Source organism: Megalops cyprinoides, chromosome 1 (assembly GCF_013368585.1).
Source record: "Megalops cyprinoides isolate fMegCyp1 chromosome 1, fMegCyp1.pri, whole genome shotgun sequence".
NCBI classification, from domain to species: Eukaryota; Metazoa; Chordata; class Actinopteri; order Elopiformes; family Megalopidae; genus Megalops; species Megalops cyprinoides.
In genome coordinates, this window is record NC_050583.1 from 50,992,905 (window position 1) to 51,064,993 (window position 72,089).

General features: G+C 41.0%; 2 protein-coding genes across 2 annotated transcripts; one reads left to right on the plus strand and one right to left on the minus strand.

Moving 5' to 3' along the window:
- Positions 1-37,400: 37,400 nt before the first annotated feature.
- On the plus strand, positions 37,401-41,009 carry si:dkey-246e1.3. The gene is made up of 3 exons (XM_036551988.1): positions 37,401-37,505; positions 38,280-38,376; positions 40,130-41,009. Exons 1-3 carry the CDS (start codon positions 37,409-37,411, stop codon positions 40,455-40,457), a joined length of 522 nt encoding a protein of 173 aa, XP_036407881.1. The 5' UTR covers positions 37,401-37,408; the 3' UTR covers positions 40,458-41,009.
- A 1,314-nt stretch (positions 41,010-42,323) lies between these two features.
- Positions 42,324-58,093, minus strand: xpnpep1 (X-prolyl aminopeptidase (aminopeptidase P) 1, soluble). The gene is made up of 20 exons (XM_036532570.1): positions 58,013-58,093; positions 55,747-55,871; positions 54,698-54,761; positions 52,811-52,915; positions 52,068-52,160; positions 51,140-51,283; positions 50,578-50,673; positions 49,892-49,973; positions 49,114-49,324; positions 48,285-48,374; positions 47,869-47,919; positions 47,663-47,721; positions 46,943-47,020; positions 46,479-46,550; positions 45,757-45,817; positions 45,401-45,470; positions 44,901-45,074; positions 43,640-43,716; positions 43,444-43,542; positions 42,324-42,601 (listed from the first exon to the last, which is right to left on the minus strand). Exons 2-20 carry the CDS (start codon positions 55,861-55,863, stop codon positions 42,482-42,484), a joined length of 1,863 nt encoding a protein of 620 aa, XP_036388463.1. The 5' UTR covers positions 55,864-55,871; positions 58,013-58,093; the 3' UTR covers positions 42,324-42,481.
- Positions 58,094-72,089: the final 13,996 nt, after the last annotated feature.

Sequence of the window (72,089 nt, forward strand, 5' to 3'; positions counted from 1 at the left end):
TCTTTCTCTTTTTCCTCTTTATGCAAGTTCAGATTCAAGTTTGAATAATCTCATTCTGTGTTATATAACAGGGAGTCTCCTCAGTGATTCAAGAGCCACTTGGATATACAGCAGAGTAAGAAAGTGCTGTTGTCCTGCTGCTTCAATAAGACATGCCCGTAAATTTTAACTGCCCTGTAACATGTCGAATAGACCTTTGATGGAGAGCAGATTTCATTGAAGAATGCCAGGCTGGAGACCGTGTTATAAACATCTGCAGTTCTGGCTGCATTTAGTACCCAGTCAGAGTGTGACAAAAAGGCTGGTGACAGACCAAATAAATCTCAGCACTGACTCAGATGACCACAGCCTACTGTTCTGGGCTTGGGGGGGATCAGACTTATCAATTTCCTGGGTGAGCAGATAAGACAATTCATTTTTACAGCTGCGTGGTTGTAACCCATTCATTTTTTTTTTTCTGGGTGTGCGATTAGAGCCCATTAATTTTTCTGGGTGTGACACCATTAATTATTCTGGCCTCACAGCAAGGCCCCATTAATTATTGCTGACCACACCATGCAGACCCATTCATTTTTCTGACCGCACCATGAGGACCCACTAAATTTTCTGGGTGTGCATCAGAGACCCATTAATTTTCTAGCAGTGCAGAGAGGACCAATTAATTATTCTGGCTGTACAGATTAAGCCCATTCATTTTTCTGGGTGTATGGTTAAGAGCCATTAATTTTTCTAGGTGTATGGTTTAGACTGGTGTTTCTCAATCCTACTCCTGGAGCCCCCCTGTCCTGCATATCTTCTGTCTATCCTTGTGATTAACATGCTCTTGATTAAGTCAGGTGTGCTCAGCTAATCAAAAGTGCCACTGATGAGTTCAGTCAGGTAGGTAGACCAGGGAAAGATGGAAAACGTGCAGAGCAGGGGGGCCCCAGGAGCAGGATTGAGAATCAGTAGTTTAGACCCAATCCCCTTCTCTGGGTATGGCTTAGTTAGGGTCATCAGTTGTACAGGTGATCTCATTCAGGCAGGACCCTGACACAATGTAATTACATTACATGGCATTACATTACATTCATTTAGCAGATGCTCCAGCACAATAGAACATAATTATATCCACAAGTCAAAAGAGCAACAGTGTCAGACCAGGCTAACAACACTCCCAGACCAGTGAGTGTGAAGGTAACACTATTCAAGCCCTACCCTAAGTTAACATGTGCAACCTGACTAGACAAGGGAAGCCACGTATACCACCATATATCAGTCACTAGATCACAGAATCCAAAACACATTGCAATTCTTCATGTAAAATAAAGAAGTGTATGCTCAATGCTCTGAGCAGTGAGAATGCCCCTAACCTGATCATCATCCGCTGATGCAACCAAGAGTGCGGTCACACCAAGCTCTGGCCAGCTCTGGTGTCTGTGACTGTGATGGAAAAATGCACCGGGTGGCCTTGCAGACTGATCCCCTCCCTCCCCAAAAAGGCTAAGAGATACTCACATGGGATCAGCGGCAGAGAAGTGTAATGCTATTTATTCCCCTTGCAAAACATGTGCAGTCAGAGAATATGCACAGCTCTATTCAAGAACACACACCTAAGGTGGTCCTATGAGGAAATTAGCCCCCCACCGCGAAAGTGACAAATTCGAAATGCCAGGTGATTACCAAACAGGCCCCCGAAGGGTCATTGACTTCTCATTGGCTTGATGAGACCAGTTTAACACTTTCCCTGGGGTTTGTGTCCAAACACTTACTGACCGAGTTCACGGATTAAACCAAAAGCGCCTTCTGCATGTTTTTCCTGTTGTCCTAAGCTAAACTAAACGCAGAGAAGTGTTAATCGCACTCATAGTGGGATCTGGGCCAGTGGCACGCGGAGGACTGCTGAACGGGACCACATGGTTGACAGCTTTCAGTAAACAGACACGAAGCTCACAGAGTCCACAGGGACAAGCTAATGTTCTGTTGTACAATTCCGCTGGTACCGTTTGTTTTAATGAAATCAAGGAAATTCAACAGTGGGTTTCCACTTCTCTCATCACAGTCCAAAAGAATAGATAGCTTCCAGACACTTAGCATCTTCCAGATTCAATCTGAACTTCGCTGGTGGAGAATCTCGCAATGCAAATGTAATGTGAAATGTATATTCCCCCTGAGTTGTCCAATTCATATTTGCGCAGCTGGTTAGAGGATAAGGGGGCATGTTATGAGTATTTAGAGAGCAAAAACAATGTTAATTTAAAACGTTAATTTAAAATGTTTTCAGTGTACATAAGAATTGAATGTAATGTTTAAAAAGAGGGCCACCCTAATGTTTATTTTTTGCATTTTCTAAAACATTTTTCATTTAATGCATAATGACATCATTACATTGCAATTTTCCTAAAAGTCTTCCTGGTGGACGCTCTTCTTGAGTTTTGAAGAATGTCATCATTACATATTTTTAATAAAACAAAACAATGACACTATGCTATCTGGGGAAAGTATTATCATTTCAGTTATCAGTTAATGTGTTGATTCTTATGAATGTCAGCTAAATCAAATATAAGACCTTCATCCAAGTTAATATATTATTCTTTTAATGTCAATAAAAAAAATATGTACTTAATTTACATTACTCCTGCTAGCTTTCAAGTATTAAGATTTGGGGCTACTCTGGAGGTTTCACTGGGCAACAGGTTTTGTTTTAAATCGTTAAATAAAATTTAAGGCCATCTTTCACTCCAAAGCCAGCATGGCTTATAACAACAAACACATCCTCCTGGAACATTACTTTGAATCATTGCTCCCTGTGTCTCGAGGACAGAAATAAAAAGGAGGTCGTCTCTGCAGGCGTCTTGTGCTGGGTGAGGGCTTTCCCCCCGCCTGATATATGGTAGGGCCTGTGTTGATTTAACAATATATCATTACCATGTTACAGGAACGTGTAGCTCAGGGTCAAACCCGTCCTCGTGCCCTGCATGCGCATTTCTGCTAATCAACACACACCTGATTTTGTCATCTGAGTTCGCATGAGTCATTTCGTCTAAGAGCATGTTAAGTGTCTCTGAGGTAGAATTGAACCGATGTCTGTGAAAAAATAGTGTTGGGACTGAATGGAAGGCTAATGAGGTGGCATTGGGGTGGCAGTGTAGCACAGTGGTAAGGTGCAGGGTTTGTAACTGGAAGGTTGCAAGTTCGTTTCCACACTAAGGCATTCCTGCCATACCTTTGGGCAAGGTACTTAACGCATAATTGCCTCCGTAAATATCCAGTGGATAATAATCCAGTGGATAACATGTAAAAATCATAAACTGTGGAAGTCACTCTGGATAAGAGCGTCTGCTAAATGATGATAATGCAATCTAATTGTTGTGATATCACAACTGCTACAGCATATAAATGCTGTCTATATTCAAAAATAGGGTAAAGGAAAAAATCTGAATGAGAAATGTAATTAATAAATAACAAACAAACATCAAAGTGGTTCATTTTTTGTTAAGCAAACCAACATGTGGGCAGTGTGTGGTTCGAGGATGTTGCCTACCCATAAGGCAACAGACACAACAAAACGGTATCTTTGCACTATCAACGCAGGGAGTCAAGTTGCGCCAGACACAGGTATGCAAACTTAGCTGTGGGTTTGGTCAAGCATCAAAGACTAACAGAATGAAGCTAGTGATGAGTTTATGATGGGGGCTCCTAATTGCTCCTTACTGTCCTCAGTAAACCCCTGCGAACTTTCTGCTGGTGGGATCACCCATTAAAACCCATTCCAAGCAGCCAAAGAATGCCTGGAGAGGAATGGCATGAGCGGTTTTCCCTTTGCCTGATGGTAAAAAGACACCTTTGGGCCTGACAGGTTTACGATGCTGAGAATGGAGGGCTTTTTAACAGACCCCGAGCATTCCTTCCCTGTTTGTCCCAGAGACTTTTCCAGCACTGGTGAACCGGAACAAGGAGGATCAAGGCATTTTGGCTCACACCCAAAACCTGGCAAAAAAGCAAAGAGTTAGTATGTTTACCTACACACACATTACTGCTTTACTTTGTCTACTACAAGTGTAATTTGTTTCCCATAACTCTCACACTCAAATAGAATTCATGCCTTTAGCATAACGTCAATGCGTTTTGATTTTACTGCTTTTTTAATGTGTTTGCTTTTGTAAACAGATACACATGAGGTATTTGTGACAGATAAAATAGCACAAGTAAGACCTTACATTCACAGACCAGCTAAGGGTCAAATGTTAATGACAGATTGCAATAAAATGCAAACAACCAATAAGCATGCTCAATTTGCGCCGCTCAATGATATTTTCTTTCAGTTAATTTTGGCCATAAATCCAGACATTAGTATGACAATGCGGCATGAGAACAGTAACTGTTTTCACAAGAGATGTGTTTATATTCCCTGGACACAGGCCCCCCATGACTTGTAGAGGCCCCTGTTTATTTAGATTGAATTTCTGTTTTTGAAGATAATACACACATTAGAGTCAATGGCGCTTCGCTAAGGGGAACACAGAACATTGCAACGCCAGCTCCATTACAGTGACATCCCAGCTGAGGCATTACACAGACTGGGTGGACGCAGTAACCGAGACTGTGGGTAACTTTGCGTACAGCATGACTTCCTTCTGTCAGACTCCTTTTTGTGTTTCACCCCTGGAATGGTTGGTACATACGAAAGGAATGGAAATATTTTTCCATTCGAGTATGTTCTAACAAACTCAAAATGCAGAGGTGGTGAAATTGAGGGGCTAAGATTCCCTCATGTCAAGGAGTAAAATCCATACAACACTAAGCAAAATAAATAGTCCGCCTCGATGGAATTTGGTGAATTTATTTACTTCTGTTGTTAAATATGCTGCTGGAAAATACAAAATATCCTTTTATAAATGTGTGCAATGAATACTGAATGCTGTTCCCACCCGTGGGGTTCAAAGGTCTGTCTCCAAAGCAGTGTTAATGTAATGTGAATGTTACAGGCTATTTTCGGTCTACTATGGTTGGTGCCCTGAGAAAAGAGCATACATTACATTGTGGAGTCAAGTGGTGAAACAAAGTTTCAGCATCCTAAAGCTTTATCACTGCACAGAGGATGATGGGAGATATACTCATGTCATATGGAGAGTGAGAACCTCCGTGTGGCATTTTACAAGCTTGTAAAAAACCACATGGACAAATAAGCCATACCGTCAACCAAGTCCACATGGTTGACCCCGTGAAAGGTTAATATTTTCTATGCCTCATTTAAGGAGACCCCACTACTGACAGATAGAACAGCATGGGAGACGGAGAAGTTGTTTCTCTAAGTGAAAACGTGGATTTGTGGTTCTAGTTGAGCTGTACACATCTGCAGGTAAATTCATTATCTTCTCTGACTGACCTACAGCTTGAATGAGTGTTTGAATGGCAGCCTTTTCCTTTAGTATTACAGGACATAGAAGGTAAGGAATATAATTATTCGCTGATCTTTCTTACTTCAGGAAAGGTCTCCCCCTCATGTGGTTTTTACAATCTGAAACACTGAATTTCAAGAACTGAATTTGAAAAAATGAATTTGCATGCATCTGAAAAGTTGATTATAAAATTTACTTTTTAACTTTAAGGTTTTTACAATGTAATTGAAATTCATATATTATATTTTGTGACTGAATTTGATCAAATTCAGATTCAGTTCATGCATTCAATAATGCAAGTTGTGAAAGTGAGTGGTTCTTTCTGGTACTGATATCACGTCATGAATTTAGCCAGGCCAGATGAACTGGTGTTCCTTAACTTGAAAGAATAATATGAAAAATTATGTCTGACATGTTATCAGAAAAAGTACCTTAAAACAGTCTCACTTTCATACATTAGTGTTCTTTAAAACATAACAAAACATTTATCTTTAGTGCATGAACAATAAAGACCTGTTTTACTTCCAGTTCACTTAAGTGGGAGCTGGTAGGTGTCTGCTAACACTGTACAACTCAGCTCCTTGCTTTACACCATTAGCAAACCACTAAAAAATAAACACGCTCCTTTTTAACAAATTAAGAACCCATTTTCTAAATTGTACTTTGCCAGACTACTCCTACTCCTAAAATTATGGGGTCTTTCAACACCACTGAGAACAGTGGTCAGCTATCAACCACATTGAGACAATAAGATCAATTTTCACCTTCCAACAGTTTTTCATACTTTCATAGTTTTACTGTTCTGTGCCACTCCACTTTGCAGTCTACCATTTGTCAAGTCTCAGATGCGGCATTACAGCGATAAGCGTCCTGGTTTGTTATCATTTTTACATTATCACCTTGCTTAATTGATGCTCTTATCCAGCGTGATTAATGCACCTTATATTTGTGCTCATTTATATAACCAGATAAATATGTAAAAAAAACTGGAGCAATCCAGTATGTAGCTCAAGGGTACAAGAGCAGCACCTCTCCCAAACTGTAGGTCACAGGCCCATTTCCTTAACACACTACACCACACTGTCACAATAGAGTGTGTTTCTGAGAGGGGAGAGGGAGTGGAGACAGGTGAGAAACAAGGAACATGGATCCTGTTTATTTATTTATTTATTTATTTATTTATTTATTTTTTCCAGGATGAGATCTACCACTGGCTGTGAGGATAAAAAAGACATTTGTGTCATACTGTGTATGAGATTCAATGTGAATCTGTGTAAGACCCTGTGTGATTTGGAGGGGTCAAGAGATAAAATTACTACCACACGACCAGGATTACCTGGTAATCCTGCTACCTTCAGACAAAATTCAATGCAGGAAAAATGGATCAAGTACAGCTGTGCTGGTTTCACTCCACAAAACACATGAAGCAGAATGGAGAATGCTCCGGGTAGTTAAGAGAACTAAAGACCAAAAAAAAAAATTTCAGGAAAAATTTCTTCAGACGGTAACCTTAAACTTTTTCTTGAGTTAGGCATGATGAATAGTATGAGACCTGGAATCAACACATTCCAAGACACAGTTCTGAAAATGATTGTTGCTATCTTATTAAGTTATGCTTCTCAGGTCCATAGATAAGGGGGATCCCTGGTTTACGGTATACAAGCAAAATGGGCTGACTCAAGGACGCTGGTGACATACCTGAAGAGCACATCACATTTAGTTCCTGTTACTGAGAGGGACAGAGGGAAAACATCCACTGAGAGATGTCAAACCCAAACTTTGATCACTGGTTTGGCCACCTTCTCCAGCTGTGTTTTTTGGGGGGATGAGGAAACGTAAAAGAGGGCCTGAAGTAACCCCCAGAGGGGCTCTCTGAGCACTAATGACTCACATCCTGGGGTCCACCTTTAGGAATGTTCTCCCATTACTCACCTACCCCCCAAACCACAGCAACTGCAGCTGGGGCAGCACACTCACATATTACGACCTAAGAGCTCTGATCACCATGATAAGCAAGGCTGGTATTGGGTGGGTTATTACATGACATTATTTGCTCAGCGGATGACCTTATCCAGAGCTATTAGCAGTCATATAGTATGAGTATTAGCTGAGGCAATTTTAGCTAATTGCCTTGCTCAAAGGTACAGCAGCAGTGCCTCACCCGGGAATTGCAGCAGCAACCTTTAGGTTCTGAGCCCTGCACCCTTCCACTATGACTTGCTCTGGGCTTTCTGCCTGTGTGTGTGTGTGTGTGTGTGTGTGTGTGTGTGTGTGTGTGTGTGTGTGTGTGTGTGTGTGTGTGTGTGTGTGTGTGTGTGTGTGCGTTAAAAATGTATATTTATAAAAAATTACCAAAATCTGACATGAGAGAGGAGTTTTTAATTTTATTTTTAGTAACAAACACCTTTGGAACTTGGTTATAGATTGATGATCAGGTTTTATCTTCTGGACTGGTACTCCCCAAAAAAAGTCAAAAGGGTGAACTGTTACATACCCTACAACTCACTTAATGGAACTACATTTTAGTACAGAGATTGTGCACTCAAAATGTACGTGCGCATGTGTGTGTCTAGTTGATCTACATAAAGAGGATTTCCTCTGACCTCGATGTCCATGTTACTTTTACTCTACACATGACTGGGATTACACCATTTGATTTGAATGTAGAAGATTAGTAAAACACACAAGCCTCATTCTAATGGTAAAAAATAAATGCAATTAATTAAAGGAGACAAGCTCCGGTGCCAATGAAGCAAGAGCAGTCTACAAAGTGTAGAGATTTGCATTCCTGAAAATTTATAGGAGGGATCCTACAGTTTCACCATGTTTTTTCAAATAAATGACCAGTTTGAACTTGTATATTGGAGGGTTCCCTGCCTGTGGAAGATTGATGCTCAAAAGTCATTCCAAACCACTTCACACATTTGTCGCTAAATAAAGCAGCATCTCAGCAGTGCTCTGTGAGAAATTACATGGCTTTGAGGAAGAGACATTTCCACCACTGAGCTTCCCCGCAACACAGCGAGCAAGCGCCTCCAAGCCTAGATTTATTTGCAGTGTGTGCCCAGACACAACTGAATCCAGGCCAAGAATGTGGCACATGCTGATTACACAGGGAAAAGAGCATGTTGATGTATGTCATAATGGAAGGGGGAGGGGTGCAGGGGGGGCAATGACCTGTCAATCAAAAACCCACTGCAAACAATTTGAGGGCAAGGTTTCCCTTTGTTTCCATGTTTACAAAGCAAGACAGGCCTATTATTAAATTATCTCAGACAAGCACAATTTGCCGCATATGTCTGTAAGTTATGCCTACTGCTTTTTTCATGGCAGCATACTCAGTGTGCAAAATGCCAGATGGTTTCTCTTGGCACAACAAAGAAATTACCAGCTGTGACTGATACAATCCATGGTATGAGATGTTCAGACAAATTAATTGATGATTTACAGTCTCCACCACACCTATGCTGATCTTTCCAAATGTTCATTACCTCATAAACTGATTTTTCTAGCACCATGCAGATTACAGCATTGTAAAATTGTACACCAACTAAACAAACAAAAATGTGTAAACATGCAGATTTAAATCCATGGAAGCTAAAAATACCTTGCTTCTCTGTCACTTTCCCATGATTTTTCTTTCCTGTGGAAACTAAAAAAAAAAATAAGTACAGGACAAAAAACTGAAATGGGAGGGGAGATAGTTCTTTTCAATAACACAGCTTGGTTATAGATTAACGATCATATCTAATCTTATGGATAGTTCCTTGTGCAGAAAAAAGCCAAATTGGTGAATTGTTACATTTCCCACTGCTCACTTAATGCCACTACATTTTAGCACAGAGACGGTGCACTCAAAATGTAGCCCACCTACAGCAGAGATTTAACAATAGAGAGCTGTCACAGTAAAATCTGATCAGTGGAACAAACTTACATGAAAGCTGGTTTTGTGTGCTGTGCTGTGATATAACATATTGGACATACTGATGGGTAAACATGATTTGTTAAACATGCAGAAATCCATGTGCTTATCTCATTGATAGATGGGCTGATATTTACATAGCAAAGCTCAACAGCACTTTACTTGCCACTTTCAATTTCATTGCAATTACTACTCTTATCTTTGTTCCCTGTTTACCGATCCATATTCTCTGGGGAAGTTAAAGTAATTATTTGTTAACATGGTTATGTTACCACCATATTGACCCTTTATCTGAGGTTATAAAGAGCAACCAAATGATCACAACATTACAGCAAACTAACAACCACAAAGAACACCTAACAAGGCTGCGTATATGCTGCACATCTTACATTGTGAAATATGAAATCATCTTTGATTTCAGCATTCACTTCACCTCGCCTTTATGATTTCCAATGTGACTATGAAACTCTCAGTTGTTGCTGAAATTTACCATGTTATTTGACTCAATTACAATAAAGTCCCTTGCTTAATGTGAATGTTTTTTTTACGTTTTTTTTTTAGATTTAAATGTATCTGTTATCGTTGACTTATGTGGCAGAGCAACATTAGAGGCCATTGTATGTTAAGATACTTTAAACATGCATCTGAGAAGAAATAATAACAAATGCAGAGAGCTAAAATAATACTGTGCAGTGAAACATTGTAAAACACTGATGGAGCATCAATCTGGAAATCAGTAGTAAAATATAAACATTCAATTGTAATAGTTTTATTGCACACTATATGCACAGCAATTATCCATACACCTTATATGTCAGTGTTATCTTCCATGCAAATAGAGTTTAATAACATAATCTTCATATTCCGTTGCATCCCACTACCATACTTACATGAGCAACGTTACATCTTCAGATCAGTTTTTAAGGAGGTCGGTGTGAGCTTGTACTGTTCTCTAATGAATTATTCTGAGCCATAAAAGTCTTATGAATTGCTTTCAAATGCAAACATCATTTCCAACCTTCAGGTCCTTCCGCGCACCTGCTTTCCTCTGAAATGTTTTATCTCTATTGAGATTTATTTGATTAAATATGCTTTATATTGTTTAAGAAAAGTGGAGAATGTATTTGCAATGGACTCAGAGGAGGTATTCCTCTAGGTTTGGCCTGAATAAAATGTTGCTGTTTTGTGTGCAGCTCTGACCTGGTGTCTCAGATCTTCATTCTCCAGCTGCATTGGAGCATGTATCATTCCAGAGGGGCGATGTAGTTTCTTTTAAAAGTTAACAAATGTTTTTTTTTCTTCTTTTTTCTTTTTTTGCACTCTGGGGCGTAACTGTGGGGACTCGATAGGGATCGCAAGCATTCAACACTTCTCTGTTCCCACAAAACCTGCAGTATGGAGAGATCTATTCTGCGTCGTCTGGTCTTTATATAGACCACAAGCCCTTGACCCAGCAGGGTAAATAGAGGGTGCAGAGGGCTTTTTTGTTGCAGGCGGACGAGCCAGCATACCCGAGAGAAAGTTTAATCACTCCCGCTCTCACAGGAATGCAACTCATCATGTTCTCAGAGATTTGATTGTGTGTGGACACTGGTTACCCCACAGAGCGGCTGAGAAAATAAGGCTTGCATATTTAAATGGAGGGCAATTAAAGAGTGATTATTGGACCTTGATTGAGTCCAAAACAGAACCAATCCCTGTTCCTTTGATTCTAAAACAGCTGGATCTGTTGTTTTGATTGAAAAAGCACAAGTTTGTGCAAGCTCGCAAACTTGTTATTTCAACATCCAGTAGCCTGATGAAGTCTGTAGGACATAAAGAGAGCACTCAATCATGCAATCAATATTAAAATTCACAAAATTCTGTTCTTTAACATTCCATCATACAGTCATGTAGTGTGATGTTAGTCCAAAAATGCATCCTCACCCTTGATTAAATCAAGACTATTTTTTTAGGATTGGCCATTCATTTAACTCAACTCAGTTGTTAGTGTATATATTTACTCCTGAATTCAACCAACCTTTGTCCTTAACCTTGTATAAGGGCAGGTTTGATAAGCATGCATACATTTTTTTTTCATCAATTTAGTGACTGCTGAACTCACAGAACTGTTTGTAAATACCAGAAATAATGCTTACTTTTCATTTTCAATGAAAAGCTAAGGCCAAATGTTAACTGAACCGAGGAGTAACAGTGTAAAATGCTACTCACATTACAAGAGGTGTAAAAATGCATTTAAGAGTGACAATACAGCAGGAAATCCAGGCACTCTTTTAATTGCTTTTATGGGTTATAGTAAAATGAGTTGTACCTGAAATGTAAATGTAATATAATGTACAGCCATCATACAACAAGCTATCTCAGTTCGGTTTCACTTGCTGTAAAAGCTTTCTTGAGAGTTGTAATCCACGTGATTTCAGTCCCTTGTTTATTGTTGTTGGCATTCTCTCAGGCAGGGCATCAGATGTGATTTTGTGCAGATATCGCGCTCGCCAGGATGTTCAGCTGTAGGAACAGACATGTTTACCTCCCCTCGTACAGTACAGATTGGCTGATAGGAAACCACCCAACCGGAGGGCAGGTAGGAAGGAAACATTTCTTTGTTGCTCCAAGAGGTTCTTACAGGTCTGATGCAGGTGTGTTTACAGAGTGTGAGTACATAGGGGTGTGCGCAAATGTACAGTTTATTGTGACGCCAAACCTCACGGAAAGGCAAATGCACCAGCTAAGAGATGCATCAAAGCATTTAACAGCAAGGCAGCAACACCAGTCCAGATGCCTGCATTAGTTGTTATTGATATGCAGCAGTGTGGTATAGTGGTAAAGAACAGAGCTCATAACCACAAGGTTGCTGGTTCAATTCCTTGTTGGGGCACAGTCGCTGTAACCTTGGACAAGGTACTTAACCCAGAGTTGCCTCAGTAAAATATCCAGCTGTTTAAATGAATATCATGTAATCACTCTAGATAAGAGCATCTGCTAAATGACAATAATGTAATGATATGCATGCTATTATTGAGACAAACACATGGTCATTGGCAAAACATACCATTAAAATCTATCACCTGGTCACCTGGATTAAGTATCTGAGGAGTGAAAGATTAAAGAAATATTTACCTTCTGGCCCAGATAAGTATGGCACATGTCATTGATGGTAGATTACATTGGTCATTTGAGGTAACACAATATGGAGAGGATTATGAATTAACACCACATGAAAAGGATCAAATTTATATGGTCAATGAACCTGTTACACTCTCATGGTTAGCATTATTCATTACTCAGTTATAATGTAAGTCACAGAAAATAACACCTGTTGCTTTGAGTTCCATACAAATGCAGCGTGATGTCCAAAAAGGAATGAAGTCCATGGGTCTATATTTCCATTCTAATTGATGCAATGTAAATATATGATTATAAACTGATGATACACTAGGATTTATAAACCAGTGTTTATTCCAGAGTGAAGATATTTTTCATCTATGTATGCATGAATGGACTGGGAATTTCACTGTGAATGTTGCTGGTCAGCGGTAATGAGGTTATCACAGACACATGGGAAACTGGGGGAGTCAGATCTCAAATGTCCATTGTCTGCTTTTACTGAAAGCAGTATTTTACAGCAAAAAAGGCCCTCGCCACCACTATCATAGCTAACACCACAAGTGCAGTATTTTTTTTTTTTTTGAAAGATCTTTACCAAAACATTGGCTTTCTGCTGTAATGAATCATGGGTGTAGGTACAATTCCCATGTGGTTCTGCAGTAGAAAGTTACACCTGGTGATACATTCTTTTAGCAGTTTGCTAATAGGAAATGTGATTAAGATTTGTCTTAAGTCTCAGGAGTTGTCAGATGTCACCATTGGTACCCAAGAGACAGCAACTAATGACACGTGTGATTTTCCTCCAGCAGAATTCATGTGGTTGTGCAAGATAGGTATGAGGGAGAGCTCCAGCACTTTCAGCAAGACCCCACATTTAAACTATACAGAGACCACATACCTGGGAATGTAGCAGGGCTCCTAATTTGGGAAAGCATGTCAGTCATTTAAAATCTTTATTGAAAAATATTCTCTACATATAAGTTGGTCTTTGTCACTGAAAAAAACAACCCTGTTCCAGACAGTCATGTAAATGCCTAAATGTTTACATATCACGAACGCCATTTAAATTGTATTATTTTAAGGATGTAAAGGATTCTAAGGATAAGCTGACGCTGCTGAGATGGATCTAGTACGCTAAAATGAACTAGACGTTGTAATAGGATAGTGCGGCACTTGTTATCCGTACACACCAACATCGGATCCACTTACAGAAGAGCGAAGTGACAGTCTGCTGGTAAAGCATGTTTATATAACATCAAAAAAGGAAATCTCTTTGTCTCAGTGTAATTTATAAAGTGACGAAATCGTAAGACAGGTTAAAGAAGACAGTTAGCGGACTCTGTGACATGTTAACCTAACATAGACGCATCCCAGTAACATCAGACAGACTTTCAATTTAAAATATAACTAGGCATGAAAGTATGTATCGTACAACCGCGACATATGTCTGGTGTAAAGCGTGGGATGTGGAAGAGGTTTGGCAGGCGTACAAAATTTGTTTCGGGTTCAAGAAATACCTCTAGCGGACTACACATAGTACTTTTTTATGATTTTGTAAGCGCTGTGACAGAAACGTTGAAATCAATAACGCATCGAGGAAACGTGTGTGGTTGTTTTAGCTTGACGTCAGGGGACAAGTTTAAATTTGAACAGGAGTAGGGGATCCGAGGCTTGTCCAAAACAAACTCTACTGTAGAAAAACACAGATCACGGCAAATTAATTCAATGATGTGCGCGCTCAAAATCCCCAGTTAGAAGAATATTGGCGGAACATCAGTGCTTGAGTGGATTATTCAGGTCCATGTAAATCCTGCTTAATGAAAATGGCTCATTTATTATTTTCAGAAGGTTTTTTGTTCCTTTTTTGTTTTGGGGGCATTTTTAAAATTATGTCTTAAAATATTTGCTTGGCCTATCTAAATCCAAGATGGCTTTGACATTGAGCGTTCAGAACGACCCCTTTTCTGCTCTCTGGCATTTGGGAGCCAGGGGAGGAAAGGCAGGCTAATTTGCTCCATTTTGTGCCTGTGACCTGTTGATCAGGCTGTCTGTAATGGTCAAGGGAGGTCAGAAGTCAGTGTGGTGATCAATAAGCCGGAGGGTCGGCGGGTCCCTATGGGTCACCTTTTGGGCTGGGTGGACAGGGGATCTGACTCCAAGGTAACAGGAGGAGACGCTAATCTGTTTTTCACTCTACTACTCCACATCCTCTTTGACAGTTACTTCAGGATGTAATGCGTAACTTTCCCCCTTCCCACACAAACACACCTCTTGTCACCTCTGCTTGGCTTATTGGAGCCAGGACTGTTGGATGTCTTGGATGTTTGAGCAATTTCACATCTTCTGTAATGGATTTGGTTCTTTTGTAGTTTTAGTGCTTGAGGGTGAGGCATTCTCCGGGGGGTGCTTGGCGCAAATTAGTTATTAGGAAGAACATCACTAGGCTCTTGTGGGTGTTTTGGATTTCTCTGAGAATGAGGTTGATGTCATCTGGTGTACAGTTAGGAACCACAGGTGTCTGGGTCATTTTTCCTTGGTTCATTGTTCCTTCTTTCCTTGTTCATTGTTTCCTTTAAATGTTTATTCTAAGTAGACCCAAGAGTACAGAGCAATATCAGTGCCAAAAGAGCTTAATTTGTTTTTCATAACTTGAATTATTGAATGCATGGATTGGATGTGACATTGTTCCATTTGAAGTGCTGTTTGATCATCCAAAATTGAAGTTCAAGTTGAAAAACCCCACACTGAGGTTTACTAATCCTGTATATTCTATATTCACTTCCAATTCAGATTTCAGATGCTTTTCAAAATTTTAAATACCTGTAATTCAAGTTAACAGACCTTAAATTCACGCTAAATAGTCATTTTTATAATGAAATTTTTTGGATGCTTTCAGATTCAGTTTTAAATTTAATTTCTATAAACAGTGTTTCAAATCGTAAAATATGAGGTGGCCATTTCTTTTCCAGGAAGTGTACTAGAAATGCGGTGCTACATTTTTAATTGTCCCTCTCTCTTACCGTATTCATCAGAGATGTGTTAAAATGTTCTGGTGTCACTGAGTATTCCAGTGAGTCAGCAAACAGGAAGGGGAGGGGGGAAAGCAGGAAGTTTAATATTTTCACTTTGGGAGCCCCTCCATCCTTACTCATCATCCAGCAACAATGGCATTCCATGGAAAAATAGTTTGAAAGGAAAGGCACTTTTGAAACATTTACGTCATTGGTTGGTAGCTCCTGCAAGTCATTTAAGAGGGAAAATGTTTCAGCTAAGCAATGAATAATGGACGATTATTAGCACAGCAAGCCAGCACCTGGTTACCATCTATTGATGGGAAGACAGGTTCTGATTGCTGTATTGCTCACAGATATATCGCGTTGGATAGTTAACTAGGGAGTTATTGTAGCTATCTCCTTATTATAAGTTAGTTAGCTAGTTCTTATGGCAAGCTAGCTAGCTAGAACTAGTGAGCAAGTTATTTTAACCAGATTGCATATGCACTACAAGGTGTCTAGATAAATAGCCAGCTATGTATTTCTGTGGGAAATAAAATGCCGGTAATAAAAAGTAACAAGAACCATGGAATCTTCAGGTTCAAGTCCAGTTCTATAACCACTACACCACAGTGCTTCTCCGCTCACAGCCAATGCAATTTTGATCTGCTGTTCCAAAAATAAGGAGATAAGGTAAGCATAGGCCCCACCAGAAAAAAAGACCTGAGCAGAAGACCTTGACTTTTATGGTGCTAGTCAGGACAATTGCGGGGCATTTCCCTTCAAGACAGTCATACAGGATGTCTGGGATAAATTTTTTTTCAGTAGGTATTTTCTCTAATGACCAGGGCACAGAGGATCATATTTTCGCACGCCTAGTTTTCCTGCTCATTTTGTTTCTAGATTCTGAATTTTATGTGGAGTCTTAACGGGCCCTCTCGGTGTGGATGCAGATGTTTTTGATTTTCTGCCATTGGGGTTCACCGTTTAAACACCGAAAAGCTACGGCAAGAATTGAAAATAATACCCTCTGATTGAGTTAAAGGTTTTATAATAAGCTTGAGTAGTTTCCCTCCATGCACCACTCAGAGCTCTTAGGGGGGATTTTGGTGGAGGGAAGTGAATACTTGTTCTCAGTTTTTGATGTGATTCAATAATCATATTAATATGACCATTGCAGCAGACACGCTTCGCTGGTAAAATGGGATGGTCTACAGCACAGCTGGCCCCATAGGACAGTTCAGCAGAGACTAAGAGACGAATGAAAAGAGAGACAGGGCTGTGGGCCTATCCCTCCCTAGTAGTTGTTCAGCTGTCATTGGCAATTAAAGTGGTGAGAGGGAATGAATTAATCGCCTCTCTCTGTTGGATTAATGGGCTTTTTTATATTCAGACAGGATCGCCAAAGAGGTTCGGCGGAATCTTAGATTTGAGTCTCATTCAAAGAGGAAAAAAAAAAAAAAAACATCCCAAACTCTCCAAAGATAGCAGCGCTGGAGCAAGAGAGCAGCGGTGAGGTTAACTCTGGCAGGGAGATTCTCACAGTCCACTCATCCACAAAAATTTCACATGAGAATGTGCACTCTCTAAGACAAAAGAATGTGTTTGCAGTAATTGCTCGCACTGTGGAGGTAGAGGCAGTGATCGGAGCGCGTGGTGAGCAGCTGTTTCATACTTGAATTTAAATGCAGCTTCGCTGTCTGAAGTGCATGGCTGCAGCTGCATCTCAGGAGAAAGGCATTGCGTGTCTGCTTTACACTGATGTATCAGGCGCTGTGTCTGCCTTACATTGATGTATCTCCCACACAGGCTTTTATGAGGATTCTGCATGCGCCAGTCATAAACTCCTGTTTCTTTGTGGAGCAGAAACCCCGCTCTCCAGGGACGTCCTACAGAGAGAGCACCAGTGCACATGGCAGCAGAAATAATGCCTGCAGCAGGCCTACTTCATCAGACCGTTTGCGCTGGTTAAGAGGCAGACTCAAGTTCAATCACCCGCATATGTCAACGCTTTCGCTATTTGGGGTCCTGACGTATTTTAACCTTGAACAAATGTTGAAATAACACAGAAAATTAGATACCAAATTGATGTTTTTGAAAATAGGTGGCACAAGTAGGGGAAATGTGCGAATCATTTAAAGAATATGTAGGAACATATGCGTTTAACTGTCTTGAACTTCATACAGGAAATTTATATTGTAATTTATTATAATTGTGCTACAGCAGGGACTGAGCCACCTGACAATTTAAATGACTTTCTTTCTCTTTTATTATATCAATTCTTTCTGGATTGTTTTGCTTTTACATACCTTTCTTTGTCCTTTTTGTTTTCATTTCATTTTATTTGGTGTTATGATGGCTAATGTGTCACTAAATAAGCAAAAAAATACTACACTAAGATGGTTAACACAGAGATATTATTTTTGTCTGTGCTGCAGTGAGGCTATAAAAAATATAACGCATAAATTAGCTCTAGCTATTATATTTATGAGGCCGTTGGGGCAGGTCCATCATAACAGCCTGAACTTTCCTGCAGTGTCCTCCCAGGGTTCAAAGGCACTGGCGATGGTTGCTGATGATGTGCTTACAACGTCCAATTTGGTTTTTGTCCAAAGCTCACCAATCCATGCTCATTGCGCACCAGGAAGCAATAATTATTTTATCAGCCGCAGACAGAATTACAGCCAACAGTAGTGCACAGGTGCTTCATAAGGCCTTATAGACATTAATCATTTTTAAGGTAAACCCGTGAAAAATGGTGCTATGTGACCACAAACTTCCCTCTTGCACTGAAGAGATCCGCCATTTTCTGAGAGAAAGACAGAGAGACATAGAGCAATAAGAGTCCTATCTGCAGATTTCCCACAGAATCACATTTTGTCGGACTTTGTGGAATTTTGTGGAATGAACCGCCATGATTGTTCGTGTTATAAATGACCAACAGGTCAGCGAGATGCACATATGTACAATAAATAATGTCTGTGTTGTGTAAGAAGGGACGTCATCGCGTCCCTCGTGTGTGCCTTTGGTTGTGTCTTTGGCCTGTCCCCATGTTCACTCTCTGTCCACGATCTCAACATTTAAGAGGGTTCCCTTTCAATGTGTTCAATTGTTCAATCACAGCACGACATTGAGCAGATGGTATTTTGGGGTAGAAGATATGACCATCATATCATAATGAATTGACCATCACCACTCTTATCCTTCTGTTTTTTCACAAAGCGAGCAAGATCCTGGGAACATGTGTTTCATGTTCTGCCTCATGTCTGTGTATTAAAAAAATCATTAATGAGTGTTATTCACATCATATTACACTATATTACATTACATACTTTCAAGTTTAATTATTGGAAATGCTTCTAGCTCTGAACATTACCTCTGTGTGTCCACACTTGGCTGGTTAAAAACGATACTCTTGTTAATGAAAGTGGGTGTTCAGTGATGGCTTCACTACATCTTTTGAATGGTGTGAAAAGAAAGATCTGGCCTGTGGAACTCCCCTTATGTTTAAAAGACATGAAGTTCACTTATGTAACTCTTCCATGGTGCAGTTGGCAAGGATTTTTAACAAGACAAGCCCGTCATCTTGTCTCCCCCCCCGTGAGACTCAATTCAATGCTGGTATCCATCCCCGTTCATGCTTGAACGACAAATTTCACTGTACCGTGGGCAGTGGCGGAGCAATTTCAATGTTTTAGTTGGCTGCCGATGTTGAACCTGCCTAAAGCCTGAGGCTAGCCCAGCAGATTACCAGAGTGTAATACAACGATTTCACCATCCCTGAAGCTGTAAGGCTTCTCTGTGTTAGTTTAGCGAACAGACCTTTCTTTTGTTATAAAGCCCGTTCGTTTTGTTCCAATTGGCTATTATGCACTTGTCATCAGCACATATCCACTGGTTTGTTCTTTTCTAACTGTGCAGATGTTATTTTGGGTGATCAGCAAAAACTGGGTTAAGGGTAAACAGCAGTCTGGCAGAGCCATGGACGTTGTGAAGGCCTTGTCCATCTCTCTGTAGGGTGCCGGTTGGGGGTCACTTCTGAGAAGGAACAGCAGGCACCGTGTAAGAGATCGGAGCCTATTTTTGGTGTTGGCTCAAGATGCAACCCCCATGCAGGCAATTCCCCTGGTGTCTCTGCTGCCTGTTTCCCAGCAGTCAGTGTGTACAGCCACACAGATTCCTACATGCGCACTTTCAGTTTTTATTCCAATTCAAATATGCGTATAAATCTTCCCAGGCTCATGTGGATCATCCAATCAGATTAATTATCTGGAGGAATCTCTGAACTAGTGGCACTAGGATAACAATGATGTGCGGTGTCTTTTTGAGGATTTCTTGAGATTGTCAAAGAACGGAAAAAGTATGTTGTTTATTTAATGCCTTCAAAGAAGGCATTACTTTACATTATTGTCATTTAGCATTGTAACATTGGTTACAAATATATCCATTTATACAGCTGGATATTTACTGAGGCAATTCTGGGTTAAGTACCTGGCCCAAGGGTACAGCAGCAGCACCCCAGCAGGGAACCAAACCAGCAACATTTTGGTTACAAGCTCTGTCCCTTACCACTATGCTACACTGGCACTCTTAGACTAAACTACAAGCCCTGCTATACATTGCATGTGACTATTGTATGCGTCTGAGTATTTGTTCTAATGCAGATTAAATACTTTGTTCTGGAGTACAACAGCAGCACCACACCCAGTTTCAAACCTACAACCTTCTGTCTTCTGAGTTCATTTCCAAGCTCAGTACGCCACACTGGCGCCCGCAGATTGCGACATGTAATCTGAGAGTGGCCAATATAATTTTGTGTGGGTGGATATAAACTTCATAGTCAGAGGATATGCAGTAAGATACCTGCAAAACCCAGAGAGGAGGTACCATTTGAGTGGCCCTCACAAAGGGATTACTGTAAAGATGCTTGAGAACCACTTTTCGCTGTTGACTTATTCCATGTTCCATGTTCCCATTCGGCGGATGCTGTGTAAACATGACAGGTCGAATCATGCTGGCTTTGGCGTTCAACGAGAGACGATCTTTACTCTCCCAAGAGGTGGGTGATGGAAAAACTCAGCCCGCAAATGCTCTGGAGGAGATCCAGGAGAAGTGCTTTGCAGAATTTCTTCTCCTCTCTTTAATCATCCCAGCAACGTGTCCCTCTCATGTCCTGAGCTACGCTGTGCCTGACATTCCATGGGTTTAAATGGTCCAATGTGATTCAAACAGATGATGAGCAAATTTATCAAGGGAAAAACAAAGGAAGACGGGGAAACACAGAGAGTGGGCTGATACAGACAGAATGGCCTGTAATAGAGACTGGCCTGTTACAGAGAGAATGGTCTATTACAGAAAGAATGGCCAGAGTGAGGGGGGGGGGGGGGGTGGCCTGTAACTGACTGAATGACATGTTATAGAAAAAATGGCCTATTGCAGAGACTGAACTCTTAGAGAGAGAATGACCTGTTACAGAAAGAATGGCCTGTTGTAGAGACTGGCCTGTTACAGAGAGAATGGCCTGTTACAGAGAAAATAGCCTGTCACAGAGAGAATGGGCTGTTTAATGCCCTTCAGTCATTATAGAAAAAAATGTGACCTGGCATAATGAATGATGATGTGAGGAAAAAAATTACTGCTTAACTTGGGTGAAAATGTACATCTCTGTAAAAACTGATGTGTCCTCTTGTACAGTTGCTTCTGTAGACACTTTTATTGTTAGGTTTTATATCAGCTCTGAATTCACCCACAGCGTCAGCAGGTGACCACCTTTTCCATGTTCATCTCAAATGACCAGATGCACTTTTTGAGCAAATTATAGTAAACAATGCAGTGTGATGCTACAGACACTTTCGTCACTGTAAACACCTGGAAAAGGATACATCTCCAATTCCCATTAAAAGATTTTTGTGATTTTCTCTCGGGCTTGAGCGGTGAGTGCTGCCCTCCTGAACCAGGACAGGCTGATGAGTCTGTCTGCCGGTCAGGGGGACGGGTTCGGTGTACATTTCCCTTCAGCCTGAGATCAGTGGCAGTTCGGGCAGATGCTATCGGCCAGACACCGAGCCGAGGCTTTTAGCGGTGCTCTAAAAGGCATTAGAGGGGATGGAGTGAGCTGAGAAATGTCTGCACTCTGCGGGTCTAACCACAGGGTTTCCCTTTCAAGAGCATTCAGAGGTATCCAATCCGAGCCCTAGGACCTGAGCCCTATCAGCATATATCTGTAGCACTGTCTCTCACTGCATAAGAGAGCCATCGCTCCATGCCAGAATTGTTTGAGTAGAGAACCACTGCTTCATGTGTGACCACAGTATGCATTTCATACAGTTTATATACAGCACCAGTCAAAAGTTTGGAAATACCCGATTAAGATAATACGAAACATGCATTCAAAGACATTTTGACCTAAATGCTTGAAATTTGTTTCTAAGACAGATATAAATAGTGAAGGTGATACCTATGTGTGAATTTCTTTCCAAAAAAATAATTTAAAAAAATGTTTTTGTCTACTCTGAAGAATATACGATAGAGAGATTGTATATTCTTCAGAGAAGAGATGCAAAACTGTAAGATAGTTTTGATTTGTTTAACACTTTTTGGTGACTGCATAATTAGTTTTATAGTTTTGATGTCTTTGCTGTTATTCTAAAATGTGGAAAACAGTAAAAAAAAATTAAGTGAAACCCTTTTATAAGTAGGCGTGTCCAAACTTTTGACCGGTACTGTATGAGAAGATTTTCATTGCTTCACACAATCTATGTGTGAATTTCATTGCTGAATGCAGTTGAATAGACATCTGCTATTTCTCTCATTAAACACACAGTGCAGTGAAGCCTTCAGATCTTCAAAACTGAAGCAATGAGAATGGCCTCATCAAACAAGAAAGCCAACAGAACATAACAGGCGTGGCCTTAACTGGAGGCAGGCTCTGATTGGTGTAATCACAGACTGAGCTCAGAGGCCTTTTTTATATCTGCCCAGGATGAAAACCTATATGCAGTGCCCAAACCACGACACAAGCTGCCTGTAGAATGCAATGGGGGGGCCGGAGGGTTGGGGGCAGGCCGGGGTTTAAGCAGCTGAGAGGTGTCCTCATATCACCTGTGGGTGTGGAGGGGCTGGGGTAGGGTAGCAAAGGCGGCCCACAGAGACCACTCAGACGGGACGGGATTGGGGAGCGGCGGAGCAGTGTAACAGTGAAACAGCAGCCTACCAGAGGTGGGGGGAGGCTTACAAAAGCACCAACCTGCCAAAATAAATCAAGTACTCCATCGAGGCCCTTGCCAAAGCCTTTAATCTGATGTGACGTAAAACACTTCCCAAATAGATTGTAAAGTGATAACGCTAGTCAGCTAAATTAATGTGCTCTCTGTCCGGGCCATTATTGCTGAGGCCGGAGAGAGACACCCCATCACTCACTGAAATAGTGATATATAAACATTTCACTTGGCAGGAGACAATGGGGTGTAATGTAATCGAAGGTTGGATCTTTGGGGCACTACCATCGGGCCCCCCTTGCTGAAATTCAGCCTGACGCCTCTGCAGTGAAGGACAGGCCTGCCTCCCTTGCTAATTAGACCAGCAGGAAATGAGATCCATGGTCACTCAGCCGAAGCGGTGAAACGCTGAGCAGCCTCTCCTCCACGGACAGACTGCTCTTTATCTTACCAAAGTATCAAATCCCTTACCAAAATCTCATTTTATCATCTTAGAAATATAGCAAAGATAAGATCATTTTATCACTACCAATTTCTGAGAAAATAATGCATGCTTTCATCTCAACTACACTGGCCTACTGCAACTCCTTGTTTACTGGCCTCCCCAGCTATGTTATTGCAAAACTGCAGGTCATTCAAAATGCAGCAGCCAGGGCTCTGACAAGGACTAAAAAATATGCTCACATTACCCCGGTACTCAAACCCCTGCACTGGCTTGCAGTTTCTTTTAGAATTGATTTTAAAATTTTACTCTTGGTTTTTAAGGCAAAACATGGGATGACACCTGAATATATTGAAGACATGCTCATACTGTACCAACCAGAGAGAGCACTGCGATCATCTTCTGCTGGCCCACTCTCTGTCCCAAAAGTTTGTTTTAAAACTAGAGGCCAGGCTGCTTTTAGTTTTTATGCCCCAAAACTGTGGAACACATTCTCACAGAATATCAGAGACTCTCCCTCAGTTTCAGCTTTTAATCACGACTTAAAACATACCTTCTTAAAAAGGCCTTTTATTGAGTTTTGTCTTATTTCTTTTATTCCCGGTTTGTATTATTTTATTGTTTTTTATTATCTTAGCTTTTATTGTTTTATTGTATTCCTGGGACGGGAGGGTGTGGGGAGGAGTTTTATAAGAATTTATATATGGTGTATCCCTGTCTTATCTTGTGTTATCATTTCATTTAGTTTTTTCTTTCTGTAAAGCACTTTGTGTCAAAGACATGTATGAAAAGTGCTATATAAATAAATAAATAAATAAAATATCTTAGGGAGGATCTAGACCTCAGGTTCCACTAAACCATAATCACCCCAACCATCCACCCTCCTCACCCAACCACAGACCTGCATCTGAACATTTTAAGTGCATTTGTGGTATATTGCACTTAGTGTGTGTGTGCATCCCTATCAAACTGATTTATAACAGGGGGGCGGCGGTGTGGTGTTGTGGTGAGGAGCAAGGCTGATAATCAAAAGTTTGCCTGTTTGATTCCCCACTGGGGCACTGCTGTTGTACCCTTAGGCAAGGTCCTTCACCCAGATTTATAAATATCCAGCTGTATAAAATTGTAATCTATGTCAATCTGGATAAGATATTTACTGAGGCAATTGTGGTTTAAGGACCTTGCCCAAGGATACAGCAGCAGTGCCTCAGCAGGGAATCAAACCAGCAACCTTTCGGTTACAGGTCCTGCTCCTTTCTGCTATGCTACACTGCCACTCTTAGACAAATCACAGTGCATAGCCTGTGTGCGCCAGGAGCCAGTTCACTGCTGCACAGGGGGCCTGCTGTGCTGCCCGTGCCATAACACTCAGTGAATTAAAAGGGGGGGACCTGAGAAGTTAACAGGCTGTGTAATGACCCTGTACACCTGGTGGGGGGCGGGAGGGCTCATAGCTGACGCCAGGTCTAAAGTGTCTAAGCAGCATCCCCATTAACGGCTGAAAGTTCAGCTGGTTATTCTAACACCTTCTCTGGGATGCATTAACACTCAGTGGCTGTGCGCCGTCCCTGCGTTCCTGCTGCATATTAACATTCATGTTGCATAAACATCGCTCGTAATTTGGCTCAGGAGCTGCTGTAAAAGGCCACTGCACCACTGCAGAACAACCTGTTTCTTGTGAGGACTCTCATAGTGGTAGATTGTATCTCTCTGTATCTCTGTGTTGCTCCCTTTGTGATCACTGCCCACTCTACCCGCAGTGAGACTGGCAAGCTGCCTCTCTGCCATGCCATCAGACCTTTCTACTCCTCCATTTCCTCAATATAAACGATGCATCTGAGGGTGAGCATTTCTGATACATAACGGAATAAAACATGTTACTGTTCATGCGCTGGATTAATTTATGTTCACACACAAAGTTCAGCAGTGATACGTGTTAGAAAGACTATTAACTTATAGCCAGTTATTAGTTATAACTAATTAGATTAAAATAGTTTGCATCCAAATGAAAGTTAAGGTAATGCAGTTTGCTTTACTACATGCTTCTGTGGAGTTGTCTCATTGGCCTTCCCTTTTCTACAAGTCAGCAGATTGCCCACCATGGGTCACATTGCCCTCCAAATGTCAATAGGGTTTAGCCTGGGACATATTCAGCAGGAATTTTTGCTTGTTTTTAGCATGTTTTCTGCATTTGTGGACACAGGTGCATGACATTAAAATTCATTGCCATTATTTTTGTTATACACTTAAAATGCATGCTTTCAAAACTGGGTAAAGAAAAAATCGTTTCTGGTAACTTTTTATACAGAGAAGAAATACACTTTTATACACTCTGAATGTCTCTACGTCTGGTATTTTTATCAAGTGGAAGCTCGGCTCTGCAGACTCACACTGCTGTGAATGACCCTGCTATAGAGGATTAGTCATTATGGAGACAATCCACCCTTCTCCTACAGTTTGGCAGCCAGAATATTACCTTTTACCAAGATGAGAGTAGAATAGGGATAATTATGGGAGGAAAGCATGCCAAAAAGCACAGGCAGTGAAAGGTGAATATCTGCTCTGAGACACACACTAAAACTCTACCTCAGGAATGACCTGATCTGACATGAGTGGTAAAGCCTGTCTGATCACTCACCAGAGGTCTTCTCCTACAGACCCGTCATCCCTTCCCTGGTGTATGAATGCTGATTAGTACAGTACCAGTCAAATATTTAGACACACCTGATTAAGATAATGGGAAACATCCATTCAAAGACATCTAAAGACTTATGTTTAAATGCTTGAAATTTGTTTCTTAGGGAAACTATAAATCATGAAGTTGATGCCTATGTTTGAATTTCTTTTGGCTATTTTGAAGGATCTAAAACATAAGATAGTTTTGATTTGTTTATGACACCGTTTTGGTCAAGGCATGATTCCATTTGTGTTAGTTCATAGATCTGATGTCGAAAATTGTAGAAAATAAAGAAGAAAAAGTGTGTCCAAACCTTTGACTGGTACTGTAAGTTTAAGGCTCATCCAAATGGCTTTCCTATGCAATGACTAATACAATGATGAGTGCAATAAACTAAAACTAAAGCTACCAGTTTCTTTATCTCGTTTTTATAAATGTTTTTTTTTCAAGATCTAATGTATAATTTATTAAATTGGCCTTTTAATTTTTTTTTACCAACTATCAATTTTGTCTTTTTAAAACAGTCTTTTGAAGTCATGTGTCGAATCCCTTCTCTCGGCAAGCCGGAATTACAGGTTTATAAAAAAAAAAACTTGCTGCTGCCATTGTGCCCCAGACAAAGCGTGTTCACAATTCCCACAGATTAGTGCAATATTTATATGCGTCTGCGATCAAGGCCAAGTGCGCTTCTGCCAAGAGCCAGACAGATGTGTCATTTGAACGAGATTAAAGGCTTGTTCTAGTGTGCTGGAAAAGCACAGGCTCACGGGGGGAGACGTGCTGAAGTGTGAGTACGGCAGATCAAGGCAGAGTGTTACTCATTAAGCGCCTAATAGCATAACCAAGCAGCTCCCGCCACACTGCAGTTCACTCACAGAGCCCTGTGAGTGGAAAGTGCAGTGCGCAATGCATCTCTGTAATTCCATCACTCGGTTGTTGTTTCTCACAGGTAGGAACTGTGAATTATGAAAAAAAAAGAAATATACTTAGTTTGTGGTATGTGTTTATCTTTTTACTTTGCTTTTTCAGACAGTGCAGATTATCATTTGTGGAGCCATCTGAAATCATGAATCCAGAGAAAATATATAAATCTATTTTATATCCATTTCTCAGGTTTCTCTGGATAAGAGCATCTGCTAAATGAATCTAATGTAGGGTAATGTAAAATGTTTGGCAAGATATGAGGCAACAACCCATGCACCAATGAGACAGCAACCCTTAGCACTAATCTCTGTTACGGCACGAGACCTAAATGTGATTTTGACCACCCAGGAATCCAGCTACAAAAGTTTGTGGAGATACAGAGTGACCACAAACACTCAATCTGGATAAAAATGGGGCCTATTTTTATAAACCTATTTATTTATTGTAACACTAACAAAATGGCCTCATTGCTCAAGTTTCTCTTAAAGCCCAGCTCTTTGGTTATTGATCATCAAGGTGACATCATTTCAATGGCATTAACCGTTCCTGGCTCATCAGTGCCAGTTTCTGTTGACTGGTTTCTTCTGTTGGGCAGGAGCAGGAGAGCCACAATAGTGAGTAATTCAGTAAAACCATCCCCCGACACATGACAGCAAGATTAATGGCTTCATATCTGATTTGCCTCTTGTATTTTTTTTGTTCCATATAAGAACATTTCTTATTAATGTACAATAACTCAACACGTCAAGACAGCTGTGCTCTTGGTTTGACTTGCTCCCTCACACTGGGAGTTAATCACACTCAATGTATGTTTGGACAAGTCAAAAGAAAACAGAGAATTTTGGGACCTATGGAAATGCTGTGGTGTGCAGATCAGGGCTTTTTGTGAAAGCTGGGAATCTTCTCTCATTGACAGGCACTAACACCCTCGCAGATGGGACGGAGGTGGCGGAAACGCGAGCAGAGGATTCTGGGAAAGGTGGCGTGATTCAAGGAGGTCAGAACCTGGTCAGTGAGAATTGCATTGGGAAGGACCGGTCACCGAAACCACACTCTGTGGGTCCACTTGACATGTTCCTCCTTTTGCCACTTGCTGGCTTCGTTTTGAATTTGGAGTGAAGCAGCAGGCCCGTTCATACATATAATACAGCCGTAATTTCCCACAATTCTTCTGTGATGCAGCTGTGCCGCGCCTTGGCACACCAGCAAACCATAATTACTTGGTTATTATAGAGCCTGTGATAGGATTTACGTCTTCTCTCAAGCAAACTTTTCACAGTAATGGCGATTCAAATTGAGCATAGTGCAAGCATGGCATGAGTGGGATGCAGTGGGTAGGCTCTTGTTTCAGACGCTGTCTTTGGCTTGCCGTTTTGAAGCAAGGCAGGGTATCCTTAAGTGGCACAAGCATGGAGAAGGCCAACTCTCTCCAGTTCACTGACAAGAATGTAGCTGCTGCTTCCCAGGTTGGCCACCAGCTTCCTGTGTTATATGTCTCATTTTTGTAATGTCTTTCACCTGTGTTAATTAGCCATTGGTTACACCTGTGTTCTTTGTTATCTAAGCCTTGCCCTTTATGTGTTTGCTCAGTCTTGAGTTGCCATGCCTGCCTGCCTGCTTGCTGTAAAGGTACGGCAACCTTGTTTTCTTTGAACAAAATCTTTTGTGTCTCAAGTCATCTCAGTTAGCATTTGGGCTCACCCTGCTCCTTGTCACGGTTCACCTTAGAGAAAAAGAGCACTGGCAAAAACCAGTGCCATGCATTTGAGCAGATCGAGTGTGCATGTACACTGCACCAGTGCTTTCAGCACGTAGCCTGTTCGCTTTCGTCACCGCTCGCGTCCTGCGGTGAAGCACCCAGCTCCCACAGAGCCGCGGGCTTTAGGTGGGATTTCACGCCATGTGACATTGAATGTATGTATATTTCACGCCTCTGGACAGAGATGGAGGTTTTACGCCTTCATTAATTGGTGGGTGCGTCATAGGGTATGCAAGATTACCTTTGAAATGTGCTTAGCTTCAGTTTAGCTGAGTTCAAACAAATTCCCGACTCGAAACTGTTTCTCGGGCCTGGAGGGTTGTTGCATGTGAGATATTCCTTCCAGTCTGTCTCTTGCCCAATGAGGCCTTATGCTTGGTTGAACCATTTACTGAGTAATGCTTCTTCTACCATTATTTATTTGTATGCATGTTACCATCATTTTGCACTTATCCCAAATGACTTACAAGGTCCAAGTACAATGTGGCATGAGAATTTGTATAAACTGGACACTGGTGACCACATTTGAACATAATTTGTGCTAACTGGGTAAATTAATAAATTTGAGACAAGTTAATACATTTAATATGTTCACATTAATTAAGGTCAAGAAATGACTGTTAGCTTGAGACTCCTTAGTTACTCAGTTGACTAATTTTATAGTCTGAAAAATCTACCACAATAGTCATACTCTTATTTTACTGGTGTATAGCAAACTGAAGACGCAGCGCTTCCGTTCTCACCTGAGCACCTGAAACACTTCCCCCCTAAAGGAACTTCTCATGACTAAAACGATTTCCTACAAAACTATAAAATAAAATTAAAAAAACAAAATTGTAATGGTTTAACGCACTTGCTAGCTTTACCTGCTAGTTGGTACCTCGCCTGGCCAACCTTTGGAACTTTGTCGTGCAGTACTTCTAATATGGTTGACTCTGTATGGTTCTTTCGCTTGTGTTGTATTGTACCTCACTTGTAAGTTGCTTTGGATAAAAGCTTCTGCCAAATGAATAAAAGTAAATGTAAATGTATACTTTACAGTTGCAGTGGAATCCAGTAGCCTTGCAGCTATCTATCTGAAAGCCATCTAAAAGGCACATTAAGTTAAGATTAAGTTACATATTCTGGACTCCTGATATGTTCAAAACCTTTTGTGGCCTTTTTGTATGCTTATCTGGATATAATGTTCATTCTCATGTTATCCAACAGGTGTCTGTACAGTGCAGTACTCATGTCTATACAGACTACTAAAGAGTCTTGTACAAGACTCATAGAGCCCTCTAGTGGAGGGGTCTGTCATTACAATGATATTGTCATTCTTCACTTGATTCCAAGCCACCAGTAGGGACTCTCTATGTGGGGAGAAGTGGGTGATGAGTGTCTCTGTTCAACGTCTGTGGCCATTCCCACACTGTCTCCGCTTTTTGCGGCAGCCAAGCCGTAAATAACAAGCCGAGCCAACATGGCCGATAGGTTGAGAGAACAAGACTGCCGATGGGGATGAGACAGAGAAGGCTGGGGACGGTCCAGCATTGTGCTGTGTTAGGCTGGAAATCTGCACCCTGCCCAAGTATGTCTGGCTGGAGGGTGAGGCTTGAGCTCCTCTTACACAGCAAGCAAGAACAGCAGTGCTCCCTCCCAGGCCTTGAACTAGACACCTTTTGACTATTTTGTTTTCTAACCACCATACTATACTGCAGTTATGTACATAGCTGTCATCATGCCTTCAGAGGGCAGCGTTTCTCAGTTGGTCACTGGCCCTTCATTTCCCATGTGTTTCCCACCATGTGCAGTGCTGTGTGATGCTTAATGGCTGCAGTCATGCTCTGGAGCATTAGCAGTCCAACATTAGCATTGAGCAGATCCTTATTTTATGTGTGATTTTAGTACCATTTCAGCTCTATCTTTATCAGCTTTGATATGCTAACTGCATTGTACAAGAGGTGGGGTAGGCTACTACAATGAGCTATGGTGTGTTCTGTCATTTTTTTATAAAGTGAGCACTTGATATGTGTTAATCCTGTTCTTTTTTAAAATTCTGAGTCTGATTGTGATTGTGTTTGTGATGATGGTAATGATTATTGTTGTTGTTGTTGTTGTTGTTGTTATTATTATTATTATTAGTATTGTGCTTTTGGTTTGCAGCTCAGCCTCTGTGGCTTGGCCCCAGTCATTGCCAATTGGCGGATTGCTCACGGACTGAGCTCATGAGCCCTCTCACATCTCCAGCCCGGAACAAGTGAGGCTGGAGCGCTCTCAAAACTTTAACAAATTGCACACCCACGCTGTCACGGTAACTGTTTTAAGTCTTTCCTGTCAAAAGAGAAAATTATTATGGTCAGCCCGGCTAGAATCGTGCATGCGTTCTATTAAATACAGATCCACTCTTTAAAAGGCTGCTAGGCCTGCTCCAATGGGGAAAATAAAACTCGGGATAACTGTGTGGCTGGACGTACCATGCATTCATAAGTCTGCCTATTCAGTTTACTCATCACAATTTAAATTATATATATATATATATATATATATATATATATATGTATATATGGGGTTGATTAAAAAAATGATTGAATGTTACTGTATGCTTTCAAAGGTGAGAAGCATTTTTGACCTCAGAGGTTATTACAGTCACCAGGGATTTATTTTTTTTAAATTTTGTATGTGTGTGTCAGATTTAACATGAACATTGAGGAAAAAAATCTAGTCAAAAACATTCTGCTTGCCCTGGCAGTTGGTTGTAGAGATATGAGCTAACGGCTTCTTTCCATTCAGCTTGGGTGTGCTTCACTTCCTGCAAAGAGAAGTGCAGCTAATTTTGTACAAAATCACATGAAACTATTTGCCACTGATACAATCTACTACTGCGTCTTTATCTCAGGCTGGCAATTGAAGACATATAACAACTATTTGTCATGCATAGCCCGAACCCATCGTAATGCATTTTGGTTCAGAATGAACCTGCACACGACCCCTTGACACCAATCCAACTAGGCTTTCAGAGAGAGCCTTGGGTGCAAATTGCCTCTGCACGCTGCATAGCTGCGAGCTGGTATAGCTCCAAGCATCTGAAAACATTTGTCAAGGTTGTTTTTTATTCATTAAAACAGAACACCTTCCAGCCTTATGTATAATTGCTCATTTAACTGGGGTTCAGTTAACTGAAAATGTCTGGAAACTCTTTCAAAATTGTTGCAGTTCAATTATAAAAGTACTGCTGCCCTAGTGCCATCCCATCAATGGACTGAATTACTGACAGCTGTCTCACTCTTCCCATGTCAGAAGAGCTCATGTGAGGGATTGCTTATTTTCTCATGATTCTTAATACATATTTTCTTAAAAATGTCACTCTTCCACAAAACCCTAAACGTGGCAGGCTCTAAAGGGTTAATCCTGGGTATACATTAGTAGTAGTCATGTATATGTGTCATCCTCAGGTGGGATGTAGTCTAACCATTTCTCGACTCATGCAAGCTGAAATTGCAGGGTAAAACCACCATCAGATTCAGTCCCTTGTTCTGTGCTGATCCAGCAAGCAGATACTGCAAACTGTTGGCTGAATGACCTCTTCGTTTCCCTTTTACTTTATGAATTAATTAATGAGCAAAAAAGAGTAAGAGTCCTTGAAAACCAAAACAAAGTTTAATGGAGACTTGTCCGCTTTGGACAATAAGGAGCTTGGAGCAATTAGGGTGTAAAGATATCAATGATGTTTTTTTCCAGTATTTAAACAGCAGAAAGTAGCATTGGATCCACAGATTTTTAGCTGTTAAATTTCAGGCATAGGGTTCACATGGTTAATGGCTTTTCGAGTATTTTTTTTTTATTCTTACAAAGGACATTATTGCTCAGAGAGAATGAAGTCTATGTACAGGGCATTGCAGAATAGATTATTTTCAATTGATGAGACTTAATAGACAAATAAAGCAATTCAACAAATGCTGAGATCAATGCACGTGAAATTCTGGAGTATCCTCTGGTTTTGATTATTGAGCTTCACTATAATGTATTGTTTTAAAATGAGTTCCTTACTCTGTCAGACAGGATCCCAAGTGAAAACAAAAGTGTACAAGGGATGAAAAACAATCTTTATGAACACGTAAGAACACATATGAGCACAGGCCCCTGCAATGAAAAGGTCAAACAAGGTCACATTAAAATTAAACTGGATTTTTTTTCTTTTTTTTTACAAGTCATGGAACATTTGCAAACTGCTCCTATAAATCACGGTATGTTAGTGTATGCCGAATTCCATGGCAAAGCCACACATAAGGGCCATGTGAAATCATAACGGTGCTGCCTGAGAGCTGAACACTATCAAAAATGGCCTTCTATAAATCATTTGTGAAAGTAGGTGCAGTATTTGACTCTGCCCCCTGCTGATCACCGTTCATCACTGCATTAGATGCTTTTCACCCAAAACTGTTGAGAACTCCAGTTCAATGGTTCATACTGCTCTAGTCAGTGTATATGCATCCACAAAGATCAGATAGTGGAAATAAAAAATATACTGTAAATGCAGCCATCCTACTTCAAGGTCATCTATAGCGAAGAATTTTATCCATCTAAATTTTGATACTTTGAGTGCCTTGATATAACTGCTGCTGGACAATAGTTCAACAGTTCAAACCAGTAAAGCATAGCAAAACCAACAAAGGTGCACCCAATGCAGACACAGTGACTTTCATTCCACAGAGTTAAATAAGGAATGTAAAATCAGTGACTTGCACATCATATTGGTAGGAAGAGCTCCCAGGACTGGATCAGACAAAATGCACCCACCATGTCAGTATTTATACATTCCCAGTCCAGCTGCTGCCCTCATCCAGGGTAGTTACATGGCTTTCTTAACCTCACATTACATTATTGTCATTTAGCAGACACTCTTATCCAGAACAATTTACACAGCTTACAGTTTTTAAATGTTATCAGTTTATACAGCTGGACATTTACTGAGGTAATTCTGGGTTAAGTGACTTGCCCAAGGGTACAGCAGCAGTGCCCCAGCAGGGAATCAAACCAGCAACCTTCTTGTTACAAGTCCTGCTCCTTTCTGCTATGCTACACCGCCGCGCTTAGACAAAATACAGTGCAAGGCCTGTGTGTGCTAGGAGTTACTGATGCAGCTGGATATGTGGATATGTGGAAACTCTGGTTAAGTGCTTTCTCAAGGCTAAACTGGCTGTGCCCCACCTGGGAAATGAACATGTAACTCTCTGGTTACAAGACCATAACCACTGCATCACACTGCTGTTGCATTAGTGATTGATGGGAACCTACAATGGTATTACAGTAGTTTCTGCCAAAGTTCACCAGTCAGTTTACTCTGGAAGAACTGTACACCTTCTGCAAATGAGCTCTCTCAAACCTCCATTTGGCATGTTCACCTCCATACTTTCAACTTATTATTTTGCAATTCCAGCCCAATTTTCATTTGTTACCCTCTGCTGAGGTAATTATTCAAAATCCATAATTGTTGGCTTTAAATTATTATTTGGACAGACAAATTTGACCAAGGAAAAATGATACACAAAAATGACATTTTCAGGATAGATTTTCCCACAAAACCCCTTGGCAACCCTGCCCACCAAGTAAACATTTCCGTGCTAATCCAAGACATATGTCTTATACACATAACTTTGGTATATCTAGTATAACTTTGATTTAATGTGGTTTTGAAACATTAAATAAGCATGATAACGAAGTAATAGAGACATGCAAATTTATATATAATGAAAAATTAATGTGTAAACACTGACACCTAGTGGTATGCAGTCATGTGTGCATGTCAGGTGACCTGATCATATGACTAATGATTGTATGGCAGTTCAGCTGCAGCCATTACCAGAGAACTGACCAGGACAGTTAAAGCAAGAGAGAAAAGCAAAAAGACATGCACTGATGCTATTGTAGATATAAAAATACAAGTGATTAAATGCCATGAAGCATATACAACAAAGTCAGTAGTTGTACACAGTTTAACACTCACATATAGTTTATGTTCTACTGTGCTTCTAAATGCATGTAATGCAATAAACACAAACAAAATGGCTAAAAAAAAAACTTAGCATTGGGTAAATGGATGGTTCCCAGTGCAGGTGTGTGATTGGACAAGAGCCTTGTGAGATGAAGAAACAGTGAGAAAGTTTATTGGGCCTCTGTTTTCTCTATGTTCCACTGCTTTAAACAAGAAGAAAGCCACTCATTTCTACTCAATGGAACACAGAAGAGCACAGCTGCCTGGCCCAGTTTTGCAACCCCCCCACACCAAGGAGGGAGGCAAAAGCCAAGGGAAGTGACCCCCACCAGGCCCAAAGCCAAACTCCAGGCAAGTGGCTTTGTGGGATCCACAAGAAGGAATTGAAGATGCACATTATCAGGGGAAAACTATAAATAGATTCATAACATCACTTCGGAAAAAATAAGCTCAAGAAGGTCATCAAGCACTAAATAGGAAAGCACTGTTTCTTCCAAGTGGATAAATTTAGAAACTGCCCATCTGATTGTGGACCAGGCTTTTATCATGACACAGTGCTAGTTACACTGTAGCCTATAGGCAAAATGGCCTATAGTTACCTGGCCTATAGGCAAAATGACAAAGCTAGTTGGGCTGAACAACCTGTCCACTTTATCATTCAACTTTTTATGTCCTTCTATACACAATATATAGATTGCACAGAGATTTTAAATTATCGTGAAATTATGTAAAACCTTGTAAACTATTTTTAAACTCATGTTGAATCTAGAAGATATATAACGGATACTGTCACAACGTCATCATTTAACTAGCTTAAGTGATGACAAAGCGTGTTTCATGATTTAGGAGGCACCCATTAGACCCATGCTTCCGCACTGAAATCTCCTAAACCTGGCTCCTATTCTTTTTCAGTTGTCATACCACATGTAATAAAATTGCAATCCAGAGGTCCAAGGTTCTGAAAGTGAGGCATGTCAGAGATCATTAAAAAACAACACTACCAGCGCAGAAAGAAAAATTTAAATACATTTTTTTGCAGTTATGTACAAATACTATATGCACTAGGTGGCACTGTATGTATACTGCATATTATGCCGTTAACCATTTAGACCTTTCGTAGGCGTGAGTCTTGCTGGTCTCAGCAGTTCATGTCTGTTAGATTGCTCCAGTTTGCATATTATTGTCCCTGCCATAGGCTAAGAGTGTATTGTAGTAGTAAGGAGCAGGGATTGTAATTCCCCAGTGGGCCTCAGTAAACATCCACCTGTATAAATGGATAACGTAAAAACTGTAAGCTACTGTACGCAAGTGACTCTGAATAAGAGGGTCCGCTAAGCGAAAATAATGCAACTCAGTCCCCTTAGACCCGGTTCAAAGACTTCGTTCTTTGAGGATTCCCACTGCTTGCTATCAATGCTCCTTCTCAGCCGCTGCTGTCAAATAACCTGAACATCCTTCTCCTGCCTGCGATTGCCAATGCGAACCCACTGCAGGGAAACAATAAAAAGGGGGGCTGCAGTGACACCTGAGAGAGCGCCAAGACGCTAACCGACCACCAAGAACACCTCGTGAATGCGAAAGGCCGCTTGGAGCTTTGCATGAGAAAGGAGCACACAGGGGGGCGTGATGGAAGACCTTGGCCTCCCTCACACCTGTCGCTGCCTCCTGGCAGGTCTGCTCCTCCAGCACAGCCAGACTGTGCTTGTATAAGAGCCAGCACACTAAGAACTGCCCTGGGGTGACAGACTGTCACATAAGGGTACAGTACACCAAGCACACCTACCTTCCTCGTTCCTGTGGTTACCATTTCATTTGTTTCTGGTGAGAGTATGAGTAATGGGGGACGTGGGAGATAAGTCTTTTACCATGCATACTGCGTACCGTTTTATTTTGTGATTAGTTCACACATACAATCGTAACTTTTCTGAAAGAGAGCAAAGTTGCGTTCAGTTGTTTACCTTGTGCACCAGTACATTACATCTTGCATGCGTGTTTAGTGCATACCGTTTGAGACTAAAAGACAGAAAGGACGTGTTGGCATATTTATCGTAGTATTAATGCATTTGAATAACAGCCTATTAGACATGAAAAAAAATTAATTCAATTAGAAAATTGTTCTAAATATGGCACGTTTGCCAAAAATAAGACCTATGGTATATGCGCAATATCTGTCTCTTTTGTTTTAAGAGACCCAAAACATATTGTATAACTGGCTTGCTGTGCAGTGAAATTAAGCATGAAGGCTTGAAGAATGCCTTCTTTGTTAGTGTCTGGATTGAACTTCCAGTGCTGTCTGTACCCAGAGCACTGGAGCCCCTACAATAGCATTCTGTTTTTTTTTGTTGGTTTTTTTTTAATGTATCCCACATTCTTTAATAATTCATGCTCATCACATTTTTGGATCACGTTCAACTGGAGATACACTGAAAAGTTCTTTGGACATCTCAAAAAATGGAACCCGTTGCAAACTTGTCCATTTTGGAATACAGCGTGGACAACCAAGAGTATGCTGGTATCATTAAATATTGCTCAGTTGTGCTGATACCTAACAAACTATGTCTTGTCGGTTCCTGTCCAACACAACGTCCCTTGCAGAAATGAATATCACAAAAAACTGTTCTTAAGTCCTACCACCCGATACACTTTAATCCATCAAACTCCTTTCCCACAACCTCTCTGAGGAAAAGTAAAATTAATTAAATAAAAATTCCAGTATTGTTGGTCAACGTATAAGGCACAGCAGCACTGACTGTGTCAGCTTTGTGTGGCTGTGGCGCCGTGTTCATTATAAGCATTCCAAGTGGGCCTCTGCTCACAGTTTGTCAAAGATGGCCTGAATAATCTGTAAACAGGGGACAAGACGGAGGAATAAAGGGCGCCAGCAACAACAAAAAAAAAGGGGGGGACAAGTTTCCACAGCAACGCACCCAGGCGGGCTGCGTCACATGGCTCGGGCTATTGAGGTCCCTCGGCCGAGACCCGTCTGAATTCATTTGGGCAGTGCCAATGGCAACATGAACGGGAGCGCTGCCGCCTCTACGGTCGCCCTCGGTTTCAACAGGACCGCCGTTCTGGGGACAGCCGAGAGAGAAATGAACGACGCGGTCCATGGTAAGTGACCACATTGGGGCTTTTTTTTTTTAAGGGGATGGGGGAGGAGGGAGGGGGTGCCCTTTCCAAAGGACACTGGGAAGAGTTTGGGAGGACCAGACAGGGGTGTGAAAAGTTCAGAATGTGGATACCTGTTGCAGTATACAAAAATAATTTTAGGTAAACAGCTCTGCTACAAGTGGGCGTACAGTATCATAGTAGAAGCACAGCTCTTTCTGTCTGGGCATTTTGTCTGGTGTGAGATGTCTATTTTGAAAGCATACTGCTACACGGGAAATATATGATAGCATCAGAAGTTTGAAGCAGTGACTACGTTACACAATCCATCTGAGGTGGCTTTAGAGAGAGCAGCAGAACAGATCAACTTGCTGAGGTACAGATAATGTTTTTGCAATTGTATTTTAGACAACAAATGACCACTTTAACTGGGATACTGGCTTACATTTTGTACACCTTGAAGTATTATATTGCCAGACTCTACACTTGTGTTGGTGGTGGTTTAATGTCAACATGTTTTGGGTGCATTTCTCAATGTAAACCTATACACCTCACTGCATGATTTCCAAACCAGCCACTGAATTTTAGAATACTTGCAACCATGTGACCTCAACTTGTTGAAATTCTGAAGGTCATTAGCACACAAACATTCCCATACAGCTAAAAATATTTACTGTAGGAACCCTGTTCGCATTCTTCTTGAATACCCCTCTGGCTGATTCACCACCTGCAGCTGTATGGACAGTCCTGAGTTTTTGCTTTAAACTTCTGTTCCAGAGTTCAAAGTGTTCAACATAACCATTACCTCACTGGCGCTGTGCATTCTCACCTTCACTGGGGTCTTCTGCAGCATCTCTTACCACACCCGGAGGAGGTGAGATGCTGTTTCTCCAACTCCCAACATCCACAGCAGTAAAGCAATACTGACAATGCCACGAATGTTTGTAAGTCCAACTGGATAATACTTTCTTCCCCTTTTTGGATAAATATATAGACACATAATACCCCCTATCAATCTCACATAATGATATCAACAGAAACTAGATCATAGTTATACTGGATGGATTTTTCCACCAGTCAGTGGTGCAATGTGAAAAAAACATGTCAAAGTTAGTCTTAAAATATTAGAAATTATTTCATAATATAATTATATATTAAAATAATATCAAAACATAGGAATCATTCTATTCACACATGAATGTTTCTAAAACTAAGAAGAATATACTCTCAGAAATAAGGATATTGGCATCAATGTTACTGATCATTCGTGCCTGACTGTGATACACATAGATGACTGTGTCCGCAGTATAAACACTTCAGCTCATCGGTCACAGAGGTGACTTCCCCTGCTGAATATCAAACCAAGATAAGATTCATTAGTATGGGCAGCACTGTGGTGTAGTAGTAAGGAACAGGGATCATAACCAGAAGGATGCTGGGTTCATTCCCCGCTGCGGTACTGCTGTCATACCCCTGGGCAAGGTATTTAACCCATACCTGCCTCAGTAAATATCCAGCTATATGAATGGATAAAATTTTTGCCTTTGTAAACTGCTCTGGATTAGAGCATCTGCTAAATGACTATAATGTAATGTAACCTGTAACCTATAATGTAATGTCCACTTATGTGAAGGGGAACACCTCCATTTCTTTAGCATGTGAGTGGCGAGTCAGCATACTGTGACTGACCAAATCAGACAGCATACTCTCAGTCTGGTGTGCTCACAGCCAGACAATTCTAACCTGGCAAGAGTGTATAAGAGTTTGCTAACAACGTTCCATGATCTGGGAGACCAAGAGTCAGAATACCTCACCAAGATGGAGACACTATCATGCTTCACTTTTGTGATCATTTTCATACTGCAAGTCCCCTAGCATCATGATGTTCATCAGCAGTTAAATGGTTAAACAGTGATCACATACATGCTCTTTTGCAGGACTGGCGTAACAGAATGAGGTGGTGTCAGTAACACTGAGAGTAGTGATGAATCAAGATGTTAGAGCAGATGCCCTGATGGACACCCATAAGTGTGGCACTGACTTGGGGATTAAAGTGCAAACGGTTGAATCCCACAGACCGATCATTAGGGGGGTCCGACAGTCTGGGCAGCGGTGCCTGTACGCTGGGTGACACCTGTCACGATTGAAGGCAGCCTGACTGCTCAATGCGATATGCCTGTCCTGTGACTTTCTGCTCCTCCTGCAAGCTCATACTGATACAACAACCCTGCACAGCCTCACACTGCTTGTGTGACAATGGCTTTCCTACCTGAAAAGAAGCAATACAGATAGAAAAACAGAAAAAAAGGAAAACTGTCTATGATAATGAGTGAGATGAAAAACAAGAAGCAATAATTGGCCACATTAGCTGAACTGCAGCAACATTGGGTTCAATCTGCTTCATTTCAAAACAAGGTAGCACCGCAGCAACTGACGCGCCGGAGTCTCTTCTCTCTAAATGCGTCACGAGCACATAAAGGGGAAGGTACTCAATTATATAGCGTTGCTGCCGTGTTATTACCCGAACCTGTGGGGAGCGGTTATTAGTCTTGTGAGGAGAGCCTCTCCTGGCTGAATGTGCGGGCGTCTCTGCTCGGCCCTGAAGCCACTCCATTTGCATTTCAAAGGCAGAGGAAGCAGGCCCGGGTATACGAGAGCGCGGTCGGTCGTGACCGGCCGGAGGAAGCCGTGGCGGTGCGGACGCTGACGAGGACGCCGAGCCTGCGAAACCCGTTCTCCCTGCTCCGCCGGCAGGACGCGGCCCGGGACGGCGCAGGGATTTACTTCATATACAGCAACCCCATCGCCGCCGCTGCCACCGAAGGCGAGGACTCACCGACGCCGCCCGTGGGGGAGGGGGACCGGGCCGGGGGGCCGTCGTGCCAGGGCCACGCCGGGGACGCCGCCAGCAGCGGCATCATCCTCGACCCATCCACCTTTTACATGCAGCTGTGAGTTGCGGCCGGAGTGAACCCCCCCCAGCATTCAAACAAGGGTTCCGGGTCATTTCAGGCTCAAAGTGAACCTTTGTTTCTGGTAAAGCCGAACAAGGTTCACTGCAAACACCAATCAAACATGAGCAAACATGATAGCACTGAGCAAAAAAACTAGAAAAAAAAATGAACTGAATTTTCTACTGTGAAAAAACAACCCCTTTAAAAGGGTGAGACTCCTTTCTGTCTTCTTGCTGTGACACTAAAAAGAAAAACCAATTAGACAGAACACAGAAGCAGAAAACGAGATGAGCAGATCAAAACTAACGCTTTCTTCCTGTATTGCACTCAAATAATCTGCACTAAACATTCTGCTCAGTGGGAATGATAAACACAAATATAACCTTAGTGCCATCTTCCTCTAATCTTTACATGTTCATCTGTCTGTTGCCTATTGTAAATACTCGTTGGGGACAGTAAGTATTTTATCTGGTTACACATTGTCATTGTTTCTTATGGTACGAGTTAAACCCAGCTAGTTATAATAATTCAGTTAAACTGAAAATGTGATCATTCTGAGCCATCAGTCAAAATAAAGTTGTCTTTCTAACACTGATTGGACAGCATGTCTTTGTATTGGAGAAAAGCAGAATGTGGAAAAACCTCTGTAAATTACTGTAATGTAAACTCAAAAAAGTAAAATTTAGGTCTATCCCACCACATTTCGTATGATTTCACTTAATAGGCTACTTAAATATGTGGACTGCAGTGAAAAGTAAACAGTGTGATGTGACTAAATTACTCTGGTTGATGCAGCAGGTTAAACAGATTATGGAGGATGCATTTATCTTGACATCTCTTTGAACTGATGGGCAAACCAGTCAGTTGAGCAGCTATGGAGAGTGGCATTTTTGTGGATCATTCGTGAAAGTTTGTAAATGTAAAAAAAGTTCTATATCCCTTCATATATGGAACCTGCATGCATGATGGTCTTCACTCTGGCTCCTACTGTCCCTCACAGCTACAGTCAGAGGGACTGAAAACAGCTTTCTCTGCCTGGCTTATTCCCCTGTGCGAAGACATGAAGAGAAGCCCTTAAAACAGAGGACAAACATTCAGTCATATCAGAATATTAGCAGTGGGTCCTGATCGAGAAAATTACGGGATGTAGTCACATAATATTCAGGAATGTATTTCTTATCTCAGTTTAGTTTTTAGAACATCTTTACAGTAAACGCCAGGAAAGTTGTTGATATTTTGAAGGCTAAATGATTATTAATTTTTAAAATTATATAATTCATTATTTTCCATACTGTCCTGTGTTCAATTGACCCTCCACATGAAAATCTGCGAGGAGCAAAAACTCTTCAGAGCTAAAATTCTAAAGATTTGCCACATTAGGATCAGCAACCGAGGAGCATTAGGTTGAATTTTTACTGCATGATAAATATATGTACGCATCTACATACATAAATATGCTTAATTTATAAAAGAAATAGCAACCATTTCACCCCAACACATACCCAGACCAGGAGTTAACAACCCTTCTAAGGAGTCAGCACATTCAACATCACCCATCTGGATGAGGTTAGCTCACTCTTTCAAAAAAGCGCAGGACAAAGTTGATTTTATCTTTTCATTTTATGCCCTGAAAACCTTTAGTGGTTAAGTAATGCATCTATCGCAGTGATAGTGGCTTGAGCGGCTGGATCACACGCTATACACCACTGCTCCATTGCACAGTATTAAAAGTCACTTGCAATATCCATCTCACAACCCACATGCCACCAACAAGAGAGGAGAGGAGAGGAGCGGCAACACACTTCAGCCGACAAATAATTCTTTTAAATGTACTTTTATTGGTTCATAATAAAACTGATAACCGTATGTGCGTTTTATAAAATAAGGATATAGTGAAACATAAAGACAAGAGTAGGAAAGCAACAGAATTTTTAGAAAAAAAAAAAAAGAAATCACTGCTGATCATACTCTTCTGCAAACTGCTGGATTAAATAATGGTATGGTGTCCGTGTGACCAATACCTGTTCAGGCAATTGGCTGAGTTTCTCTGATCAGCCAATCGAGGGCCTCTTTACGCCCCTGCCTCTCAAGCTCTGCCCCAACTATCTCTCTGCACTGTCTGTGGTACTCGTTGACCCAGTCACGCTGCGGGAAAGAAGAACATGAGTCATATACAGGATTTCTGCATCCATCTGGCTAATAAAAGCAACAACATGCACCTATACATTTCCACCACATTTAGTGATGACAGCGGTTAGAGGACAAATGCAGTTCACCACAAAGCACTGAGTCAGGGTGATCCATGCCTTAAAATCTATTCAAGGCAGTAAAAAATAAAAAAATCAAATCTAGTCACGGCAGTATTACTGTCATATTTTTTATACTGAACATACTTTCTTCTCTTCGCTGAAATAAAATGTTTATAAGAGGTCAGTACGTTGTAATGATGAGTAATTTTCACTCAGAACTTCCTGTTCACCTTATAATACACACTTTATGAGTAGCTAAGGGGCTTCATCTCTACCATGGTAACAAAGGCAACTCACAATTCCGCTTGCCTTTGTAACAGTCTTGTTTCACAAAGTAACCTCAGGGCTTTGCTGATTGTCGAGTTACGTTCATATTAACACAGGAGCTGTTGTTAGAGGAAATGGTAATCACAATATATTTGCCTTGGGCAAAATACACTTCAAACTTCATCTGTCACTTGCTTCATGCGAGCTAACACCCTGGTATTTGCTGCTGAGCATGTCAGTACAAACTGTCAGCGTAACAGTTTATTCAATGCTGCAATTCCTAAAATCTGTGGGATGTAAATTGTCATGGAGCTAAAAAAAAAGTCAAAATACATAAAACTCAGAATGAAAATGAATTTCCTTATCAAAAATCAAATTTGTTTAATCAGTTCTCATCAGTTTGATTGTGGGTTTGTCAATAACGTTGTCACAACACTTGTTGATATATTGAGTAAGTTATTTGTTACATACCTCTTTCTGCGTGAGCATGTCCGTGTTCATCATTTTCAATTGAATGGGAACGAGGGTTATGGGTTCGAATGTCAGGCTACCTCGGTTCCTGTAGTTGTACTGCAGTGAGATGGAAAGATTTTTTTTATTTAAATTCAGAGACCAGATGGTTTCCTGCATTCAGGTTGGAATTTGTGACAGTCAGCCAGTCTCTTACCTTAGGCTTAGCAGGCACGACCAGGACGACATTTTCAAGCCGGATGCCGAAGGACCCATCCTCATAATAGCCAGGTTCTGATAAATTCAACAACAACGTCAGAACACAACGTACACGTAAAACAAAGAAGGCAACGGACTGGTACAGAACAGGGCTCATGAAGTGAGTCTTTTTCTCACGAGCCTCGTTGCCAAGTCCTACATTCTATCGAAGAATGTATTTAACTCTGTGCATAAAAAAGTTAATCCTAAAGAGCTGATGGGCGTGAGTGTGACCTGACATGACTGCAACGTGTGATTCCTGAATGGATCAATTATTTTTCTTTTTTCATCACTATCCTCTGTGCGCACAAATTGCTGAGGGAATAATACATCACTGTTTAATCATCCTATCATGAAGTTCCTTTGTGTGGAGGGGTAGGGATACATTCCTTGGCCAGGTGGCTGCCGCTTATGGCCTGAGAATGTTTATTTTTGCGTGCCGCAGTCCATACATTGCCAGGCATCTCCCGCTCCCACCTTACAATGGATACAATAGTCTCTCTGTATACTTACACAGTGTGAAAATGAGATGATGCGTGATGACGTGGGTTTGTGATACTAGGCTGTTGTCATCTAGATCATGATTTTTATAAGGGAGGATCGAGAATTTTGCATGCAGGACTTACTAATATGTAGGAAAACGTTAGCGGGTACTCACTCAAAGTCAATGGGGAAAAAATTGCAGATTTTTTTCCTAACTGTATTTTTATTGGATGTACCACATGTCAATTAAAATGGGACAGTCTAGGCTGCCTGCCTGTAAGCACGCTCCAATGCACATCGAAAAATCGCAAGCCAAGTAAGAGCAGAGATCAAAAGCCTTCCAGTTAAATTAAAATCAGACATATAGAATTACCCTGGATATCCTCTTCATTATAAAATTGATATATGGATAATTGACAAAACAAATACCACATGTAAGCTTGGCACATAATCAATACCCTATACTGGGGCCAAACGTGTTAACAGTTTCATGGCTGAATGAGTAAAAGCTTTCATCAGTGTATGACAATATGGATCATATCATAGCCTTACTACCATAACACAAACCATACTGTAAGATTGTCACACAGTATTATCACACCTCTATTAAATAATTCATTTTTAGTTCATATTAATAATTCAATTTTAGCTCATATTAATAGACTGTTTCAGCATGCTGGAACATGGTGGTTTTGTAGAAAACGTGATCATTAATATCGAGGTGGAAAGAGCCGTACCATCGCTGACTATCATGCCAGCCTCCAGCGGTTCATCTGCGAAGGTCTTGTAGCTGATCCCGCATGGTCCTTCGTGGACGTTGAGAAAACAGCCAACTCCGTGCCCTGTTCCGTGGAGGTAATCGAGCCCATACTCCCATAATGCCGCACGGGCGAATGAGTCCAGCAGGTGACCTGTAGAGGGTAGCACAAAGGTGGTTTTCTCAGAGCAGTTTGCTATCCAGTGTCAATGTCTGAACACGTATTACATGATTAGCCTGCCATGACTGCCTGCCGTTTGCATTTGCGTTCACGGGATTGGCTAGTGCTAGGAGATAACTGTAACGCTCTGTTACTATGAATGGGGACAGTGACTATTTTATATGGATATAGCAACACAGCAATCGAGTCACGCAATTGCCATTTGAGAGAAATTCTGTGGAACTAAGAAATAAGATAAAATATAGCAGACTGCAAACTTCCATCCAGCTCTCCAGACTTGTGGATGTGGAACGCCGTACCTTTGGTTCCATTGGGGAATATGGCAGCGCTCACAGATATGTGTCCCTTCAGAACGTAGGTGAAGCATTCCTTACAGGGACAGAGACAGGACACATGTTACTTTAGCTAATTTACTAGTTTATTATTTAATTTAGCTTCTCCTCTGGGAGAAACCCATCAACACAAGCAGACAAAACTCAGAAAAACCTCACTTCTAAAGATTAACATGCACATCCACATTACTTAGATTATTTTAAAGAGACAAGCAAATAAGATGTGTCTGGAATCTCAGTGTGCCTATTTACAAAAGGTCAGCACCTGTTCCATTCTTTCGTGCATGCACTGCAAAGGAGAATAATCTGCTTCGGAGGTGTACCTTTTCAAAAGCTGAAGGGGTCCCGAAATGCATGGTGCGGGTCACATCTGTGGTCCCATCTCTAGAAATGTGGAGTAATAGTTAGTTGTAGGAAGCAGCATGGTCAGTATCATAACGGTATCAGGGCAATGTCAGATTCTGCTGAAACAGCACTGAGACACACACATACTGTATATTAAAGCCTCTTGGCGTAAACTGTCTTCTTGGCAGTAAACTTCATAAACAGCTAGCTAAATCAATAACTGCCCGAAGAGACATGATACCATTACTTCAGGAGAAGCACTGATATTACAGTTTTCTCTGACCATTGGCAAAAGAGTTTGTCTCTCAAATATACAATTGTATTCTTGACACCTTTCAATAAATATACTGAGTCACTGGCTTCTGTTCATCCACTCATTAAATGTTCATAAAAATGAACGTTTCATTTAATCATTAATCATTTAATCCTCTTTCATTAAATGAAAATCCAGCTGCAGACTTCAGTCTCAACTTATTCGTTGATTCATCTTCATGCTTTTCCACCAATCAGCTATTGGTATTTTTGAGAGATGAGTCCAATTGCCAAGCCCCAGCTATATTCACTGCTCTTGTCCCTTGAGAGCAAATTACTCAACCTGAAATCCTGCAGCAACATACCCAGCTATTTGAATGGAGATTATACTCTGGACAGAGACCACTGCCCAACAACTCAAATATATAAAAATAAAACTGAAACACACCTGTATTGGGCCCCAGAGTCAATCAAGTAGACTTCATTAAGGCTCAGAGTCCGGTTGGTTTCTGGCAGTGGTCTAAAAGAGAAAACATTGACATACATACTGGCCTATTACACCACCATGAAAACTTTCCAATTGATCAAAAGAGTATAGCGCCTTTTCCTTCTCACAAATACAGGTATCGAAGCTGTGCAAAAATCATGGTAAACACTCACAAAGACTAAACTTGCATCTTTCTGTAAACAAATACTAAATTAATGTTGTACTTTATTTGAAAAAAAAAAACTGTCACAAGAAATGCAATGAAACATCGTGGTTAACTGATGTCAATGCAACCATCACTGTGACACAGAAAACAATTTAATTTTCTGCTCTTACTTACAAGCTTCCTGAATTACTGACTGATAATACCACCCTAACTGTAAAGACCCGTTTCAAGCAAATGTTTTTAAAACTTTAAAACTTACCTATAGTGTATTATAGCCCCATTTGGCCCAACACTAGAAATCGTGGGAAAACTCAGTCCCACAAAGTCTTTCTGCTGGCTTTAAAAAACAAAATGATATAACGTTAATTTAAAAATTCAAACCAGGACAGACACATTTACATTTGAATTTGCTTTATATATATAACCCTTATTAAATGTGTTCCCCTCTGCTTAATAATCTGGTGTACATGCACCTAGCATCAATACGACTAGAACAAATGCATGCTCTTCCATGCACCCTGTCCAGCAAACACAGTTTTGGCTGAAACCCTTGTTGTTCACCGGACAGCGGACATGGATTCAATGTGTCGTCGTGATTCCTACTGACTCCACCAGGGGGCAGTAGCCTACAGAAGCCACACCACTTCTGAAAATCCAGGCCAGTACAATACAGTTCTTCAGAATTAGTTACAACCATTCTAAATCATGTGGCCTACAGTAGTGGTGTGGCCTACAGAAGCCACACCACTTCTGAAAATCCAGGCCAGTACAATACAGTTCTTCAGAATTAGTTACAACCATTCTAAATCATGTTTCACAATGTGACCACAAGCAATTACATTTGCATGTGTTCACATGTAAAAAGAGCCTTGCACTTTTTGGTATTGTACATATATTATCATTTGTCTTACTGTAGGGATAGGAACATGTGTCCTTCCCAAATACTTAAGCAGGACAGCAAAGTGACGGTGCAGCTCACCTGCGGAACTCCTCAGCCTTGTCCGCAGCAGATATTTCTGTCACGGTGCCCTTTGGAATCTGCAGCGTTATAACACACAGTTCACTTCAGAACACATGACAGCCCTCTGAGATTAGATACCTAAATATGTAGTGCCATGAAATGCCATTAGCATGCAACGGCAGGCAATGCATTCCTATATACGTATTGAGAGAATGAGCAAATACCTCCTTTTCCAGCCACGCAAACAGCTCACAGAGTGCAACAGCATCTTTAATCTGTTCAAAAATAAGAATAAATAAATGAGTAGTAGTACCTCCTTTACTTTTTAATGATCATACTTTAATATGTAAGCATGGAGGCATACTTTTATACGGCTGCAGTGTAGCATAGTGGTAAGGAGCAGCGCTCATAATCGAAAGGTTCCTGGTTTGACTCCCCACTGGAGCACTGCTGCTGTACCCTCGGAGAATGTATTTAACCCACAATTGCCTCAGTAAATATCCAGCTGTATAAATGGATAACATGTAAAAATTGTAACCTGTGTAAGTGGCTCTGGCTAAGAGTGTCTGTTAAATATCAATAATGTAACATCATGTAATGTTTCAGTTCTTCACTGTGTGTAAATTTCACATAAACTTACATGGGCCATTTTCATTCCCTGGATCTCAGTGGGATTCTTCACAGCTTTGGCCAGGCAGAGAGGAGTGTATGGAATCGGAGATCTATGCACCTGAATAACAACAAAATAACATTGCCGTTTTCTTTATTGAACAGATTGCTCTACTCTGCATACCCTTCTTATTGGTTATTTATATTCTGCACTGGATTGCTTAAGCCTCCGCAAGTAATGCTGGACAATGTCTGCAATACAACCAGCAAAAGAACACAAAGAAGAAAATAACACTGGAAGGAAAAAAACATAGCACAAGAAGTAGAGAAGCATGAGAGAAGACACAGAGAAGAAAAGGAAGCATTTGGCTCTGATAAGAAATTGGCTCATATGTGTGGTATATTTTACATATACAGGTAAGTCCCTCAGCTATTAAGCTCAGTAGGAGACTCTCTCATTAGTGGCCCTGATAAACAGAGTTGCCACATGATGTCTGAGGCCACACAGCATGGACCTAAGGGGTTCCCCTAACCTTTGCCCTCATAATCAGAGTGCCCCATACTGTGGGAATCCACAGTGTGGACCTGAGGGGTTCCCCATGGGTCTAACCTTGGCCCTCATATGTAGGATGCCCTATGTTGTCTGAGTCCACACATCGTGCACTGCGGTGTTCCCCAAGGCCCTAAACCACTGATTCTCAATCCTGCTCCTGGGGGCCCCCTGCTCCACACGTTTTCCATCTTTCCCTGCTCTACCTACCTGACTGAACTCATGGCCCTGACCTCGGCCCTCATAATCAGAGTGCACCAAAATGTCGGGGTCCACACAGTGTGGACCTGTGCAGCTCCCCGGCTCTAACCTTGGGGATGACCTCGGTGAGCGCGCAGCTGGCCTTGTCGCTGATCCACACTTTGTCCTTGGGCCCCAGGGCGGCGCAGATGGCCTGCAGCTCGGTGTAGACCGACTCATACGGGGCGATCTGAATGGTCATCTCTGCCGCGCTGGACGAGTCCAGCTGCAGGTGCTGCCTCACCTCCGGGGCCGCCATGCGCTTCACATCGATGAAGAGCCTGAATAGCAAGAACAAGCATGTTACCAGGCATGCACCATTACAAGCGGCACAGCAGGTGGCCTAATCAGGATTACAGGGGTGAAAATGATAATATTATATAGCCATACCTTTCATTTTTAGATTGCTCACTTGCACTAGTAAAATATGGGTCCATTTAAGTTGTAATGTCCTTAATATACAAACCTTATCACGTAGTTATATACCTGACCTTTAACCCATAATAGGGACAGCAACATTTGTGAATCCAATTTCATTATCCTATTAATAACTGTTTAACTAGCACTCTAACAAAAAACAATTTGAGCAAATGACATTTCACATATTAACTGTTTCTACACCTGAATATTGTACAAACAGTTAATATGCGAGTCATTCAGATTAAGTAATTTTATAAAGGATACCACAGCTTTGACCTCCCCATGGATTCAAACATGCGTCTGTCTGGTTCTGCCGTTCCAGAGTGAACCGACAATGACTATCTGAGCAGATGCTCTGTGGTAACAGCAAGGTGGTTTTATGCAAGATTTTAAAGGTTTTTTTTTTTTTAATTAATCAAAAACCATACCTTATGGTATTCATTCCAATGATGGCGTAGGCAAAGAATACAGGGTTGTACTCGATGTCTGAGCCCCTCAAATTGAAAAGCCCTGAAAAGAGAACCCATAAGCTATGACCGCATATTATTTTCCAAAAATAAAAATATTAACAATAAAGAAATGACGAGAAAGAAAAACACTCCTGTGGGGCCATCCGTGGAGGACACCCTGACACACAGAGAGGGTGGATCTCTTCGGACGCTAATTGTCCCCTGGCAACAACCAAAGACAACGTAATTAAAATAGAACATTAAACTGGGGCAAGATAATCTGCTTGTGCTATTAGCATTGTCTGAAGTGCCACTTGAGAAGGCTTCTGAGGTGCATGCCAAAGTGGGGGGGCTTCCACTCTCGTGTCAGGTAATGCAGGCTACAAGCCGATACCATCTGCCATATCAAATTAGAATGGAAAATTATAATGGAGGTCAATGATATGGAGGTTGTGAGCAGGGATGCGTAAAACACTGCTGTATTTTGCTGCAAAGAAATGAGCCTTTTACCATTGATACTGTAGGATTTTTTGTATTTTTTGCATTTCTGCATAGTGCTTGTGGTAGATTTTATTGTCCTACTTAAAAATTCTTTCTTTGCTGACTCATTACAGTTTCTGCCACTCTATCAATTTCACTAAAATGGTTAACCACAAAATACCTACATGCAATTTCATCCAGCGCTGTGACCACAAACCAGGAAATTTTCCTCTCTGACATCTTCGCCCTCAGTGCTGTGACCTTCTCTTGCCAGGTAATGCCTAAAACAGCAGAAGAATCCAAAGGATTGTCATCAGTGTGCCATCAACCAATGGCTGCTGAAAATGTGAGTGATGTCATCATCTTCTGACTGCTCTAAATGGAATCCATCTAATGACACTACCACTGCTCTGACATGTTTGCTGTTCCAGTTTTATATGGAGGAAAAAATGAATGATCATCAGTATCAATTAGTCATTGGCTCTTTGTTTTTCTTTGTTAATTATTTTTAGTTTTTCAGTTCATAGAAATGCAGGCCTGGATTCAATCAAAATTCATCTTTAACTTTGGTCCACATTTCAATGCCATTTGAGCTTTTTCCACTAACATAGTTTGGCAAAGTCAAATCAAATCGTTTGGCAATGAAGATGAATGAAAATAATTACTAACATTGTGAGTGAACATCAAGGCCGCATTCTGATTGAAACCAGGCCTGAGCTTAGACATGACGCCTGTGCACTGACTCACCAGTGTAGTTTACACCCAAAGTGATTAATTTCGTGCTCGGTCTCATTGGGCGGTCCTCCCAAATGGCATCAATAAGGTTATCCTGAACGGTGACCAGCGAGTGGCCAGCACTGGCCAAGGCCCTGGACATGGTCTTCCACTGATCTGAAATCAGCCAGTCTGTTAAAAACGCAACCTGAAGAGCACTGAAGTCACTCTAAAGCAAAACCGAATGGAAACTTTCACCTGCCCATCTACTCTTTAGACTGGGAGCAGATCTACAGGCCCAGTAAACTTATGCGCTTATGGTCAATGTCCCCGCTGTAGTGCGAGTGCTGAGATTCACCCTTAGGCATTACATGTTGGCTGTTGTACATCTTAACACAGCTAGGGAGCAGTACCTGCTTATAGGCATATTGGTGATGCCACACTGTGAAGAGGATGCTGAATATTGCATTGATCTGGCTGTAGGCAGAAAGCAGTGGAAAAGCCTCTTTATTTATAGCTAATTAATGAAATGGTACAGAGGGCAACCACCTCCTGCATTCTGCCAATGTACTGTGGTATCTTTTTTTAGTTTGCTTGGAACTTTAGGTGAAAGGGGGGTCTCCAGCAGCCTAGCCAATGTGTTCATTTTTGTTCAGTGCTACTTGCTTCTTTTTTGTGTCTTTTACACTTCTAACATAATGAAAGACACCTAAAGAAACAAGGTGACCCTGCTACAATACCTTGTTTTGATTTCTTTCTTTTTAATTTTTTTTCCTCAAACACACACACATAACACACACACACACACACACACACACACACACACACACACATCACACACGGGGCAGGTAAGACACTACCTCCACACAGTATAACAGGGTAGCACTGGAGTTAGGTTTGGAGTGTGGTGCTGCAGAGGTCATAACAGTGTGTTTACATTGTACACGATCACTAAACTGACCTGCAGCGATTATCCACGGATCCACACCCACTTTCGAATTCTCCGGGAGAACGCTGATCAGCCAGTCTTCTTGAGTTGGGGTCTCTTTCAAACCTAGCAACACATTACAAATACCACAAAATAATTAAAGATAATCCTTGTTTAATAATGCGAGATCAAGAACAAACCTGGGACTTCAGAATGCATTTTTAAACATGAAAGCCACAAAAAAATTGGCCACTCAACTTCTCTAATTCATTCTAACTACCATGCACTTTGCCACAAATATCAAGTAAATGACTTCAATAAAATTGTTTTTTTTTTTCCCCACCACATACACATTATCATGAGTTAAGAGGGGACTGAAACTGACTGAATACACTGTATAAAAATGGGGCGGCAGTATAGCATAATAGTAAGGAGCAGGACTTGTAACTGAAAGGTTGCCGGTGTGATTCCCCACTGGGGCACTGCCATGTACCCTTGGACAAGACCCAGCATTGCCTCGGTAAATATGTAGGTAAATGGATAACATGAAAAGCTGAAACCTAGGGAAGTTGCTCTGGATAAGAGCGTCTCCTAAATGCCAATAATGTAATGAAAGAAAATGCAGCTCTTGCTTCAATGCACCCACTAAAAGTTAAGGGCCAAAACGCACTGCGACCAGACTGACAACAAGAGGCCGCAGAACAGATGCATCACTGGCTTCCAGCATGCAGAAGAAGATGCAGGTCGAAAATCGGAATCCGGAGTGGCTGTTTTACCCATCTTCATGAGTGTCCAGTTGTTGTCCATCTGCTGGCTTGCCTGTAAGAAGTAGCGCCCGTCTGTCCACATGGCTGCGTGCTGCTCTGTGACAATGGCCGTGCCTGCAAAGTCAAACACCAAGTCAAATGAGCCCACGGTTTCCTCCTTCAAATATCGGTGTTAAATAGGGACAACGGTCTACACAAAGCCTTTGTACTAATCCTCTCATCTCACAATGTTGGTACGGGCCATCACTGAGGACTGTGTGTGGCAGTATAGCATAGCGGTAAGAAGCAGGACACACAACACTCCCCACTGGGGCACTGCTGCTTTACCCTCGGAGAATGTATTTAACCCATAATTGCCCATAAAAAGTAAATGTCCAGCTGTATAATTGAATAACATGTAAAATTGTAACCTATGTAAGACACACTGGATAAAATGCCAATAGTGTATAATGTGGGCATACTGAGAAGCAAGTGTGAGATCATAAAGTCTTTGAGCATGTGATGCAATGACAACACTTTCTCTTTACAGATTTACAGATTCATTATGGTCATTAGTTCATGTTACATGATGAAAGGATATGTCTGGCATTCCCAAAGTGGAAATTCTTAAGGTATTTTCTCTGAAAACATAAAAGTAGTTCATCTTTACTATACTCATTTAACATGGACCTGGAAATTCATTTTATTCTTGGGAATTCTTGAAAACCAACTCCAGGCATTGCGTTTAGTTGGACGTACCACACATACACATACACATACACACACATACACACACATACACACACACACACACACACACACACACACACACACGAAGCAATCCCTACAAAGCTGATCTGTAGCTGCTTACGCTACATGCAACCTAACACTCTTCCTGGATTTTTTGTTGTCTGAAAAAACCATCCTGTGTGCCCTTTAAAATTGTGCACCCATTGTTCCCACACTCTTTACTCTGATTTCTCAGTCTTGTGACCGCCCGTCTGACACCAATGTGCAAGTGTGTCATTGTAGAAGCTCTTGCTCTCCCGTGTTAGAGCAGCACTGAATGCTTTCCCAGCCCCACCTCCAAAAGTTTTGATTTCCAAGTATTGTATGGAACCAGCAGGACAGCCTTATCCCACATCATTTAATTGATGTTATCGTCACATCAACCTCTTTTATTTAATGAGGACATGTATCCTGCTGCTTAACATAGAAAGTGGTGCCGGCTTCTGAGTAAATGCTGTGTTATACTGCTCCCAGCACTTTTCTCCGAAAACTTCCCTGTTTGACTTACAAATAAACCCTGGTGAAAATGTTTAGTAGGAGTTAGCCAAGCACAAGCCCAGTGGTTCTGACAAGGCAAATTCATCAACGCTTGCTTTGTCCAACCAAGGATTTTCCCTGGGTTTTGCATTTAGGTCCCGGGTCCTTATGAATCACACTTCACTGTATAAATATGAATAGATTTTTTAAGCAATCACTATCATGTCATTAAACATGATCAAACTCTTTGTAAATCACATGAAACAGTGGCTGATCACTTCTGTTTCCATGGTGTTATCAACCTTCTGAGTCTTGTCACATTTTATAATGATTAAGAAAACATTTGCATAACCGGCCAAAATCTGCATAGAAGAAATAATATTTTAATATCTCATTTTCTCTCAGAAATGACACATGTAAAGTCCACTGTGTGTAGCCTTTATTTTTAATAATTTCCATTATAATGGCTAAAATATATCAGAGTGCAACATACCACACCCACAGAGATTTTTACACCTACAGAGAAATTCAAGACCATCACATATTACAATCATCAGCAAAAATGTCAGCACATATCAGAGGACGATTAACTTTTTACCCCAGTAACCCCCACGCCCCACCATGCTACCCGTTCAGTGTTGTGTACTATACCTGCAGAGCCATTGAACCCGCAGATAAATTCACGTCTGCAGTCACAGGGTGCGATGTATTCGCTCTGAAAAGACGAGAGAAAGCAGGGGCACGCTCAACAATCAGCTCCAAGTGGTCACACAGCCCCCTCCCTCCCCCAAGCCTCCCGCCTAATTAGCCTCTCCTCTTCTCACGACAAAAACGCACTTGCTCATTAGCTCAGAGGTCAGGGAGGCCCACGCCAACGGCGTGTCGACCACAGCTCTCATCAGAGACACAAGCGCATGCCAAAGGCTTTCCTAAATCTACACGTTCTGCGCATTGAGAGAATACCCCCCTCCTCCGTTACGCCCACTGCTTAATTGCTTACAGTCATCAAGCAGCACTTAGGAGCAATGCCTCTAATTACGGAGGCCGCACCTCGGGCAGAATGAAATGATTATCCGCTGATGAGCATGAAATTGATTATTGAGAGATTTTTGGAAACTAGATAGAAAACAGAAAAACACCTTTTTTAAAGAAATCGTGACTTTCTTGTTCTGAAGAGAGGCTAGAAAAAGACCTTTGTCCTTTCATGTTGATAGTTCTGCTAATTCTAAAATGACAAGTCCATACTTCTTTTAAAGAGACTAGATCATACACAGTACAGACAATCTAAGTACTTGATGGTGGATGACAAAAATCTGCTAACCAGGACTACTAATTACTAATTAAAAATAAATTAAAAAAGAAACATTGCTGTCTGCATCTTTGAGTCTATGGAAGTTGAGATCTGACTCACTACACATAGACAGTCAGATCTATATCACTGTAAATAGCGATTAGTAATAAACTATACATACTAACATATACAGCATATAATAGTTTCCAGCTGTCAGGAAGGAAAAACGTGTGACAAATGGCAGTGAGTCACATCACAAATTACAACAGATTACAACTTCCATAGACTTCCATGGTCTCTTAAAGGCTGGATAAAGTGGCCTTTGAGAAAATCATTCCTTTAGTGTGTTATAACCAGTTCAGTTGGCCCTGTGAGGGACTGAAATGGGTTGAAAACACCTTGACTTTACCTGGTGTGCATCCCCTGATGGTACTATGTATGCCTGTATAGGCTCACTGATGTACTTGCTGTTCCTCATGGCTTGCCTTAGCTGCCTCAGCAGCTCAATGGTGATCTTTGGAGACATGCTGCTGCCTGTGGGAACAGATTACACGATTGTTAGCACAGAACAGCTACCTTACCCTGAGGCCTGCATCAAGGCATAGCGCCCTGAGCAACAGCTCTGTGGGGTTGCCAGATACGTGTAACCATAATGAAACTGCAACAGACATTTTGTTGTTCTGCATTATCATATATATCATCTACAACCTTGATATATATCATCTGTATCATCTGTAATCTTGGAGAATCATATACCAAGGCCTTCTGATGGAACCACATCAAATACCCAAACTCTACGCTACAATTTTTCTCAGAAGAACCCTGATTTGGTCAAACTTTCGTTTGTCATATAATAAAATTCAAAAAATTATTTTAATCAGCCCAATGAAAATGTATAGACACACACGAGCAGTACAATCAGTTGAGTTTTCTTACACACCTCATTATTGTAGATGTTATAATTACAGGTCATTCTCAAGAACACTGAATGAGCACCTACTTCTAGTTACTTGTATCACTGTAAATCTAGCTGATTAAAATCGGGAATATTAAACCAAAGTCCATTCCATTGTTTTATTGGCAGTGAGCAGACGTTCCTATCCAGAGCAATGTACATAGATTACAATTTTTTTTTAATACATTTTGTTACCCATTTATACAGCTGGATATTTACTGATGCAATTCTAGGTTGAATACCTTGCTCAAGGGTACAACAGCAGTGCCCCAGCAGGGAATTGAACCAGCAACCTTTCAGCTACAAATCTTGCTCCTTAACCACTATGCTACACTGCCACACCTACACGCTACAGTGGGAAAAGTGGGAAAAAAATACAGGAATTACCTGGATCCATGTTCATGTCAGAGAAAATCAAGAAATCTGTCAAGTTAGCGTGGTGCTGATGGGCAGACTGTGATTTGGAGCTCAAAGTATTACTGTATGTTCTGCTCTTTAACCTTTATGTTTAATTGCAAGCTGATTCAGCAACTTGCTGAGATAGGGCCATGGTTAAACATTGACAAATTATGGTGCTGAATTTTGTTATATTCAGTAATCTTCATATTGTAAGTGTAAGTGTAAGTGACCCAAAAAGTGTAAGTGTAAGTGACCCAAAAAGTCATATGCACTTATGACAACTCAGATAAATCTGGTCTATTATTATATTATTATTATATGATCTGATTTATTTGTATAGTACTTTTTATACAGTAAAACTACAGTGCAAAGTCATTTAATTATAGAGCCCTTTACAGTGGAATGAAGTAACAGGAAACCATGTTTTCAATCATATTGACTTTTATGAACAGAAGCTTGTGGGAAAAACTAAACTATGACGCGACTTTGTATTACATAAATTCGCAGGTTTACATATTTTCCCCACTACTAAAGAAAATTAAATCCCAGTAACTGCACTTTTGGGGGGGTTCACACTCATTTGGCGAATTGCTTTAAGCTCTGAAAAATATGCACTAATACCACACAGATGATACTTAAAAAACGCCGTCATTGAAAATAATCTATTGGCATGCTGCTCATCCAATCACCTAAACGTAAAAATCACAGCTATCTCTGATTGGCTGCAGTGCACAATAAATAATATTTACAGTTAGCCAGCTCGCTACCAACAAGTAAGTTAACAAGCAAGCTAGCGAGATAAATATACACAGAATAATTTCATTCATTGTTGAGTTTGCATAGGTAAAGCCTTGCTTCTCATCTGTATTATCGTTATTGAACAATTTTCATTCGTGAATGAATTCAATTGACAGGTGTGGCAGCATGCTAGCTCGCTGATATACCTTTAGCTTGGCAGCTAGTTGTTCCTTACTTTTCAATAGCTGCATAACTACGAAAGACAAAAATATTGTGGCTAAACTAGTCAAGTAGCTGGCTGGTCCGCTTGCAGATCAGCTACTTCTGCCATTTAGCAAACAATTAGCAAGCTACAGCTTTCCAGCAAAGCGTGAGAGGGACATAAACTAGACGTCACAAGTAGCTACCTAACAACACCTAGCTAGCTGGCATGCCACTACCGTATTATTGTAGATAGCTACCTACAGTCAACGATGCAATCATAGCTAGCTAGTTGGCCTACGATTGTCCGTACCCTTCTGTTTATGCAGCCAACTCAATTATTTAACAACAATGCTACGATTTTGTGGACTAAAGGATGTACCTGCTGGCTTCAATTCTTGCTAAGCGATACTCTCGGAAACTGCAATCCAGTGTGTTAAATTCTGAGCATGTGGGCTGCCATTTCAAGAATGACGTATGTAGTCATGTGACGAGAAATCTCTACCAATCAAAGGCGGCTCTTTTGGGCTCGCCTCCCTGTTGCATAAATCGACGGTGACAAATCGGTTTGAAGTGGCAGAGTTGAGTCGTGGGGTGGGTTTATGTATTCATACGTAGATATTGCGAGCTAATTCAAAATTCCGATGCATTGGTAGATAAAAACACACAGGCTTGGGGGAGTGAGCAAGCTAGTTATGGACTCCTCATTTAAAACTGTGGGTGTATGTTCTTTCATTTGTTATAGTCAGCACCAATAGTCCCCCTCCAGGTGTTCCGCTAGCCAGCTGGCTAGCTAACGTGACTAAATCACTTAAAGATTAAATCAAGTCTCAATTGTGTCATACCTAACGTTAGATAGAAATAATTTAGATAAAACTGCTAAAAAAAAAGGACAGCCGTGAGGCCGAAGTGTTTATCCAACTGCTTGCAAGTTGTTGGTAGTGATATCGTTAGCCCGTTTCCAATTTTATAGCAACGTTTACATCTAGTTTATGATTCAGAAACAATTCTTTAGGGGCCAGTTTCAGAGTATTATGACTGGAGCGTGACGATCACAATGAAACTCAGATGCTTGATACCTACCCTGAGTGGTTATGAAATTATCTTATTGTGTGATGTTATAAATTAGATCTGCAGCATATGATAGTGATACTGCTTCTTGAATGCGTCGTAGTTTTCTCAACACCTTAATAAAAAGATGTTTTAAAATCACAGTGACACATGCTATGCACGTAGACGAGGACAAGCTTTGGATACCTTGAACAGCTCGTCCTCGGCCAGTGGCACTGGCATGGTCTCCAGAATGACGTGTTTTACATTTTCTGTATGCATTCTGTCCAGTAAGTATGTTTATATTTATATTTATAAATCCGATGAAAATGTTTACTTAACGAAAATGTCCAGGTTGTTACAGAAATCCAGATATGACAATGAGGCCGCACTGTAAGTATGTCGCACATGCCCTATGATTATCTAAACAATATAATTGTCTAAACATGGATGATTTGTGTTTGTGTACCTCTACATCTGAATGTTGAATTTGTAAGCTTATTGTTATTTCTTCAATGCCAGTTACGTTAAACACAGTTTTGCTGTAGGGGTATTTGAAGAAATACAGTAAACTAGTTTTAAAAAGACCAAGACATTGTGGTATTTCTTACAAGTCACTTAAATTTAGACTTCAGGCCATTAATACAGTGAAGTACATTAAAATAAGCAGTCGAAAAGTACAAAGGACTATCAATTTAAAACTATATTTAGATCTTCATTTGGACAAATTGACTCTTCTATAAATGGCAATGAAAGAATTATTGCTCATTATGATCTTTGATTACTGCATAAAGGAACAAAGAAATTACCCTTTTATAAAACAAAATAGAACTCCTTCTCCACTACAGAAAAAAATGCAGACATTTCATTGTTTATATACACTTACTCAATGGCCCTGCATTATCTTGCAGTTATGAGACCTAATAATTGCAAGGTCATGCTCTGCATACAAGAAAAAAACAAACAACAAAAAACATTTAAACATTTACAAATCTAGAATCCACATCCATGATAATGCAAAATAAACCAGTGATTTAAGTGTAATTGTGGTCTGGGAATAAAAGACACATTTTTGTGGTGTCAGGAAATAAGCATTGGCAAAGCTGTGTACTACAACAGAGTCCGACACAGGATCAGCTGGGCAGCAGCTATTATGGATGTTGTGAGATGTCTTCTGGTGAGCAGTGGCGGTCCAGAATTTTGACCTGGATGAGACATAAATAAGAGTTGTTGATTTAGTTATAGTTATATTATAACTTATAGAAGTTATAGACCTGGGAAAGTGGCATTATGTGGCTCGGCTGAGGTTTGTCTTCATCAGTGAGGCTCACAAAGAGGTGGTGTGGTGGTTCACGAGGTTTATAGGCCAAAGGCTGCTGGTTTGATTCCCAGTTAGGGCACAGTTGAACTTTTGAGAGGGGCACTGTACCTGTATTACTTCCTTAAGTGACCAGACGGATAATATGAATTAAATATAAGCTGCATGAGCCACCCTGGATAATCATGTCTGTTAAGCATATAAATAATGCAGTGAGTTTCTGCAAAATCTAAGTTATTTTCTAAAGAATAAAAACACGGTGAAAAACACAGGTGAGAGGTTTTCAGCAAAATAGAAACAAAGAAAGCGGCTAAGCATAATGTATACTGGGCTGTCTTAGAGAATACTCTCTTTCTCTTTCTCTTTCTCTTTCTCTCTCTTTACATGTCAGTCAGATGGGCATGACTACACATTGCAGAGTATTTCCAGAGAAAGTAGATAAAGATGAAAAATGTCATTTAAAAATGACACAAAAAATGCTAAACATTAGCATGAAAGGTAACATTTCTTAGAACAGTGACGATAATAAAGACAGCAAAAGGTTGCTAAACAATAGCAAGTCATTGTAACATACCAGTTGCTCATCTAGGTGTTTAATACATGTGATTTCACCTCTTTCTGTATCTCTCTTGCTGTCTTGCTCATTCTTGTTTTTACTCAGACTTTCTGAGTACAACCAGCATTATATTATCTGAATCAGACACTGAAACGCTCCTCTTTTGAATACATCCTGCCCCTTACAATTGAACTTTGTACTTTCAATGCACTAAATATGTGACAGAGAGTATTGGGCCCTTCGAACATTTTTTTCAACCACAAACTGTTATATTAATCAGAGTATAACCTTGTATTTTTTATTTTTTAATGAAATATTACAAGCTTAAATCCACTGCAGTCTAATTAATTTAATATGTGGTTCATATGGTGCTCTGTATTCTACAGTTGAAGTGGCCCTGTTCATTGCAGGAATTTGGCATGTGTGACATTATCGAGATAGAGGTGACGATGGCATACTCACTGTTTTGGGAGCACAGGTCTGATTGTTTGAATGGTCCCATCCTGTCATCGTCTTTAAGGGAGTTCAGCTTCTCCACACTCACATCTCCTGAAAGACATGACTCTTTTTTTTAGAGAGCACTCCTAAGGATAGCATTCAGGAGAGATGTTACCAGTTTATATAAAGAGACCTTTGTAAGCTAGCGAACTCGGGTCGACCTTTTTATATAATTTACTGACAGTGTTTAGGTCATTCAGGTGGATTTGCTTTCCCTTTTCACATGAACACCATAGGACACCATTCTTCTGTGAAGTTTAAGGTGACTGTTTGAAAAGATTAAAAGAAAGACACCACTATGCGTGTTATTTAAAAGGAAAACAAGACAAGAGTGCAGGAATGTGTGCAGGAAACTCACAGGCTGTGTTCATTGTTTTATAGATGTATCATTAAATCATATTTTATTCCCTGTCAGGGTATAATCTGACAGATCTAGTTCTTTATCATACAGGTTAGAAATGAAAGCAAAAGAATGAGGACTGGCTGACAAACCCAGTTATACCCATCAAACATTCCCATTATTATTGATTCTGTGATTTTTCACATCAGTTTAAGACGATGAAGTGTGTGCAGTTCAGACAAACAGCTCTGGAGCCCTTTCATAATGTATATTCTTATTGCATAATGTATATTATTTACTAAAAGAATAACAAAGGTGCAAGGTGGAGTTCATATCTTAAAAACTTGTGTTCAAATCTTGCATTTTTCTCAAGGTTGTCAATATACATCTTTGACATGTATCATGCTTTTAAAGATGTCTATATTTACAACAGACAAATATCTGCTATTCAATATTCAACCTTGATTTCATAAAATGTTAAATCCCCCTACTGAAGGACAATGGGTTTAACCAAAAATAAAATGAGACTGGCAGTATTTCCCAAATATCCCTAATTTTGTGTAATGTTGCCAATAGTTTTTAGTGCATGATTATGAGAGCAAATATTGACTGTACTGTACATGACCATAGGGAGACTACAGATGTTGTCTGTTGTTCATGTTGCAAAGAAGCTCATAAAGTCTGCCCCTCTTTAAATGTAGATGATCTGCAGTTATGAAAGATTGAGGGTGTCTGTGCTGCATGCAGATGCGATGTGGTTCATATTGATTGCAAGTCTTTAGACTTGGGGTTTAGACTGAGGGGTCTCTGTCCTTAGAAAAAGTGGAATTAATCATTGTCTAATCAAAAAATGGTCGTACAGTATAACGCTCAAGAGCAAAGAAAAGAGACAGAAAAGCACAAAGCACCATGGGTATGCACATCAACACTGAAGCACATTTGTGTGACCTATTGTATGCATACACGAAAATCACCAACATTTTTCAGGTCCACCATGTTTGTTTCATCCTTATATTTTTGGAGCCTTGGCTTATTCTACATTACAAAGTTGATGAAAAAGTAAGAAGAAATTTGCTTTGGTGGGTTTGATTTTGATCAGACTAGTGCCTCTTTGAAAATCAAGTATTTATGGGTAGTAACATTAGAATCATTTAATCTAGACAGGGTACATATTATGTATAAACTGTAGAAAGCACTAATGAGGACACAAAGGTGCTGCCATTTCAGTTTCTGAATTGTTTGTGTCCTGCTGTTTATGGGTGAACTCTCTTACTGGAGGAAACCAATCATCCTTTCCTCATTCTTTTCAAGCATTAATTACATCTGTTAAATCACACATTGACACACATTGACACACAGGGTTTACAGGAATTTCCTGCATCTGTAAATGTCCCCCCTGCATGGGACTATGTCATAGTGCACCTGATTTGAAGCAGTACACAGTTGCCTAACACTATTTGTTTGTGTCCCCAAATAAGGCTGACAGTCCCATTTCCTACTGTAGTAGTATCGGTTTCCTGCAAAGTAATGTTCATTATCAGATCTACATTCAGATCCATATTAATTCAGATTTTTATGATTGAGGTAGATATAGTACTGTAAAGTACTGTAAGCATAACAGTGATGCACCAGTATTTTGCGAATGACAGGTTGCAAAGATCTTGCATAATGGGAAGCACTACCTGACACAACAATGCTGACTTGCTGGCATCTCCCCCCTGCCGCAGATGAAGGTGCTCCAGGTAAGACTGTGACCCTCCAAAGATCAACCTCAAGAACACTGGCGACTCTGCTGCGGAAGTCAAAGCTAAAAAAAAACAACAACAGTAAAATGTGTCAGAAAAATGCAATAAAATATCTCTGTCTAATGTAAATCAGGGTTTCTCTCCTCCTTTATAAAGTCCAGAGATCATGTGTGACTCTACAAATTTATTCATATTTTTCTACATCACTGTGATGGCCACCAAATCATTGTAAAGATGAAAAACTGCCGCCTTCATGAGGTTTAAAATCAATTAGAGGAATGCAGCTGAGCAGTCTGTGTTTAAGATTCTAACTGGTAAGGTCAATATCATGAAGAAAAAAGGAAACACAAAACACATATAAACTGGCAAGACAGCTATAACTAAGGTGGCACCAACACAGCCATTTAATATGAGAAAACTCAAAAATAATTCATACAAGTCAAATCATTATTTTGTTTGAATTTGAACATCAGCTGCAGTATCATCAGTTTGCATGGTGGCATTAACATTATGTTTAATGAAGGATTATAAAAAATATTGAGCATTTACTTTTGTTCTATGTTTGAATGATTTAGATAAGAACAATTATCAATTAAGAGAAAAACATTGTTTCAAGCATAACTCTCAATTTTATCCGTTCATTTGTAATCCAGGTTTTAAGAAGCAGCTCCTCCGGCATGCATGATTCTCATAAGCGGGTTGTGCAGTATTTTGTGGGCATCCAAAATCAACAGAAAATAAGAGATGTGGCAAAACAATGACTTATCATGCATGTCATCTTTGATTTAAATAACATGGCTCTCTCTTCCTCAATGTTTCAAATATTTCCACAGGTATGTTCCTCATTCTGACAGCATGCAAGCTTGAGAGATGGCCAAGATACCCAGTGCATGAGATCTGATTTTTTAATGACATTCACTTTATCATTTTCCCCCCTACACAACCTTACAGAAAATGACAGATGTAGCTCTTTAGTAATCAGTTGTTCCTCAGTTTGATTCTGGGTTTGTTAATAACGTTGTCACAACAAATATGTCAAATTGAGTGAGTTAAAAAGTGAGTTTTTTTAATGATGTCTCTCAAGGTGACATATGTTATTTGATCTTTATTTTTTATCTTAAATTCTAAACTTAACACTTAAATAAAGGAATTAAATACAGAAACTATGTTATCATATTAATTCAAATGAACAGAAAAATATAGCAACACTAAATGACCTGGAGGGAGAAATCAGAATAAAAATAAGATTATACAATAACTTCCACGTGTTTTGAAAAAAGGTATCAGTTTACAAATTTGCTGACTCAATATTTCACCTGTTATTTATTTAAATATTTAGCCCTTAGGCCTATAAACACATTTCATTGGTTCATTTGATCTTCGTAATAACTTCAGTACAAGATATGAATAAGACTATACAATAATTTAATAATTAAAAGGTAATTTACACAGATATCAATTCACAGATTTAAAGACTCACCTGCCACCTGCCATTTCTTTAAATATTCAGCCATAATGCCTATAAACACGCTGTTTCTCTTTGGTGGTTTGGGTAAATGAAGGCTGTCCATGCTTACCGGCTGAAGGAGGTTACATTGGGGAAGATGAGTTGGGTGGAGGGAGACTCGGGCAGCACATTGGCACATGCTAGAGGCCCACTGTCATTACGGAGGACTATTGACCTGTGCACAACTACAGAAAAAAGTTTTTACACAAAAACACTAAATTATTTGTTTTCATTTTTTGCACCATTGCAGTAGTTCGTAAGAGAACTTCATATACACATTTAAAATAGAGAATTTAATTCACAACATAAATAATGATGATCCATGTTGGTCGTATTCAGGGTGATGCCCAGGCAATTTTATACTTGGTTAGTTGAGCACTACTGCACATGACAAAATAATACTGAAGGCTGGATAATTTTCCTTTGGAAGTTAATTAAAATGGGGGCTTTACTTTCAGAGTAATGAGAATCTTTACAAAACCAAGAAAATTGGTGTTTGGTCCTGTATGAAAAAGAAAAATATTAGACTGCTTTTGCGAGTTACCTGTGAAATCCCCAGACAGCTGAAGTGTTGTGTCAGTGAACAACTGCCTTTGGGTCAGACTTACAAGACCATGTTTTGTAGTCAGGTCTCCGACCTCACAGTTAAGAGGGTGGTCAGGGGAACAGCTGGAGCTCTGAAAGACAGGTGACAGACCGCAACATGCAGTCTTGTGATTTTCACTTCTATATATACCCAAAGTATTGTTCTTATTACCAATTCCTGATGTGTGGTCTAAAAGTCTCTCAAAATGGTTTCAGTCTGAGTAGTTAGAATATTAGTCACACATTATTGTTCATGGAAACTTCATTCTTCACTGCTTGCCTGAAATTAAGTCTCACTAAGACTCATCCTAAATTTTTATTTACATTTTTATTCACGCATTGTGCCTGTTGTTTCTCCATTTAGTTTACTTACATTTTGGACAAGTCAAGATTTTACATCTATAGGCAGGACATTGGTTAAGAGGCAGATCACATATCATTAAGTTTTCGGGGGGGGGGGGGGGGGGGGGGTGAATAATTCCTGGTAACATCCTCATCTGGGGTAGGAACAACTGTGTTTGAACATATCCCCATCACGTTTGAGTCATGTTACCCAGTCGCTGTGATGTTTGGAGATAAGCTTGCAGCGGATAAACCATGACAAGGTTAATTCAACACATGCAGTGAGCGTGCAGTCTAGAGTAGCTAAATCAATACACTCTGTGATCCACCACATCACAACTGATCATGTGGAGGCGAAAGGAATCTCACCCCTGCAGTCATGCCGAATGGATTAAAACGGCCACCCACTCCAGAGCACTGCCTCCCCTCTGAGCTTTGGAGGTCATGAATGTACCAGGAAGCCTCTGTGACCTTTGGATAAAAAATTTTGTGAGTGATTCTCTAACAAGCACGGTAGCAAAGCAACACTTTGAAAAAAGAATGTTTTATGTGTGTCAGTGTGTCATCCTTTGACATTCCCAAGCTCTGTTCTGTGAGATCACTTGAAATGACTTACTATTATTATTATTATTATTATTATTATTATTATTGTTATGTTTGGTATACGAATAATTTCATACTCACGGCTCGCTGTAAGGCACGAACGTCCACCACCAGAATGAGGTCACTGTAGCTGCCATCGGGGAATATCCACTGGGACTAAGGAATTGCGTCATATCAGTTAATGCTATCAATGTTATTCAGCCAGGAGAAAGGACACTGCACTGCACTAGTAAGCATTGTAACAATTGCTGCAGGAACTCCTGATTGTTTACAGCAATTTTTGAACCATGTACGTGGCTCTGTTGACATATTCAAGAAGTACTTCCAACAACCCGCTTCTGCATTCCACAAAGTGACATTTACAGCATGTCAGATATAGCGTAGGTATTTCCAGTGTCTGGACACCTTTACACAAGCCAAAAGTGACAGGATGTAAACATGTGATTCTGGTTTCACAGGTACTGTAGGTATAGTGCAGTGGTTGCGGCTGTTTGCCGGAGCGCGCTGTAATAGTAGCCTGCTGTAAAAGGGGATGGCTGTCATTCATCTGACACATCCTTCTGCTCGCGATCAGGCAGATAAGATTACTGGCTGCAGGCGGCGAGTATCCAATTGGTCACGTCCCGATTGGACAGGGCAGCGTGGCGCAGCGACGACGGCTCCCCAAACCCCCCCTGGACACCTCCATTATTATGCATTCGAGGGCCCCCGGTAAAAAGTGTCATGTTTTTGTGGCAGCTTTGAATGAATGATTATCATCCCCCTGTTCTAGTCCTGCCCCAACCACCCCCCCCCCCCCCCAACACACACACACACACATACACACACTCTACTTTGTTGAGTCCTTCCAACATTTTGCTTTACAGTAACAGAGAGCAGGCCAGGGGTGAGTATCAGGATTATAAACCAGTTACTATAATATTTGGCCCTGTTACAGTCTGTATGGATCCTCACTGTGTTACATAGAAGGGTTGTGTTGCCTGCACAAATGGAAGGCTTTGTCCCTGAATTCAAAATACAGTCTTTGAAGGAAATGACGCTGATCCCCTGTGACTGTTTGTGTCACAGTGAGGTTGACTGTCACACGATATGGCGTTGATTGTTATGAATAATGGAATTGCTTTTACAACAGAAAAGGAGGCATTTACAGGCATGATTAATGCTAAAGTGTGGCAGTTGGTATCGGTGTTTGTTTTTGAGCTTCTTATTCATTTATTGTGAAGGTACAGCTCTTAATATTTGGTTCTGCTTCCGTTTCTCTGTTCCTCCTCCTAAAGAATTGCACAATATACAAAATCTGTGAATTATCATACTGTCCAGGAAGTGTTATCTATACAGTACAGCTCTGGAATAAGGAAAAAAGAAACTGTGAGGTAACTGAAGATTGATGAGCCAGGACCAGTGGAAAGGCATTATTATACACCATTCAACTGAAAGACCACTTTTTTCCATGGTCTGTGTGTTTTCCCGCTTTGTTGTACTTTGTATGCTATTTTAAGTTGATTTGTTTCTGACGTAATGGTCTGACTGAATTGAGAGGAAAGAATTATTTGAAAAAAAAGCTATAGTTCACTATTTTGTTCACCGGCTATGTAGATTTTGTCCTTAAAAAAACAAGTACTCAATAGTAATGATTTTATAAAAACTAAATAATACACAGTCAGGGGTCCCACTCAAGTAAGATTGATATTTTCTATGATTTTTCAATGACATTTAAATGATAAATATGTGACTTGATTTCAAGGGTTTTTACTGTTGCAATAATTCCAGTGAAATTTGACTAATTTGAAAATGGACTTGCAGGGGAGAAAATCTTTACTTTCAAAATGTTTCTTGTCTGGTCTCACATATTCTCTTGGCAGTGAATACAAGTCATCAGTGAGTTTAAAGTATAAGGTAACAAGGCTGCTGATTTGTCAGGAGGCTGCTGACTGTGCATGATATTAAATCACATCAAGCTGGTTAATTTGCAAGAAAGACAGATTTCACTTTGTGTAATAAAGAAGAATGTGCTTGTTTTTAGACTAGCACAAGCTTCCATTACTATTAAGGGACAGTGGGACAGTTCATGAGACTGTATTTCCATGTCTTTCCAGGATGCTAATACATTGAAGGAGTTCCAAAGGCAGTGGGAACCGTGCCCAGTGTAAAATGCAGAATGCGAGAGGTTCTGAAAGATCTCACAATGATGCATTGTCTGCCAGCATAAGCAGGTCTTACCAGTGTTACTGTCCCCATCAAAGTGCCACTGAACTCAGCCGTAGCACTGAGCAGCTGGCCATCTGACGTCTCATCAGCGGATATATTGGCACACTGCATCCTGAAATGAATTTCAATACAAAAAATACACAAATAATTGACTCATTATGTATCCAGTAATGTTTCCACTGAGTTTACTGTAAAAATGTAGGCCTCTACTCAGCCTAACTGCAATGAGATTTACTGTTACAATCTGAGTAAGTGTTATTCTGCTCTGTGCCTCCAAAATGAAGGGTGTTGTAGTTATATGGTCATCAGGTTCAAAGATACAGCATGTCCTTAAGGCTGGATGCACGAGTATTTTTCTGCATGTATCAGTGTGACGCACAAGGACACACATTTACATATTCTGTCTGGCATCCTTTCTTAAAAGGGAGGTTGGGGAGGGGAATCTATTTCCAACCAGCTCTGAAATGATAGTTTTGGATATGAAAAAAAGCAGTAACTGTGTATTTAGGTCACAGGTATACTTCTCCCTTGAGGAGCTCTGAGGCATTTAACCTCAGTTGGAATTTTAATTCAAAACGGTTTCTCCGTAACAAATACTACGAACTCAGAATACTAGAACAGAATACTAGGAACTCTTACTTCATACTTCAGAAAGTAAAAGTCCTGCCACGTATTTGTTCCACCCATGCACTAAACAAGGTGATTTCACTAATTAGCTTCTCTACCTGGCTGAAGAGTTGTGCTAATTAAATTCAGCTGGTGTAGTGCATGGGTGGAACAAATACGTGGCAGCACTTTTACTTTCTGAAGCCGGGGTGTCCACTTCTGCATTTCAGAATAACTCTGAATGGAGTTAAGCATTTAGACTATAGACTCGTGACCCTGCAAAACTCAAACTTAATAGGTTTAATCATCTGTGCAGGGGTTCCTCTGTGTGCAAATGTTTTCAAACATATGTTACTGATATGTTACCATTGCTCATTCAAATTGAATGGATACACACATGTTCGTTTGTGCTGGAAGTTGCTCTGGATAAGTGTGTCAGCTAAATGAACGTAGTGTAATGTATGTAATGCAATGGTACGCAACGAGTGTAATCAGAGAATAGCAAAGTGTTAAACGTCTTGTTGACCTTACCTTGTTCCATTAGAATAATGAATAACCAACGAACGGCCAACGATGCTGTTTGGCCCTGAAAGTGGCATGTTAGTGTCCATGTATTGCGCCTGCAGTTGGTCCACCCCAACCAGTGTTCCAAACTTCCCGCTAATGTCGCCAACTTCATACTGATCTGAGGTGCCGTTGCCTGGGAGCGGAGAGGAGAGCGGATCGACAGCAAGCGGATTGTAGTGACCCATGACATTGTCGTTTGAGCAAGCCTCCCCACTGCTCCTGATTGGCAGCACATGGACGTGGTAGCCCCCAGCCCTGGAGGCCAGATTCGACAGGGACACATCGATGAGTGTGGGGCTCTGGGGTGACCCCTGTGAGAACCGAATCTGGCCCATGGACACCCCGGCTCCGGCCCATGAGCCCGTCTGCGCTGCCGGAAGCCGGACGGCGGTGATGTTGGCGCAGGCCAACCTGGGCCCCGCCCCGTCGGCCGCGTGGACCACTACCGACCTGCCGATTACAGAGTTCGCTCCGGCCAACCAGGAAGTTGTGTCGGTGAAGAAGTACTTGCTCTCCACTCCCCCAGCCTCAGGCCTCAGACTGATGGTTTGGTGCTTGTTGGCTAAGTCCCCGATCTCGCATGCAAATGGGTTGTCCGGCCTGCAGTTGAGGCTGTAGCTGACATCTGTGATGTTGATGTTGAAAGGATTCAGGTGCCCCCCTGTGCTGTCGCAGCGTTTCGGGTCGCTGTTGGACTCCGAGCTGATGGAGAACTTGTGGACATGCCAGTTGTGGTCGTTGGTTGCTGAGGTGGATGGGTTCCCATAGGAGAGGTCCAGAAACACAGACACGTCTGAGTAAGGGTTGCCTTTCAGCTGAGTGAAGAGAATGGTGCCAACCACAGGGCTCGTGAAGACAGATTTGCCCACCGATACTTCTCCTGGATAGCTGATGCTGCCGCACACAAACCTGCTGCCGTTAGAGTAGTGGATCACCACAGATCGACCAACAATGCTGTTCCCACCAAAGAGCGGCAGGTTCCAGTCAGTGAAGCTAGCCTCAAAGCTATTCTTGCCCTCTAAGGAGCCGTGCTTGCTGCTGAGGTCTCCAACTTCATACATGTCATGAGTCGCGCCTGGAACTTTGGGATATGCAGGGTCCCTCACATTCACCTGAAATGGGTTCCAGTGTCCACCCACGTTGTCGTTGCTGCAGAGACCCCCTTGGGATGACGTCGCTTGTGGGAGAGGGAACAGATGCACATGGTACGGCCCGGCCCTGCTTTTCAGGTTTGTCAGATTCACTCTTACTGTTGTGACTTCAAATGGGGATGGCTGACTGAACCTGAAGTAACCTTTAGCTCCTGACATGTCAATCAGAGCCTTCACTTCCTTTCCCTCCAACGCTCTGACCTCAGCGCATGTGTACTTTCCCCCGAATTTGAGAAGCGCAAAACGTGCACCCGTGCTTAGATTTGGAATATCTTTGCGGGATTTCTTTGGTTGGCTGGGGGCCCCCACGCTCAGGTTCCCCACCTGGGACAAGGACGATTGGTCCAGACCACCCAGGAGCACCTCACAGCTGGACACAGAGCTCTGAGACAGGAACACATCAACATTAGTGACACTGGCGCTTCCCTGGAGAGCAACCAGGCTGGACAGAACCCTCCCAGAGCTCTCTCCCTCATTTTGTCGGATGTACACGTCCCCTGCCACTGATTCGAAGAACCTGGCCTGCCAGGTGTTCACCTGTTTGTTTTGCTGGACAACAGTGCAAGCCTTTGTGCCATTGCACGCCTCCACCACCAGGGAGAGGTCGTCCAGGCTGGACCTTTGCCCAAACAGGATCGATATGTTAACAGTGTCCCATGGCTGACTCACAGTAAATCTGAAGACGCTCGCCCCGATGTTGGCCTCCTGACAAGGCCGGGCGATGTGCCCATACATGACGGGAAACTCGTTCAGCGAGAGGTTCAGCGGGCCACAGGTTCCGCTGGTGATGTTAACGGTTGCCGTCTGCTGGCTGGAATCAAAGCGCACCCACCCCATCACCCCAGCCATGTTTATATTGGCTTGAAACTGCATGCAGAGTGCAGACCCTGTAGGGGTGCAAAGAGAACAGAAAGAAGAGAAATGCTACTAATACGCATACTGATACAAATAATTACATTACATTACTGTCATTTAGCAGATACTCTTATCCAGAGTGACTTACATGGCTTACAGTTTTTAAATGTTATCAATTTATACAGGTGGATATTTACTGAGGCAATTCTAGGTTAAGTACCTTGCCTAAGAGTAGAGCAGCTGTGCCCCACCGCAGCATCCTTTTGGTTACAAGACCTGCTCCTCACTACTGCGGTAAGCTGCTGCACTAGTCTGAGTGAATCTGACAGGATGGCTTGCTTTGGCACAGTGACACAGCACTGATACACTGACATTTTTCGCATGTTTAGTCTGTTCTGGAAGGTTTCTCTTTTAGCTCATGAATACCACTGTTTGGCCCGCACCATGATAGACCAGGCTTCAGACCAGCATGCAAAAAGTTATTACTATGGCATAAGCTGTACACAGACAGTGATTGAACGCGGTCGT

Excerpts from the sequence above, each read along its gene's own strand:
- si:dkey-246e1.3 (XM_036551988.1), top strand. The coding sequence starts at position 37,409 with ATGAACGGGAGCGCTGCCGCCTCTACGGTCGCCCTCGGTTTCAACAGG. Across the intron at positions 37,506-38,279 it reads AATGAACGACGCGGTCCATG|AGTTCAAAGTGTTCAACATA; the intron begins GTAAGTGACCAC and ends CTTCTGTTCCAG. Across the intron at positions 38,377-40,129 it reads TCTTACCACACCCGGAGGAG|GCAGAGGAAGCAGGCCCGGG; the intron begins GTGAGATGCTGT and ends TGCATTTCAAAG.
- xpnpep1 (XM_036532570.1), bottom strand. The coding sequence starts at position 55,863 with ATGTCTCCAAAGATCACCATTGAGCTGCTGAGGCAGCTAAGGCAAGCC. Across the intron at positions 54,762-55,746 it reads CATCAGGGGATGCACACCAG|AGCGAATACATCGCACCCTG; the intron begins GTAAAGTCAAGG and ends TCGTCTTTTCAG. Across the intron at positions 51,284-52,067 it reads TCCGTGGATAATCGCTGCAG|ATCAGTGGAAGACCATGTCC; the intron begins GTCAGTTTAGTG and ends GGCTGATTTCAG.